Source organism: Solea senegalensis, linkage group LG20 (assembly GCF_019176455.1).
Source record: "Solea senegalensis isolate Sse05_10M linkage group LG20, IFAPA_SoseM_1, whole genome shotgun sequence".
In the NCBI taxonomy this organism is placed as follows: domain Eukaryota; kingdom Metazoa; phylum Chordata; class Actinopteri; order Pleuronectiformes; family Soleidae; genus Solea; species Solea senegalensis.
Genome location: NC_058039.1, coordinates 8,857,956 through 8,930,044, shown reverse-complemented (window position 1 = coordinate 8,930,044; position 72,089 = coordinate 8,857,956). Strand labels below are relative to the sequence as shown.

Sequence of the window (72,089 nt, the reverse complement as noted above, 5' to 3'; positions counted from 1 at the left end):
CTTCAAGAGTCAAAGTGGATATGACTGGTATGAGCCGTGTGGAGCCTTGAGGATTATTTGTAAATAGGTTGAAAGGCATAAAAAGGAAAAACAAAAAAGGTATTGAGAAGGCATGCTTGACTTTGACACGCGGAGCTATATGTTAATATTGCCTAACGTGATGAGTTGCTGAGCCGCAGCACGACTCCAAGTCTCATAAATCTCTGCACCCGTCGTGCTTTCACCTGTCCTTTTTGAAGATCCTCCTCTTCATTTCCACCTACACTGCTCTACTTCACCTCTATAGCCCTCCCTCCTTTCTTCTCTCATCCTCCGCCTCCTCGTGTCTATCTCTTTGTTGCCTCCATGTCTCCTCTCCCCTGACATGGCCATAAATCACGAGGACTGAGAGGGTCTTGTTTGTGTTGGGGGGTAATTATATGTACCTTATGTAAGCTCTCAGGCCATGATGAATTAGCTGCCCTAAATAGGCCACTCCTGACTGACACAGGTGACACAAGCAGCAGCCACCGCCGTGACTTATCGAAACCTTGGAGTCGGTGTGAGAAAAAAAAAAGAAGAATTAAATACAGAAATAAGAGGCAGATGTATAATCAGTGAGTCCCGATGTCTTTTCTCCTCCCCAACACTCGACCGCAAATGTTACTGGGGTGATTTTCTACCATGACAGTGGTGCCACAAAGCAACTCTCTGCAGCAGCAATATTAAACCGAGCACATGGGTATGATGAGATGAAAATTAATGTTTTATTGAGCAGCCCTCAGTAGTGTACGTGGAATTGGAAAAAGCCTCAACTTGACGTGTGTCTTGTAATAAAACTGAATTATTTTGCATTTCATCTATAGGTCTGGCTCTCGGCCAGAAGATCACTTAAACAACCTACTTATATGGGCACTGAGGTCAGTCGCAGTCCGAACTTTTTAACCGTGTTTTAGTTTTTCCTGCAAAGTTGAACGTACTTGGAATTTGTCGAACATGTCCACTGTGCAAAATTTCAAGTGTCGAGACATGTCAGAGAGCAAGTGGTACCTGCTACAGACACTGAGAGCATCGCACAAAACCTATCCTACCACCACTGCCTTTTGTATTTCCCAGATATCTGAAGGCTGTGTAAAACTGAAAAAAAATAATAATTTAAGATCACTTTAAGCTGTGTTGGTTTTTGAACTGTATTGATAATGTATTCCCTTGAAAAGAAAAATAACTTGCCTGTGACTGCCTTGTTTGTCTGCAGCATTAATCGATTGAAGTGGCTATTCCAAAGAGGCCGTTGGAGGTTTTTAGTGCCAGAGAAAAAGGTAGATGCATGTGATGCTTCTTAATAGCTGTGACTTGAGTGAATTAGCATCCATGGCCTCTCGCCGGGGGGGCAAAACATTTGAAACACAGAGTGAGACGCTCATCGAATCAGAGCCAAGAAAAGAAGACTCCAGTCTGCCTGTAATGGGATTTAAACAAAGACGGAGGTAGTCTCAAGTAGAATGTCTCTTTAGCCCATGTTCTGTCCACTCCATGCCAGCCATTGTCAACCCTCGGCTGACAAGTGATGTTCGGGGTGTTCCAAACACCATGACAGAATGCTCTATCGTTTTGTGTCAGCCGGCCAGACAGCGGCAAGCGGGTGAGGGAGAGCGAATAATGTGGCTGGACTGAGGAATATGAAATGAGAAGGACAAGGGCTGTTAGTGAGGGCAGGGAATAAGGGAAGTAGAGGAAATACATTTATCTTCTGGCATATGAATAATCTTTTTGCAACACCACCCTTCATTCTCCCTCCATACTTCCATGCATAATATTTGTTTTCATTGCTGGCAAAGGTGCCTGTGAGTAGCAGTGAGTGAGACACAAAGGAAGGGGGGGGGCAAGGGTGAGAGGAAATGCCTTTCAGGGCAGATAGCACCTGGACATGTTGAGGAGATACAGCCCACATGGTCACACACACCACCGTATATACACACACAGCCAGACATTCCCCAATGCAGCAAATGTGACGTGTATTTATGATTCTTCTGATGGTCACCATGACAATATGACACATGGCAGAGATGCTTCAGATGCTGGCCGTCCACACACACGCGCACACACACACACACACACACACACAGATTCATACACTCAATCTGACACGGAGGTCAGGATAATATATTTGTGAGCGCAATTATGTGCTTGGTATGTGTGTGTAAGGGACAGATGCTAGTGACTTTGTCACTGTCATTCGCCCAGTGTTAAATCTGTTTCATTTTACCTTGAGGATGGATCTCTCCTCTTCTCTGTCTCCTTGGCTGTGGCACCTCTGTTCCTCATTGTCTCTCCTCCCCCCACTCCCCTCATTCCCCCTCATTCCCACACACACACACACACACATCATTTCTTCTTGTCTCATTGGCACAGGCCTGGTCTCTCAGTGGAGGTGTGTGCACATCCAGCTGGTGAGTGTCATGCTCTGCTGCTCGGTACTGCTCAGTAATGGCCGCGGTGGCCAAAAGAGCAGCTGGACACACACACACACAGACAAACACACACAGGGAAGTGGAAACTATTCCCAGAGACTCACTATTCATTCCCCTCATTACCATATTGCCAGTCTCTGAGAGAGAACAGGGCCAGGTGGTGGGGAAGGAGGGTGGTGTGTGCGTGTGTGTGTGCGCGCGGGCGCACGTGTTGGGGGAGGTTTCACCCTGAAGCGCCATCCAAGCACCTTGGACTAGCTTTCACTGCTATGACTAATGGCACATTTCCATTTCCATCAAACCACAAAATGCCACAGGAGTAAAGGTTTAAGCCTGAACTTACAATTGCTGGATTAAAGCCTAAACTGCCAATACAGTAGCCACCGTAACAGCTCCGACAACAAATCCATCTTAGTTACAAGTGTCCCAGCTAATGTCCACTCTGTGCAGACTGTCTCACCAGCCAGTTTGGGAGATGCTGAAAGGAAAGCAGCGTGGCAAAACCCCCATACATGGCACTGTGCGGGTCAGTAAGCAAACACAGAAATTCCTGCTCTGCTCAGAGGTTTCTGCACTGTAAAAATTTGGGAATTTATTACATCTAAATTGCATCATAAATCTGACTGCAGTGATTCTCAAAACCTACAGCTTTTACGCAATGGCCCTCTGCTGGCTCCATGCCTGAATCCTTATAAGGATGGGTGTTTTGCCCCTTTTATGATCCTACACAGATTAACCTTTGTTGCTGGGTCTATGAAATGTCACCCAAATGCATCCCTCATGGGTTTTTTTTTTCTTGGGTAACAATGGATTTAACTGAGAGGGAAAAAAACAATCTCCACAAACAACTAACAGCTAAGAGGCTCTTAAAATAAACCTACATTCAGGTAAGTATTTTGTTGGTTTTAATGTTAAGATGTTGCTTGTGTTTTGAGACTCTTTGTGTTTGTATTGTTTGCCTCTGGCTTCAATAAGAAAATTACCCTGGCTCAGGACCAAAAAAAAAGTTTTTGCAACATGCGTGGACAACATGTTTTTTTTCTCCAAATGCTAAGATTAGCACAAACATAGTCTTTGTTCCACATAGAAGCAGAAACAGATTTATCTCAGGTTGTTTTGCTCCTGTATGGACAATGTGTATCTATCCCTGTCTGCGTCCATTTAGTTTTCTGTAGCTTCAGTATGTCTCATCCACATAATTGTGCTTGTTTGAGTGGTAATTGTAAACACAGTGAGAGATATTTTGTCTTGTCTTGCGTTGACAGAGAAGTAGGTTTAGAAGTAGAAGTAGGACAGACTTGACTTTGCTCGGGGGTTCACAGATTCACAGAAAGCATAAATAGTGGCTACCACACATCTCCCTCGAAGGGCCTTATTAACCACAGTATCATTCTGATTCCCTGATCTGATTTTCCTGATACAATGTGACAACATCACTTTCAATTAGACTACTAAAACTTGAGGCTGCTTATTGAAAACAGACAACATCCACACGAGCTGCCTGGCCATGATATGCTCACATCTGTGAAACCGGTGCTGCATTTCCCCTTAATGATGGATACATATGTTTTCTTAGGTTTGAGATTCTCCCATTTAGCATGATTAACTGCATCATAATCCTAACAGCTAACCACAAAACGTTTCTCTTGAAATGCAACAAGTAGAAGAAGCTGGAGCCTAAGGGGCAAGGCTTGTGGACTATTCTTGTTTGTCAAACACCCATAGAGTTTAGAGATACTTCAATAATTGCTTATTTCTGTTTGCCTTGCCATATTGTCATAATTATCATATCACATTAAGTTGTAACAGTAATTACCAAATCTGGCAACATAATGAATTCATTGTTTAAGGAAACAAAAACAAAACATGCTTTTAATTATGTTTAATTTTATCCTAACCAAAAAAAAACAAACATCAATCTCACAATGGAACTGAAAGAACATGGAATGAAAAAAGATGGTAATAAAAAACCTACTCAAATGATTAGATCTGCAGAGCAAAGGTGATCTTGAAATTTCATCTTTGTCCTGACAAAAAAAGATGTCTTGATGAACTCCAGCTTAAAGTAGTTCACACACACACACACACACACACACGCACATACGAACGCAAACACACAGATGCAAATGTGAGAATTTCAGCCATATTACAAAAGATTATGGAGGATTTCAATGGAGTAAAATAAGAATACTGAGATAAATGAACCAGTGAATGCACTGCGCCTCTTAAAAATTATCAGACAAAATCAAAACTGATTAATAAAAAAAGCATATATAGCACAGCACACTAAAAGCAAGGAGGAGGAGGAGGAGGAGGGGGGATGGAAAAAGAAACATGGGCAGACTTCGCTGCTAAGATGAAAGCTGAGAGGACTGAAGATGATAGAGGGGAAACTGTGGGAGGAAAGAGAAGCACAGGGGGAGGAAAGGAGATGAGGATGGATTTGTTGCACAAACTACACAAAAGGGACAGGTGGTTCAACATTGATAACTGTACACTAAGGCATTATTGGTGTAAATGTCAATGTGCAGACAATTTCGTTGTAAATTAAAACATTTGAAGACAACATTGAAAAACAAGTTGACTGTAGTCACCCTTCTCCCTGTACCAGTCATGAAGCAATTCCAGTGTATAGTACAACTGCAATCAAGTGATAACGAACAATCACACTCAAATTTGGTCACTGAGGCAAATTATTTAGTTTACAATGCATTGTATCACACCATGTCATTTAATATTCAAACTCTAATGCTTAATGGTGGAATCTGTATGGATTGTGTACACTTCATTTTCTACAGCTGTAGTTAGAATATATCACAGATCCCCCTCTTTTAGCTGCATTTGCCATTATATAACAAAATAAGTGATTTGTGTTTCATCTGCACTCTCTTATTTGAGGCAATTTAATGTGCCAGAGTGTTGCAAAATATGTAGCTCCAGTACATCAGAGGAGATAGTATAACCCCTCTGTTGCACTTATCACTTTTAGATGGTGTTAAATGTCTACATAAAACATAGGGGTTAAATTCAACACTACGTTTGATGAGGAGATTGGCTTGACATCTGTAAAGATCCACCCCAAATAGACAACACAACAACATAATGGCGGTTTTCAGCTAAATATATTGTAGATACCCATAAAGTCACAGAATTCTGGAGTCTGGGTTACCATAAATGCATTGAAGCAACCAAATTATTTACATTATGTACAAACTAGATAAGTGGATAACAAAATTATACACTCAATGTAATGTTCAGCAATTATTGTATGTGAAAATTACACCAGTGGACTCAAAAACCCTTCACACCTGGTCGACCAATGTTCCAATAAAAAACAGTGAGATCTCACGGAAAGCAAAAAGAGAAAAGTCCTACCACCCTCCAAGTCCAGATAAATGATTGTAGTGTTGATGTGGTGTCACTTGCTGCATGTGTGGCGGGCAACGTGGATAGAGATGTGGATGGATGACAGCAGACCACAGTGAGTGGATGAGGACCTAAGTTCCAACTGTGAACTTCACACAAAAAAACATAAAAAAAATATAAATAAACATCCAGGTAGATATGCTTCAATAAAATCACTTCTCTGCAGTGTCTCTTTTACTTTTACATGAACTCATCACAAGCCATAACAAAAAACACCTCACAGTATATCACAACATGACTACATCATAACTAAGAAAAAAACATTACATTTTCCCCCCTTGGCATATTAGCCCACTTAACATTATTACTAACATTTATCATATAGGTAAACAACGTAGCTGAAGCTGCTAACAGCTTAGCCATGCTACTCTGTACACATGTGCTAAACCTAGCTAGCCAGCCCAGCACTGATGGTTATTATCCTCATCAAACAGCTAGTTTACCAAATGAACAACTACCAAAAACACTTATTAATTAAGTACACAACAGACATCTTTATGAATTAATGCGACATGTTAATGTCACCTTGTTGGTTTTAACAAGATTCCTAAGTTTGTTACGTGCCTGACATTGCTGCCATATTTAGCATGCTAGGGCAGCATGTTGACAAGCACCCAGAACTCAAAGTCACACGCATTTTAATAACTTCACACCCTCACACATGACATTTATCACAGTGATCAAGTGATAAAAGTCACCGCACATAAATTAGTAATCGGTTAATCGATCATGCGACGGCAGACTGTTCTACAACTGTTCATTCATACAACTGTCTCGAATTAGCAACGTGTCAGCCAATCAGAAAATAGTATTTCTTGTCGCCAGGTAAACACAGCAGAATGGACGCGCTGCGCTCTGATACGCACAGCTCCACACTGCTTGAGTTTCACGTCCGTCCGCTTCCATACGGCTGGACAGTCACGAGAGTTTTGTCACTGTACTTGTCGGACGGACATACACTGTAAATGTTGTAAGCACAGCAACACGGAGCAGTATTTATACCGACCGAATGAACAGAACAGGAGCACACTAGGATTTCTGTGATGTAATTATGAGAAATACGATGTGGCGTCAACACGGGATCTTTTATTCTGAAAAGTAAACCGGATGTTTTATTTCCCTACTTCCTCTCCCGCTCGTGCCGAGTTCCGTTGAATTATACGACGCAAACTTTCGAAAACATGTGTATTTATTGTTCCACTGCAAAAAAAAAATGTTGTGAAAGGCAAAAATAAAACTATTTATTTTGTTTAGTGGAATTTGTCATTTATTAAATTAACCCTGTGAATCCATCTGTATACGTTTCAGTATTCGTACCCTCAGGTTTGTAAGAAGATGGATTTTCCTCGCAACATGCGTGGACAACATGTTGTTTTCATATCTTACATTGCGGTGGTCCATTTTCATGCACCTGAATTTAAGCAAAGTGGTAGAACCTTGGTCTTTTCTCTATGTAATGCCTTGCAATTGCATAAGTAATAGGTGAATTTTATTCGCAGCCTTTTACCTCAATTAAGCCCGTTTTTAGATGTAAATGACGTGTAGATTTAAACTATTTATGTATTCTCAAATGTTATGTAGGTAAGGTTTTTGCATAAGCACACCCAAGAAAACATTTAATACATGTACAATTTCTATATATTGTAATTAGTGATGGTTCGTGATGCAGTGAATTCAGAACTATGCCTCTGGCAACAACTATAGTTTTGGAGAATTTATAGCATCTCCTACTTCTAAAATCTTCAAACACTTTATTAGGCTTGACTTGATCATTCTTTTCTCACACATTCCTCTTCATAATGACCATATGGGATGTTATCAGGTCTCTTTGATTCTGAATAACAGAAATTAAACAATCCATATTTGGAATGTGATAATTACCCATATTTCCCATTCGTAGTTCTCATACCTGTGAGTGTATTTTTACTGTGTGAACCTAAAAAAAAAACTGCAGGAGATAAGGTCACAGTGGAGTCATTTCTGAGTGCTGTGGGTAATTTTGATCTTCTCTCAAGGTGTTCTTGCTACCAGCTCACACCTGTTTCAGGACTCGAGCACTACAAGGAGAGTTTGTCCAATGCTCCAAAACATGTATCTCAGTGTGGGGAGGCATCGTCAAAGGTGCTTGCAAGCCTTGACCTTCTAACCAATGAGAGTAAGCCAAAGTCAGGGGTGGAAGCTCACAGCTGCCAATCAACGCTGGAACACGGTCCTGGTCTCCAACTCCTCTGGCGCCCAGACTTCAAGATATTAATAGCTACTGAAAAACTTCTCTTGCGGCTGACTCACAGGCCATCAAACTCCCGACTCCTGCATTAGATGTGAAACTTGCATATTATAGCTTTCGCTCCTCAGTTCAGCTCCAACAAATCCAAGAAATCCTTCACTCTGTTCACAACATAACTGTGTTGGAAAGCCACTTAATAATGCATTACCTGCCAGAGACTACAGATGAGAAACTATATTTATGATGATGTGTGTGTGTTTCTTCTTTGTGACATTAAAATAAAGTTTAATGAAGCCACTTCAGCTAAAACAAATGGAGACAGTTTGTATATTAATATTAATATTAATATTAAAACATGAATCCTTAATATCAATCAACAGAAAGTTGGTAGCAGTGACACACACTGCAGGTTTGACATTGTGAGTTTCATTTTAAACTATGGATGGAAACCAGTAATTAATCATTCACGCAAACGTGTTTTTCTTTAGTCCTTGAGATCGTAATTCAACGAAAAGCTAATTTTATATGTTCTTTCTGCACGGCCTAGGATTGTTTATCGAAGGGCTTGACGGCTAAGAAGTAAACAACCCTGTCATTTTGAAGTCAGTCAGTGAGACACTTCCATACATAGATGTTGGAGGATGAATGGATTGACAGATCGGGGTTCTGAGGGTCTGTCGGTAGATAGTAGGTCATTAAGTCCGTATAGGACTGGGAGAAAATAAAAACATCTCATCTGAATAGACGGAACAGACAGCAAATCATTCTAACCACCCCAGTTATCTTTCTTTTCTCTTCCCATCTGTCCCGACTGACTTTGTGAGCTTAACAACTTTGTGTTTACCTGAACGTCACTTTCTGCCTCTCCTTCATCCAATTCCCAACCAAAAAGTTCTCTTTACTGCTTAGTCAATGCTGCGTTGGAAATAAATGGACTTTTCAGCGGACTGTTGACTGTAGCCACCTCTTCCATCCCTTGCTCCGTCTCTCTTCCTTCGCTCTTTTCACCAACACCTGTCCTCTCCTCTTAACAATAGCCTCTCTCCTTCACCCGCCTCTTATGTCTTTTTCTACCACCGTTCATTTTGGTGATCATTTTCTTTCTTGAATGTGTTCTTTGCTTCTCTATTACCCCCACCGACTTATTTCTCTCTCTACTTTCTCTTCCTTTCTCCCTGGCTGTGGGGTGATGTATGGTCCCTGTCAACGCTGGAATCAATGGGACGGCAGTTGTTTTAATTTAGCCTGGGAGCCCAGCGGATCCAGATCCTCAGCGTCATGGAAGAGCGATGGCAATGGCCTTTCTCTCCTCTGTTTTTACTCCCCTCCCTCTGTCCTCCTCGCACTCGCTGCATTGATCAACGCTTAGCTCCCGTTGGAGGCCCACAGCATCCGAGGGGCCTAAAAGGATGAGCAAGCTCACCTCATGTCTGTTAATATGCTCTGGATCTGCATCGCGCGCCGTTTGATGAGCTGATGCCTACAGCTTAAGCATGTTAGCGCCCGAGTGTGGCGAAACGTGAAAATCTGCCACCTGTCTACGGAAATGGCAGACATGTATCGTTGAAAAAAAAAAAAAGAAAAGCTTGCTGCTTAATATTTCAGATAAACGTGACAGTGCTAGCCTTCAGAATCCGACTCAAGCATGCAAAAAATATCCCCATTGATGGACGTATGAACAATGAATAATGGGTTGAAAGGTAAGAGGTTGGGCGAGGTTCATTTAAGCCATGATCTGAAGCTCATGAGCCACACGTCTCCTGACAGCGCCTCCTCTGCTTCTGTCTCGTATCGCTGTCCTCCCCTTTGTCATCTCCCCTCCGTTGCCACCCATCGTTAATACAAATCATCTCCACGCGTGTTCTCCAAAGCGAGGCCTGAGTGGAAGCCGCCATGAGAGGCTCTCATCACTTGCTAAAGTAATTAAAGTGGCCGCTTTGAAACAAAAGGCTGAATAGGTGAGAGCTTTGGAGAAAATGAGGGAAGTGTGTACAGCAGGAAGGGAAAGCAATCAGAGAGGTGGGTTTCCGACACAATGGCTAAGTTGATGAGAAATGGGCTGTACACGCGGGTCACGTATTATCGGGTTTTTAGCAGATGTACGTGAAGAAAAAAAACAAACAAAAAAAGGGTTTTGAAGGGCCTGGTTTTTAATTGAGCAATTTTGTATGATAGACACAGAAATAATAGACCTGTCTGTAACACAATGTTTATTTAGATCTTTGGAATTAACGTCGTTTCATCTGAAATTACCAAACTATTGCTATTATTTAAACTGAAGATAGAAACACTGGTGCTAGTTGACAAGCTGGCTAATTAATGACACATATTAGCAACACAAATAAGACCGGGGTTAACTGGAGCCAACTGACACCATTCATCATCAGTGCACTAACAAATACAGAAATGTAATGTGCAAAAAATTCTCCACTGCTACTGTGAGGAATTATGGTCTCATAAACCCAGTGGAAACAACTAAATTATAGATGTATAGGTTTTCTTGTTGAAATTCACTTTAACTGTTTGTTTTTTATTTAACAATAAGCACATATTTCTTGTATGGTAAATGATATACATGTATATAAGTGTTATACAATCTGTGAAGAAGGAAATGGAATCCATCCAATCCCCTCCCCCCCAGGGATTAATACAATATTCTGAATCCGACATTATGCAATTGTCTTGCATTTCGTTTCCATAAGTTACATCGAAATCTATAATTTCAATGAAAATCCTTCACCTTAACAACTTTCCTATATGCGCCTATAGCATGGATGTCTAAAATGAGCCGGTCAGCAGGGCCTGGACACATATTTTGCCATTTTCAAATTAGGATTGGGGCACGTTTGGTCACACTGGCTGGGCTGAGTATGTGTTCAGCACCATATATATTTTAAATCAGTCATATCTATGGTCATATAGAGGGTCATTTACGCCGCATCTTTCTGTAATCAGGGGAAAACAAGCAGTGACAGTCGCGTGTCACGGACTGGGTAACACAATTTCAGTGTCGCTTATATAAACGGCATCAGCCTCGGGTCCGGTTCGGACAGAAAAATGTGCTCCGATCCACGCTGTATGGTATCGTATCAGTGAAAGGGTTTATTATTCTTGTTGTTTCCGTGGGCGATTAGAAAGTAAAGCTGCGTGGGTTGCACTTCAAACTCGCACACTGCTTTATGCAAATACAGCTTAAATTGCAGAATGTTAATCCAAATCTACGGTTACATTGACGGCGAAACAACCTCAACTGAGACATGAGAAGAGAAGGAAAATAAGAAGAAAAAAAAGGGGAGATTTATGAAACAGAATCATAAAGAGGAACTGAAAATAAAAAAATGCAGTTGGATTACATCTTTTCAGGACCGTACATTAGGAAGCCACATTCCCCTCTCCGAGACATCTTCAAAGGCGAGCAGGTTTACAAGGAAACCGGAGGAAAAACATGACAAGTCATGGCAGAGAGACGACAGTAAAGACGTTGGCAGGTGTCATCAGGTGAAAATTAACATGGCGGAACATGACAGAGTGAGAAAAGAGGACAGCTGACGCAATGTGGGATTAATGGCTGTAGGATAGGGGTGTTGAGGTGAAGTCATGGCATTGTCAGAGTGCACCTGTGTGTCTCTCCCTGGTTCCCAGCACACTCCATTTAACATTATAGCACTGTAAACGTGTCCTAGGGAACCAGTAGGACTGTTATTTCAAGTTGTCAGGTCGGATCTGTGTGTCACACACTTCCTCCGAGGGCTCTCGCGTTTATGACACAAGAGGAGTATAGGTGCTATATCAGGTGAAAAGAAGCATCCACAAGTACAGATCCTCAGCCTTGCACCCGCCACATGCCGTATGTGAAATACGCAAATAAAATTAAAAAGGGAAATTATGCTTTTCATAAAAGGAAAACTTCACCAATTTGCATTTAGTAGTATTTTTTTTGAAGATTTGAGCTTCCCAACCTCAGTTTCCCCTGAGCCGGGAAACATTTCACGTGCCCACCAGTGAAACTTAGTCCAAGCCTTGAAAGTGCAACGCTAATTCCCCACCTTTCAGACCCACTCGTAGGGGGGACGGGACCTCATTTTTGAGTTGATTTTTCAGTTATGCTAACAGGGCCAAGTGTCCCACGTGTCACTGAAACTGAGGTTGACAAAGTATTCCTTTAACTACAATATCTGCACCGTAGATCTTCCTGTACAACAATAGCACGGACACCAGACAGACACACACACACACACACACACAGAATCCAGCTTTCATTCCAGGTTCAGAAACATGTGTGACTCGTGTCATTCTTATATATAGTCTTCTTATATCTTCTATATAGATATATCTCTCTATAATATATACATATATATATCTTATATATAAATATATCATTCTTCTCTAATTAGTTCATTCTAAACAACATTAATGATCTGGAGTGGGTGAGTGAGACGACAACTCTGATTCTTTCAAATGCCTGTGTCTGTGTTTGGGTTGCCTTCCATTTGAAGCATGATGACATCTCCATAGCCTACTGAGTACAGCTATAGGGGGATTTAAGTGAGAACTTTGAATTTGATATCAGCACCCGGCAATTTTCCTTGCTTTCACTTCCGTTTCTTCTAACTTGACAGTCTTTGACATATTCTTTCAGTCCAAGCAATGCAGTTATGTGTGACCACCACACAAAAGAACAGTGTTAGTCCGTGTTTTCCGTGCTAATGTGTGCACCACTGCAAGCAAGCGCTTTCTTTTCAAGTCGTTTGACATTCATGTTACATCATTTCCCACAGTTATACTCGTCACAGTGGTTAGGAATACTTGAGCTTGTTCTTGGCCTGAATACTGATAATATGTGTCTGTGTAAATAATTTATGTACTTTGTATTTTGGGGAAGAAAAATTGCTTAATTAATTTACTTACTTATACTGGCTAAAACTGAATGAATAAAGGACTCCAATGAGTCCAACAAAAGAATTTAGAGATGCTTAACAACATTGTACTGAAACTAACATTTGGTCATGGCAGTGATTTTTAAATCCTGGGCTAGAAGAACAAAGTTCACCAACTAGTGACGCAAACCAACACAAATATGCAAGTAAAAAACTAATAAGTCAAGGACATCTACTCAGAAACAGTCGGGCTGTACAGAGTGGCTCTGAAACAAGTGGAAGACTTTGCTATAAGTGTTTTTTTCCTGATCAAACCCGGGTTGATGGACATTGACATGACCCGAACCGATGGCCTGTGCTGTGTTGAAAAGAAAAATCGCAAACAGCCAATGACAACCTGTCACAAGAATGATACTAACAATAATAAAAGAACAAAGAGAAGAGGAAGAAAGAACAGAATATAAAGAAAATGCCGCATTTTCTCTGATGTGGTTACCTGACTTTCTACCCCGGCGTTACCTTGGAGACAGGACACTCCAGTGTACTGATCCACAGATGTGTACACACATACCTGCACGCCGTCACACGGTAGAAACCGAGGACACAGGAGGGGGTAGTGGGCATTCTGACATTTCAAGTTGATTTCCTGCTAGTGAGGAAATATCAGTGTTATTCAGTCAGACACATCTATCAAAGTCAGGACGAGTTTCCTTACAGTGGACAGAAAAGGAATTATCACTTCATTACCCACTGTGTGCGTCTGGCATTTGCTTTCATCTCTTGACCAATACAACTCGGTATCACAACGGTGGGAAATGTGGGAGGAGCACTTTGTTTTCTCCCACTTTGCCCGTGTGCTCGGCAGATGGAGTTCACTTGTAAAACATATAAAAGCCATTTGACAGCACCAAGATGAAAAAAAACAACAACTTGCTGTCTGGGGAGAAGGAGAAGAGGGAAAAGATGGAGGTGGGGTGGGGGACTGGATGCTAATGGTGGTCAGATGCACACAGACTGTGCACACACACACACACATGCACACACTTGCCCTGAGGACAGTCAGAAATGTCAGGAAACATACACCCTCATGTCAGTCAAAATGGAAGTACTGGATGAAGCGGGAGCTCTCTCCCAGCATCATGCGCCACCACAGGACATGGCATCCAGAGCACCGCAGAGGCCCTGTGGCGATCAAATAATCGTCACAAAATCTGCAGCTGCAGGACTGAAGCACTCCCCCAACAGCCATCACAAAGCCCCCACCGCTCTCGCCGCCTCACCCACTCACCCCAACAACCTTCATTATGCGTCAGTTTGTTGCTTAAAGGTCGTGCGCTCCGTTCGTAAGAAACGAAAGTGCTTGCTCGGACACGGTGTGGAAAACGCTGCGCCTGTTGCTTTGCCCACAGGCGTGGACGTGTGGGTCTGCGGTGGAGTGGACCACATCGAGCTGTGCCCAAGAGAGAGGGAGAAAGAGAGGATGGGGAAATCACGAGAGGTAGAGATACTGACTCACTGAAACCTGAAGAAAAAAAGAAGAAGCTAAAGACAAATTTAACTATAGATAAAGTTAAAACTCCACAGAGGGAATCAGCCTATAGCAAAAACAAGCACATTCTCTGCTCAGCAATAATTTAGTTACAAGAAATGAAATCCAGTTCTACTGAAGATGTTTAAAAGAATAAATGAAACATAAGTGGGCTAATATGTGAAGTATTTGAGGGATCTACAGTACATCAATACTGAAGAATCACATATCAGCAGTGCATCCATAAACATATCTAATAAAAATAAATCTGAGGTTTTTAAACCAACTGATGGGAGAGGAAGGAAAATCTTTGAATTTTAGCGATGTATTGTACAGTCGAACATTGATTAAAAGTGGATAAATACTTAAATACTGGAACTAGACTATATTATGAGAAGTTTGGAGAAAAAAAACATCATTTGGTGAAGCTGCAGTAATGTATTTACATACATAAACTATTATGTTTAAAAAGCTTGTTATGTTTTCCATTGTGTATGATCTTCACAAACCCCCCCCCCCAAACAAACTCAAGTACTATCTGTTACTATTTGCCACTGTGAGAATTGTCCTTTGAAGGTTGCAGACGAAGGGCAGAGGCAAACAGCTGGCTGGAGGTCTAAATCCCGGAGAAATTCATACTTAGATGGGAGACGGACGGCCTTTCCTGTGAAATCCGTGTTGCCAGGAGCTTGGAGCTGTTGACATGGTTGAGAAGACTCTCCTTTGCCATCCATAAATCTGTGACAGGAGGGAGCCTCACTCTGCCTTCTTATCACTGTCTCCCATTGTGAGACCCGTGAGTAAAAGGTGCTTGAATTAAAGTGGCTTCCCCTTTTCCAACTCTCCCTCTCTTCACTTTGCATTTTACTCATTCAAGTTATTTTTTTGTTTCTCGCGTTCACTCAGTACGTTTACATGCACAGTTTAACCGAGCTATGGCCATAGTCTGACTAAGACAGGCAATCGGGCAACTTGTCAAGTCTGACTGGTATACATGCGGAGGAGAAAATCCATTTATTGGACGTGTGCGTCTGACTCCGCCTCCGTAGGTGGCACTGTATCTCTGTATATAATATCGTGCTGTGGTTCTGTATGTTTCGTAAACTGCTGAACGTGATACAAATTGATCGGGCATGGACAGTTCTTGCGGTTGCTGTGTTGTCAGAAGAAAGACGCCACCGCCGCATGATTTCCTGCAACAGTACTGCAGTTTATACGTCATCTCCTTTTACCCCTAGTAAATCCTAATCCAGTCCGACTAAGCAGGTGTGATCAGACTATGAATCGCATTATCCAGGTATGTTAGTCCGACTAAGACTATCTCGATCTTAGTTGGACTAACGCGTTTATATGACATTAAGAAAACCAAATCATTGTCTTTGGTCGAACTTTCAACATTCATGTAAACACACTGCCATAATGATATACTATACTATATAACTGCTATAAATATTGTGTCCTGTGGAAAATCATCAGGAGAGCATATAGGGAAATGATCTTCATGTAAGATGAATGGACAATAATAGAAAATGAATATTAACTTGATTCTTTATCTTTCAATCAATTTTCTGCATTATCATAATGATTATTATTAGCCAAATAGAGGCAGAACTTGAGAATAATAATAAAAAGAAACCAAATACAAGGTCAGGTTTTGTCACGGAGTGAACACATGGGTAATAGATGGGAACTATTGATTCTGTCTCATGCTTGTTAATAACACCAGGACACTGTTTACTTTCAGGGGAAATGCTCGGGAATCACATTATTCACCCCCTTAATGCATTTCAGGCCCCCCAGACCCTGGGTCATGTTTACTAATTAGTTCAGAATTTCCACCATGACTGGCTGGGCTCAGGTGACACTCGCGGCAACACCTTCACTGTCAGGATGACACTGTGGCATCGAGAGATACAGTCAGGAGGAGGAGGAGGAGGAGGAGGAGGAAGACAGATGAACAGTGAGGGAGTCCTGATACTTCATTAAAGTGATTCACTTGGCTGATTTTGTTCTCCCCTCGCTGGACCTCGCTCTCTCCCTTTATTCACCTCAGCTGCCCTCAGCGTCATATCTCCATGTGCTTTCCCTCTCTCACTTTATACCGTCCACCCCCTTTTACTTTTTGTGCCTGTGTCTTTAATTTGATTGTTGCTTTACCTCTGTGTCACCTCTGTGATATTCTGCAGAGACCTTCAGTGCCTCCAATGGTGATGTGATTAAACAGCAGGGGACTGCAAATCATTTGGAGGTGAATTCTATCGCACACTCACATTATTGGGATAGTTCTGTTTTTTTGGAGGTGAGGTTGTGTGAGGTACTGACGAATGGTCAGCACTGCCAGAGCTGCACGGGCCCCCTGCTGGTGCCTTGCGCTCAGAAAAAGTATAAAGGAGACATTGTCTCTCTCATTAAAACATGGCTGCCAGCAGGGACACAAGGAAAAACTCGATTTTGGCCACTTAACAAAAGACACACCAGAAGCATCAATGCCTGCTTAAGTCTAAAGAATATTTTTGTCACTTAATCTTGGTTTGACAGAACAGAGCCTGGGAGGTGACATCTGTGGGAAAAAATAAAATAAAATGTAACCCTATGAGCAGCAGGCTCTGAGACGGCGCACAGGGACCGTCAACAAATTGCAACACTGACGGAGCCATTGTTCAATATCCTCACCATATTGTAGTGTAGTATAGTGTAGCATTGCTCACCTACACATTATACTGCATGTCATTTCTTTTTTTTCCATTTAAGAACTGACTGTGTGAAAGTAAGACATAGTCTGAGTCTAAATGTCTATTATTTTTTCTACATTTAACCCTTAGTGCTCACGCGGCACCCTTGGTAAATTGCCGTGGGAATAATACACAACTCCTTATATGGACATCCGTTTTCGTCTTCTCATGTGTTGTTGAGACAAAGTCATGATTAATTTTGATTTTAATTTTGTATCACATATATAACATCGCAATAATTGTACTATTACTAATAATAAGTGAACTTTTCACCTGTGACGTCTTTCCAAATTTCACATATTAAATAATCTTTTTTGACTACATTTTGATCAGGTGTGTTTATATAGTTGGTGAAAAGGAAAAAAAGATCACCTAGGTTGTAATGAAATTGTATATTCTTATTGCCTCTGTATATACTGTATACATTTAAACATAGTAAAGTAAGAAAGCAGCCAAAATGCTTTGTGTTCCAAGAGTTAAATTATTAATTTATATGGACTGGTTAAAGACATGTATTTACATCTAGTTTAATAACCTTCAAGGCGGGGCCAAGATAATTCACTCACACACTCACACCTCCAATTAACTTCTCCATGTTTCTTGGACATGTGCAAGGAAACTGGCACCACACACACCAGGATGTGAAGCAGCAACCTTCTTGCTGTGAGGCAACAGTGCTCGCCACATGCGCCACTGTGTACCCCATAAGCAACCGAATATGAAATGTAATTTTGCAGTCTGAAATTGACATTCTACAAATTCAACCCGGCGTCCTTGAAATCACTGTCCACAGCTTCCCCTGGTGCAGTGAAGAACATCTATCTATAAATTCCAGCAACGTCTGTCTGTCTGTGTGTGTGTTATTCGCATATCTCTCGAACCGATGGTCCGATTGATTTCAAACTTGACAGATGTCTTGCTACGGGCATGAGTAAGTACAGTGCCATGTTTGATGTTGTTTGGATAAGTAATGCAAAAGATATCGTTACATATATCGCTAAAAGAAGCACACATTGGCTTTCGCCGCTTTACTGTAGCCACTCCCCCTCTCACTCACACAGCACTGTGAGTGAGACAAGGCCCAGTGGAGCTGAGGCAGACAGTGAACACAGTGCCCCCAACCACAGACTGTTCACCCCACTACCCTCCAGGAGGCGCTACAGGTCTCTCCACACCAAAACCAAGCTTCTCTCCTGCAGCTGTCACCCTACTGAACTCTAGCTCTACATCCTGGTGACAACCAACCAACTATTATGCAACCCTGCAGTTCAATGTTCCATATTTATTGAACGCCATTATGTCAGTATCAGTATTTGCTTTCTAACATACACAAATAAAAATGGCACTGAACTTTTTCTGTGTAATGTAACAATGAGCACTCAAACACCCACAAAAACAGACTTTGCGCGGACGCTGCACTAGTTTATTTCAACAGCATCAACGTCACCCGACTCCAGCTTCTGTCCTCTCTCCAGCTCATACCCGCTCCGTCCATCTTTTCCGTGTTTAGACAGGGGAGAACCGTGGCTCGCCCTGAACCAAACATAGCTCCCCTTTCTCTTTGTCTGTCTGCATGGCTGCTCTATACTCGAGGCCCCGGGGCTCTCGCTAGTGAATCTAGCTGGGAAATGCTCCAAATGACATGTCCATTTGCAAGATGTGCCCTTCCTTTATTTGCGAAAAACACAACAGCATGGAGGGAAGATGGTGAGGAAAAAGCACCGTGTAAGGAAGATGTTGATTAGCAATTTGGTACAACAACTGCTAGATTGTGTAACATATCAACATATCAAACTACAGATATTCAACTATAACTATAAAACAGGAAATGACCCTCCACAGCTGGTTTAGTGTTTTGGTCTCCTTCAAAATCCCTCAAATCCATTGGCTTTTCTAGGGTTTATGGCGAAAGCATCTCATAACTTTCATCAGTGTTTACAGCTCTCTGACCTGACGGACAGCTTAGGCATTAATGTGCCACTGGGGAGACATGAGATGCATGTGCAATGAATGCACTCCCTTGTTTGCAATAAGACCATCCACTAAACAAGCCACTGCACAGGGTGTGCCAGGCTTTGATGAGGGAAAGCAAGGAAGGAATGTTTTCTAAAGGTAAGAAACCTGAAGCCACGTAGGCACAGACCAGGCAGAGAAAAATCACTTTTTTCCCCCTTTAACAGGGTTGTAGATTTGGCAGTTCAGAGACATGTCCACATCCCATCATAATCTTGTCAGGGGGTTCACCCCCTGTGTCCACTGGGACCCATCAGAGTGTCATTGACCTGTCACGCCACATGTTATAGCGAGGCATCATTTAATGGTGGCCTCTGTAGCTTTTGATTACTTCTCACGACCTACACGGGGACACCACGGGACAACGATATATCAAACAATTTATCATCCAAGTTTGGAGGACAACAGGAGGCGGCAGAAGATTCCGCGGTGCTTTTTCCAAGCTTTGCGAACGGCAGTTTAGAAGAGAAAAGAAGAAAAGATGAAAGTGAAACATCCTGACATGCGTCAATGTGTGTTTTTTACATACTTACTGTGCACTTGACTCTTCGTTTGAAGTGAACACACACGTGCATTCACAGGGCAAACCTTGAACGTAACAGTAGTCGCTATTAGCTGTTTATATAGTACTTTGCAAAAGCCTCAGGTCACCACCGCTTTTGCAGTTTTATGTGTGCGTCAGATTCCGTGATCATTTGCATTTGGATTGGAGCGATTAACTCGTACAATGCGCGTATGCGATGCGCAGGCATGTCTTGAATAAACTTGCCGTAATAGATATTCACTTCACAGACACTCGTAACATTAATGAGGGTTCCACTCCAGGTTGTAAGAGAGTTTCAGAGGTCGAGGGCAGGTTCACGCAAAAGACTCAACACTTCAACGCGTAACTTGCTGGTATTTTGTGGACGTGTTCTGACAAGGTGTTCGGAGATAATTATACCACATGGTCGTTACAGCACTGGAAATAAAACTCTCGATGATTGGCAGCAATGATGGCACAACTTCCGTGAATGCACTATGTTCAGCAGGTGCAATATTTACCATGGTAACGGTTATCCTGTGCTCATTATGCAGTGTGAAAACGACTGACACCTGCTGATATTAGGAAAAGAGAACTCAATGTCCAGCAGGTATAATTGTAGTTGGAAACTACTGTGAAATGTAAATATTTGATTTCAGAATTCACATGGGCATAATGGACGATAATAAAAAAGACCACATACGGTGCCACTGGTTTCACTCACTTTAGGGGCGGAACACTTATTCCTGTACCGCTCTTTTATGTGTGACACACTCATTCACTCATTCACTTCAAGGACCCGAAGACTTATTTCCACTCTTCTCCAAGCTAAAGTAATACAAAGTTTTGGCACCGCTACACTCTACACATGATTTATTCTTCGCTGGGAGGATTTATGTTCTACCACCACACACTGGTATCACTTGTTGACAGATTTGTTCTGCATTGATATCCATAATCGTCTGCCATTTCTTAAATACTGCGCTCATGCACAGGCGCGAGCAAACATTTTCATGATTAAACGCAGATCTAGGAGCACGCGGTGTCGTAGTGGCTATCGCTGTTTACCATTTTTCATCAAAAAGACCCAGGTTCTCCTCATGTGGGCGTGGGTTTCTCCCAGTTTCTCCGCTTTCCCTCCACACTCAAAGTGTGACAGACACAGGGGCTGAGGCGCGGATTAGCAGGGCCAGAATTTGGATGAGTGGAAACAAGGACATTTCATATGGACAGCCGTCTAATTCCAGGGTTGAAAGGGAGTCGGACACCCGACAAGAAACCAAAATGCTTTGAAGCAGTCAGGGATCTGATGAGACTTTTGCTGTTTAGTCAAATAGAGGAACATACATTGCTTTAACTTGGATTAGACATTTCTGAGGACTAAGTTTACATTGTGAAGTAAAAGTTAAGATTTGTCCACAAGCCTCTGCTGGTCTTGTCCACTCCATCCTGCTCTCTTGTCCATCAATCTGCTCTCTTTTCAGTGTCGTCTCCAGAGCCTGTGGGATTAAAACCATTTGTCATCCACCCAAAGAGGGACAGTGAGACACGCGCCACCAATTAGAGCAATGGATTTATACTGTTTCTTGTTTCAGGGCTGAGATGTCTTCCCTGCTTGTCCCGTACACTTTAACCTTACCACGGTGTCAAAGTAAGACATGCAATTCCACTCAGAGGGTTGCCGCATACTATATTCCCAGGTAACCACAAGCTGTCACTTTGTCAAATTGTGCACACGGTTCCAAGGAACTTCTTTGTTTTTCCTCCCGATAGCATTTGTTTTACTTGTCAGTCATAGTTTTCCCCACAGTCCCCTTCCTATCGCCTAAAATATCAGCAGATTTAAAATAGCCAGAGGCGTCCATCAGACACAGTTTGCTGTTTACATTATATATCAATTATGAAACATGTGCTGTAAGACGACTCATCGAAGCCTGAATATTGTAACGTCGGCGTTGTTTATTGTCGGACAATGAGGGAATTGCTCTTGTTTGTGTACTCGTGGTAAACTGTGCGTGCCCTGCAAATTCAACAAAATGTGACGAATAAATGGATGTGCAAGAGTTGACATTGTACTGGAATAAAAAAAGGTCCAGTGTGTAAAGATCTGCTGGAAATATGTACATTTTGCAGTAATTGAAGATACAATAAGTATACCAAGTGTACAATTTTTTTAATTATATCATAAATCGAGTAAGCTTTACAAAGTCCACCACAACTGAAGGCCACATAGATTCTCCAACACAGTCGGGAGTGAAGGGTGAGCTGCATGTTTTACACACTGTACCTTTTCACGGGAGGGGTCAAATAAATAAAGCTGTGGTGTGTGACCTTTACAAACAAAAGAATACCCATTACTAGCACTAATGGAGGCCATCAGCTCCACATACCTCACTCCGTGATTCTCCGGACAGCGGCCCGCTTGAATCCCGTGTCATCGGGTGACATTTCAGCGCCGTGAACAGAAGGAGGAAGCACAAACAACGTGACTGAAAATGCCAAGAAGTGCAAATATTGTATAAAACTGGACATTCATTAACCTGGTTAAGGGGACAAATACTTCTTGCAGCAGAGATGTGGCAGACAATTAATTAAACAGGAACTTTGCTGCAGTTGGTGATCCAGCACTAACTTTGGTAATAATATCCCGATGGTGTTGTTCTCAGCGGGACGTATAGCGTGCGTCTTTATCCTTAACCCATATTTGATTAAGTGGGTGATGTCAAAGTCCTCACGACACATTGGCGTCATGATTACAGCGAGGCAAAACTCCACAGACATAACTCCTTGACAGGCTGTGGGCACAACAGGCAGAGACAAAGTCAGTCGTGTTGATTATTAGTTTAACTATGCATGACATCCACCTAAATGCTCCTCGCTCCCGCTGTGTCATTTATTTAATCCAAATACAGGAACCCACAATAAACTGATCTCCCCCAGGGCTGTCTGCGACTTGCAGAGGCTTGTCCTGTCGCCGCTGTAGACATCGAGCAAAACGCAGCACTGACGAGATGATTCGAGGCGGCCGCGGCTTCAAGGAGAAATACTTTCAAAGTCACACTTCACTTTGTCCACCTGTGTTGTTTGTCAGCGGGGTCTCTCCTTGGGTCACAAGTGACACCCCAGTACAGCAACTTAATTACCTGCAGACCTCAAGGAAAAATAACCAAGAGGCACTTTAATCACTGTGACTCCACTGCGAGAGGTGAGATGAAAGCGTCTTCCTTGGTCTGACTGTCACGATGCATACCGTCCTCGAGGCTGGCTTCTCTATTTTCTCCCTCCCCTGACCTCTCTCATCTCTCTCCCTCTCTCTCTCTCACTGACTTCCTTGAGAAATTTCCACTTGGTGGCCTTTCCTCCAGGGTGAATGATGGCAGCTTCATGGGCAGACTAATCTACACTTACAGTAATTACCCACAAGCCCCTTGGAGGGCAAATGTAGAGTGATTGAGACATGAGCACTGTACCACTCTACCACTTCCTCTAGTTTCTTCTTTGCAGCATGACAGACTGGACTAAAACCAATTCGCTGTGACCTTTTTTCTTTTTTTAAATATAGCTTTGGAAAATAAATGTTATTTCACATGAATATTGACTTCAAAAAAACAAAAAAAACAAAACAGAACTGTTCCAGCACACCACCCCCCCCAAACCCAGAGTAATACCATTGTAAGCAAACTGCAAATCAAGAAAGATCCAAGTTCTCATCCAAGCACATTATGAGACACCGGGATCAATTTGAAAATTTATTTTCATATAAAAAAGACACTATGAAAACATTAGAGGACTACTTTGTACAATCTTATGTATAAAAAGAACATAAATGAGGGAGGGAGGGGAAGTAATGCTTTTTCAGTAATAAATCAAACGAAAGCGTGGATGGCCGTAGAGGTTGGTTTAAGCATCGAAGGCTCAAGGGTGGAGGTGAAGTTGGGTTAACTTGCAAATTGTCTGGTGTTTTTTTTAGTTTTTTTTTTAAATATATATATATTTCTGCAGTTGGCTGACACAAAAAAAAGAAAGATGACGCATGAACCACCGCCTCATCAGAGACAAAAGGATTCCGTCTCTATTAGTCAAGCCGCGTCTTGCTGTACCTGTTTCTGAGGATGAAAAACTAAATTCCAGTCCCCACTGGGCTTGAAAAACACAAGGACATTAACAAAAGTATGAAAACTCTCAAAATACCACACTGAAACGACACATTCACGGCTCCTTCCTTCCTTCCTTCCTGTGAGCAACTACGGGCGGAAAGGCTTTGTGGAGAATTGGTCAAACGTTTTCACAATGAGTTGGACTGAGACGGCGTAGCCAAGTGGTTCTCAGAAGGTCGTATGAATGTGACCTCGGCTCGATAGCCACGGGCCGAACCAACGTGACTCCTCTGAGAGACGGTGAGCGGTGGGCGCGGGCCTATCAGCTGATTAGCTTGAAAGGTTAGAGAGGGCTAGACACTTGTCTTGCCATATGCGCTGCACTGCACTACCACCGCATCAGGGATCTTAAAAACAGATGGTTTGAGGTCTGCATAGGAAAATGTCAGGACAAATCACCATCCCCGGATAATTACTGTTTTCAGCACTCCCTCTTCTTATCGGGCACCTCTGCCTGCCTCTAGCTTTCTCAAAATAGATTTTTGGATCTTTTTCTAACGATACAAATGTCTTGTGCATTTCAGATTAATAAGCGTGGCTTTGACTAGGCAAGGCACTAGTCTAGGCTAGAGACAGAAACCATGTTACAACTCCCATATTTGCCATTTTTCAAGTGAAGGAGAGTGAGTTCTTTTCTCTCTTTAAGGAGATTTCTCTTATTATGAATAGACGCAAATAAAACGTTCTAAACATGCAATAGTCCCAAATCCACATCGGACAGAAATCCTTCCTAGTCCCTATGAGAGGTCCCTTTGCTGTCACAAATCCCAATCAGGCCCCAGGATCACAAATGACCTGCTGCTGCGATTGTAAATGACCATTTTAACTCTCAGCGCTGCTTTGACACACAAATGTATCTTCCACTGAACGTGCAGGATTTCAACTTCAGCACATCCGTCCTTAATCTCCTTGAAGGTGTGTTCTGAATGGAGTGACACGTCAAGAGATTGACTCGGTCCCACCGACGCCACCGCAGTGTATCTAGTCTACTTATGATTCCAATGATATTAAACCGCACCGTGCCCACGCCAGGACTTTTTGTGTGAGGAAAATGACTAAAATGGCGTTCGGTCTTTCTATTATGAAAACGACGAATATATTGATCGCATCAGTGTTTAAAGGTGGATCGCTGAAAGCGTACGTGCGCATTGGTCGGCTGTCTTTGTCTCCACTGGTAGCAATATGGGAGTCGGCATCACGTTAAAATCCTCGCGCAAGCCATCTGTTGAATTCAATTTAGAAGTTATTTTCCTGCATAAAAACCACACATGGATCGGCTACCCTGTCTATTACTGAGCATCTCTGCCCTTACTTTGGGCCTTTAGAACCCTTTTTTTTTGTAAGCTTATTTCATTTTATTCCATTTCACATGTTTTGATACCGCCTTGTTACACCCCAGCTGATCATTAAAATAAATGTGCGCGGGTTTCCTTTTAAACGTTCCACCGACACATGATTGGATTTTGAGTGGATCATTTGAATTCACCCTGTGCTCTGTCTGAAACGGGTTGTCCTCTTGTTGCGACTGAAGTACAGACACAGAATGTCAAGCAAGAAGCGTCGGCAATGCAATTTTTTTCCCTCTTCCTCTTCAGTCTGTCAACCTTGTAGCCTCGTGACCCCCGTGACTCCTTTCTCTGTCTTTCTGTTTCACTCCCTCTTTCTGCTGGGCGCGATCACAGGCAGTGAGAGAGAGAGACAGAGACACAGAGAGACGTGTGAATGAGATATTATACAAGTGGCTTCACTGCTGACATCTCCAACACTGGGTGGGCAGACTGAGCAGAGAAAGGGAAAACAGAAAGAGGTGGAGGAGGGGGTGAGAAGCAAAATAAACTCATGTCATGTCTCATTTCATTACGCTGAAAAAACTTGAGATATTATCTTTTTTTACTACCGGAATCACTGTGATGGGTGATGATTGAAATGGATTCAGACGCTGCAATCTTTAAAGGCCTTTATCTCTGAGCAGTGGGGAAGAAATGAAGGAGATGTGAGAATATGCATAATAATCATGATCCTTCCTATCCCCCCCACCCACACTCTCATGGGTGAATAACACGAGACGCACATTACGCGGGAAAGCAAAGTCACACTTGGCGTGGATCGTCTTTTCGTCGTTTCCTTATGGGTTCATTCTCACGGTAACTGAAAACAAAACGAGTGTGAGAATAAATAAGTTCTTCTTGAAGAGTGAGACCATGGAGCACAACTCAGATGGTAATCTTTTTTCTTCTTCATTAAAAGTTTTAAACTTTTAGGGGAGGACATATTTTGGAAAATACACAAAATAAGCAACAATGCAGATGAGGAAAAGAATTGAAGGATGGGATTGTTGAACCGGAACCTGGAAAATAAAGCAAAGGATGATAAATCATTGAGCCATCCCTTATCTATCTAAAATGATGAAAAGAAAAAAGAGATAAAGGAAAAAGGGGGACATTGAATGCCATCTTTACTCATTAGAAGAGAACAGGAAATAAATGAAAGCAGAGGTTTGGGGGTGGGTGGCGGGTTGGGCTGAAGGCTGAGGAACCTCAGTGAGGTTTTCATCCCTTGCTATAAAAAGAACTGAACGGTGCAGAAATATTCTTTGTCTTTTTTTCTTTTTTTTTATCCCCCCACAAAATCATCAAACAATTGACATAGATTTTCTTTTTTTCTCCAGAATAAAATCAAGACATTTTTCTCAGAAATAATTTTGTCATAGTTCTCTCTTCTTTTTTTTTTTCAAGTTCCTTTTAAAAATCTTCCTTAACCGCACACGTGTCAAGCTCCTGTTCTTTCTTTTCAATAGTCTTTGCGAAAATATAGAGTAGAACAGTCTTCCTTCCGTGTCTGTCCAGTGCAGAAGTAAACAAATAAAAGTCTGATCCGACAGAGCACATCGCAGGAGACGGGGGGAGCGGTATGTGTGAGGTCTTTGCCAGAAAATCCTGTATATGTATAGCTTTCCAGAGGTTCAGTATCTCTGTGTGCATCTGTACTGTAACTCGGGAACGAGGACGCGTGTGTGTGTGTGTTCAAGTGAGGCGTGTGTGCACATCTGCGCGTGTTCACACTTCAGTCTGGAAATCTCCTTCGGACGACTCGGGTGTGTTAGCAGAGGAGGAGTCCCAGTTCTTATTGTGCAGCTCCATCCGGTCCCTCTGCTCCCCAGGCACAATGGACAACTCAGGGGTCATGGTCTTGAAGCTGTCCCAAGAGGTCTGGTCCTCCGGGGTTGACTTGTCCTGATGAAGGAAGGGGCGACAACAAAAGGGTCATTAAAGTGGGCTGCAACTGAAGGTGCATCAAGGAAGTATTATCATCATTTTATGCTCAATCATCCACAGTGACGGTTACGCCAAGTTAGCCAACCTCATTGGGATGATTTAAAGGAAGGTTAATTAGCAAATGTATTGTAATTCCACATACAGTAACTTACTTACCAGCTGACTGGAGGCTCGAGAACCTTCAAGAGCTTCAGATTACTCAAAACTATAGACCCTTTCGAGAGCTACGTCACAGAAATGTGACTCCAAGCATTCAAAAGAGAAGACTGGGGTGATGCTACTGCTACTGTAGTCAAATTAAAGTTATGTTGTGGTCTTAGACATAGCTAGCTTGTAGTTAGCTGCCATCCGGCTAGCACGCTGACAAGTAAACATGGTGTGCTAAAAACGTTATTGTGAGACTTGCGCATAGACTTTCTCGCGTGTACAGGCTAGGTTTATCTATAACGTAATAGTGAATAGCTGGCCACTGGATATCTGAAAACTTGCTAATATCATCTACCCAGTCGTTTATGGAAGCTGGGTCAGGCAGACTATTGGCCGTTGGCTAGGACTAATTTATTTAAGTATTGTTCGCGGTCCTTAATCGGCAACGAAACATATTTAGAATTAGTCGGTAGAGGACCGTGGACATACATGCCATTTGCTTACCTGTTGTGGCAATTTCTGACCCCAAACTGCGCACGCATTCTCGCTAGGCCTGTTTGTATACAATGAAAGGGTCTATACTTCTACGCTATTCCTTTTCATACCTGGTATTAACATCTATCCTGACAGATCCAATCAACCAAAAGTACAAAGCGTTAGGAACAACTGTTCACACTTGGTATCAAGTGCATGCATCCTGGATACATCTCCTGAGAACACTAGTGAGCCAGTCTCACATCAGCAGCACATCGTACGCAAATACACATACATGTGTGTCAGTGTTTGTGTGCATCGTTGTGTCTGTGCGTGAGTAGAACGAGAAAAGGAGTTGGGAAGAGCCGAGTGAATCAGAACACTACTCCCGCTGCTGTAACATGAAATAAGAGTTTAACCAATACAAAAGAAAGTAAACCATGTGTTGATCGGTATAAATACTGTGGTGGCTACAACAACGAACGATTATTTGAGTACTTCTTTAGTCTGTAAAATGACAGCGAATGTTGAGAAATGTCTTGCTTTGACAAAACTGTTTTAATGATTTCTTTGTTGTATAAAGCAAAGCAGCCAGACAATATTCACACTTAAGAAGTTTTTGTGAATAACATATTATCCAAATAGTTGATGGTTAATTTAGTAATTGATTAGTAATCATTTACTCAAACAGCCTTTGCAGCTTAACTACGTAAAAATCAATGTAAGGTCACTGAGAAGTGTATTAAAATAACAGGAGATGGCAGAATCCACAACGCGTCGTGAAACCGATTGTATTTAGAGCTGTATGTATGTGATTGTTTTTTGTTTTTTCTACCTCAGATATTTAATGCTGTTACATATATTTAGGGTGCACTCATGTTTTACCCTAAAATAACCTGGTTTAGCTAATTAGACTAAATTGTTGCCATTGCTACACGTCTGATTAATGTGACCGCCAAATTACCGTTGCCATGTTGGACTTGGTTAGCCATTCCCAAATCCCTGCCAATCAATTTGGACAACAGACTATAGTATGAGAATGGATAGAAATGAATGCCAGCACCGTGAAGTAAGACCAATATTGTCATAAATTGCAATGGCTTTGAGTAGTTCAGGCACGGATACAGGTTTGAAGATGGATACGTTTAAATAAGTACGCAACAAACGTGGAATTTGTTTTGTGTCTAACGTTTGACAAGAAAGAAAGTAATCTCTTGGAAGTCAACCTCACACAAACTAAAAAAAGCAGCACCATACCTATACCCACATTCCAAAACACTCCTCCAACTCTCTAATTTTTAAAGTTAGCAGACAAAAGCACGGCACCCTCTGGGCCATGGGTCTGTGACTGCATGTAGTCCACAGATGTGGCTAGCGGGCACGTAAAATACATGTTGGGAGGTTTGGTTGAAAACAGAATTAGAGGCAGGCTTATGCATCAGATAAGGGCCATTATTCAAATCGGAACTTGTTATCTCGCAGGGATGATTTTACAGATACAGGCTGGGGAAAGACACAAGGGATCGCTTGTCTCGACGATTCTTGGTGGAGCAAAACACACAAAGACGAAAAAAAGAGAAAGAGAGAGAGAGAGAGAGACATCACTGCGCCTTTTACTCGTGTGTTTTTGGACTCCGTGGAATGGAATACTTCACAATGGACATTCGGCGAAAAACAATTGCAAATAGAGAGAACTTGTGTGTCTGTTGATCAAACCTAATCACAGAACAATTCACCCGCTTTAGCTTCTAATTCATTTGTTTTTTTCCCCCACAATCCCCCCCTCGCTGACATTGCACCATCACTTCTGTAGTACATGCCATGAATTACTTTTGAGCAATTCACACCCTCAAACGCTGTCCTTTCATCTGGCACTCATCCATCGACATACACACACACACACACACAAACAACTCATTGATCTGCAGTTATGCAGCGCTCTCTTCCCCCCCTTGCAGTGAGATGATCGCTGTCCAAGCGCTAGGGGGCAATATCTGCCTGATTATCGTTCTGCTTGCGTCACAGTCTGACAGTTGGTAAAATGAATACAAAAGGCATAATCTGGGAGCCAATTTGCATGCTAAATGCTGGCGAAGGAACATTTTGTGATGCAGGAGTGTGGGTAATGCTGCAGTTAAGCCCAACTTTATCCCTGGGAGACTAAGCTAACGGTATTGTGCTGCTACTATGAGTCTATCCGTTCCCTTTTGCCATCTCTGCCTGCCTACATTCCCTCTTTGCCCCAAACTCCCACCGTATCCCTCTCTCCCTCTCTCTGTCTCTGCCAGAAACCCCTCTACTTACACTCAACGAGTTCTTTTCACCTCCGGCAGACGAAATGCTCCATCGCTTTTCCCTCTGTGGTGATGAAATGGGAAGAAGAAGACAAGTGGATGCAGGGGGTGATGAGAGATGGAGGGAGACACAGAGAGAGAGAGAGGGAGAGAGAAAAGAAGGAAAAGGGGATCACAGTCACTGACAACTGCCCTGAAACCGGATGTTTCCAACACCTTCTGTAGGTGAAGAGGCAGTTTGTGTTCACACGTCCCACCTGGTCTGTCCCCATGTCTCGTTAACCCTCTCTCCGGCTGAGCTGAGATAACATGTGAACACATTTGCAACATGCACACATGAGCGGTGTGTTCATACACGTTCAAACGTACACGAGCAGGGTCACACACACGTTACTGAGCTATAACATCCTGATCTGTGAAAGCTTACGAGAAGCCTGGAACAGAAGGAAGGGCAGAGTGATGGGAGTGATTCTACAACGCTATGCACCACTATAGAGGCTAGAACTCTGACAAAAAGGAAGGATAGCATGTGGGTGTGAAGTAAGCACAGTTTAAAATGCCATAATAGTGAATCTACCATGTAGTTCTAAAGCCTTCATGCTTTTGAAATAATGTTGAAAGAGGATAATCAAATCAGGTTATTAGCATGTGGAAGAGAACTAATGTGTTGTGTTATTATTGCACTTTTACACACCATACATATAAGTGGACATTTCTAAGTATTTACGTTCTGAACTGCAGGCCGGGCCCACGTTGAGTCCTTATAGTGAGTCCTAACAAGCGCAAATTTGGCTGTTATGGAAAATGGATTTTTTTTTTCCGCCTGCTTTTTCTTGGTTTGAACTTTTGTTCTGTTTCAAACATAAATAAAAAAGTAAGAACATGTTACAAGCAGCAGACAAAAGTGCACGGCATTTACTGCTCGTTTGGTAAAATCTTTAAGGAGAGAAAAGTTTGCGGCGGAACTTTGGCAGATTGCCTTGTGATGTCTTGTGCACAATGTTTTCTCCACCAACGAGCTGCATACAAACAAAACAAATGGAGAACGATCTATGCTTTCCCTTTGTTGCAAATGGCATATTTGCTCCACACAAAAAGGCCAACAGAGTTCGAAGGAGAGACGAGCATTAGCACCCACCTGCAATCATCTGACTCTGTTGCAACACATTCATTCACCATAATCATATTTCTGCTTCATCAGTCTTTAGAGTGATGAAAGTAACTCGCCTCACATTTGCCATTGCCAGCGGTCACAAACCCACTGTATGCCTTTTTTTTTTTTTCATTTCATTCAGAAATAATACCCGAACAATGGCGACCATTTTAACAGCTCACCTACAGTGCTCCTCTGTGGCTGTTTAAGAGGAATTATGGGAGTGTATAACACGTTCCATTATATTTTTTGCAGGAACAGCAGGAGTAAATATAGGTAATGGGGCAGCGAGCACCACAACACCCTTGAATACATGTGTCTGTCCATCACTGGTAAAACTGTGACAGTGGCCAACTTGTATGTTTCGGCCTAATCACTCGTCATTAGAAGTGAGACAAGCAACATCAGAGTCTGCGGGAAGTGGTACAAGCCGCACGACAGACAAAGTGGAAGGAGAAAAGGTGTAAATGGAATAGAGTAGGAAACTACATGAGCATGACACTGCACACAAATGAGTGGAGGAGGCCCACTACCTTCCACTCACAACCCCCATTCCCTCATTTGGACCATGAAAATCACATCTAGATGTGGAGGCGTAATGCGACAGGTGTGTGGGAAATGATCGGGCAGGACGGGTGGATTAACGTTACCTTTGTTTACTTGGATGCCCATGGTTCTGCTGACTGTCTGGCTACGTTCAAACTAAAACATGACAGCAAACATGCAACATGAGGCCCAGTCAGACAGCAATGGACATGGAAAACAGGGGGGGGAGTGGAAAAACAAATCAAAAATTGATTAAATACAGCAGTGAAGCAAAGAAAAGAAACACACTGAATGAGAGTCCCACATGAAACTAACTTAAAATCACATTGAAACATGAAGGACATGAAAGAAACACCAACATATGTATGACTAGACTGGATGAATATCAGAACATGTCCATTTACAGTTGTCAGTGGGCTTAAAGGCTAATTGAGGCACATTTTTAGCACGTTTGATAATCTCATTGATATAATCATAGCATCAGTATAATTTATTAGGGGGGCAGAAAAATAGACCAAGTGGGCATAACAGTGTTTAGCACCATTCACCCCTTAGCTGGGAAGGAATCTGTGTCACAAGTAATAAGGGCCTTCAAAAGAGCCAAATCTGGAGAATGTAGGGCAAATAAATTCCATTAGTGCAACACATTGCAAACAAATGAGCAATCAGACACACAGGCTTGGTTAGCTGCTGTCTGGGCCTGTGCACTGCAGCTCCGCGTAATCCTAGACTGCTGTTCCTATAGTGAAAACAGTTCCAGCTAGCAAGTTTGGCCCCTTTCACCTCCCTTTAATTGGCCCAAGGACACTAAATGAGCTAAATTAGTATTGTGTCTCTTGGTGCATGAAGCCAGTGTTAGGCTTGTTCCGCATGGGCTACCCGTCCCCTCATTAGAAACCACTGATAGAGCCAGTATGTAGAAGCAACACTCCGCCAGCCCTCAGTTTTCATGGGCAATTTATGTGGAAGGATGAAAACAGTTTGATGAGTTTATACTTGGCACAGAGAAGGGGGGCAAGGAAATAATTAAAAACAAGCTAATGAGAGGAATTAATTATTCAATTAATGCCTCAAACGTGCCACTGAGGGCTGAGTTTAGAGGGAGAAATGGGAAGATGAGGGAGACGGCATGAGAGAAAAATGTCAAGCCAGGAGGATGAATAGAGGGTAGAATGAGATACGAAGAGGAAGAAGAGGGGAGGACTTGCTTTATTGCTGGAATGTGTAATTGAAGCCCCTCAGCTTAATGCTAGTAAATTGTCTATCAAGACCTATGGGATTTGCCAGGACAGGGAAATGGCCCTCAGTGAATCAACAAAAATTGGGTCTATGTCGTTCAAAATTATACATCTTCATTTTACACGAGACACATTACCATAGCTAAATTTCCCCTTAGTGGCCTTAAAATACTGTTGGAATGTTAACCGTGGCTGCGTTAAGGGCACCCCAGGTCACGCCTCCCTTTTATGGGGCAAGATAATGGAAAAAAATCCTCCTAGACCACAATATATCTCCATGCTTGAATTGACTTAGATTCCATAGTAGAATTCACAAGCACGCCCCCGGCCATTTAGATAGAATTGCAAACACAGTTTTAATAATCGGAAATTTGCTCGCCGCCTCTGCTCTGATCTAGAGCGAAAATCACAACAAAGAATAGTTGTTTCTTTTGTCTCTCTCTCCGTCCCACTGTGCATCTCCCCACTATCTATCTGGAGAGGGAGGCCAAGCACACTTCATTTAATCAAGAACACAGAAGAGGAGAGCAGACCATACAATGGAAATATATCTCATTTGAGAGCTAAAAAATGCATCAGCCAGGCCATTATGCAGTGCAAACTATTTCCCTCTCTCTCTCACACACACATACAGTTCATCCCACACACAGAGAGGCACAGCACTGCATCAATGGGCACGGCATGCAAATATGTGTTATGACCTTCTGAACCCTGTGGAGAGGATGGAAACCGACAGGCTTGTTCCACAATGACAAAGACGAAGAAGCTAAATATTAGTGGGTACACTAATGCTAAAACATACTGCGTGGCGTATAGGGCATCCACTCTGTGTTGCAGCAACCCCACTGAGTCCATCTGTATCATGTCTCCATTAGGAGAGACACAATGAAAATGGACTCCTTTTCTCTCTGCTGGCCATATGGCCCCTGCCAGAGCAGCCGCTGCACTTAAAACAGAAAAGGGTGCGGATTTGATCTCGTCATTACTGTTAATGTGAAGTGCATATTAAAGCCTGGATATAAAAATGGACGTTTTCGGAGGGCTGTGGTGCCGGAAGTAGCCGCAGTGCGCAGGCCTTATAATAATATAGCGCCTACGAAATATAGCCCTTACGTGATATACTTAGAAGCCACCTCTTCTTCCACTTTTCTGAGACTCTATTGCAGAATGGATGTCTATGGGGAAATGAGACAAGTTCTCACTTGATTTATAATTTCAGTAAACACTTTCCCGATGAGCTAATGGTCCCGAGTGCTTCCTAGATAGGACGTGATGTCAATGTTCTCATTTATAGGAAAATGGACAATAAAGCACAGTAGAGTAAACACTGTGTAACTACTATTGTCCCATGAGAGCCTGGTTGCAAGTGAGTTTTGGCGCCATGTCGGTCAAATTGTGTGTTTTGCAAATGGAAGACTATGTCCATTTTTATTTATAGTCTCAGGTGTATGTACACGGTAAACATTTTATTCAAGGTCAACAACTGCGAAATAATAGCACATAGCACAAAAAATGATCCGACCTTGACCGCTTAAAACGTAACTGCAAACACGCTGCTTGTTGTTTGTGTTTGTGCGTTTGAAATATACACGGGTGTCTGAGAGATGTATGTTTTGCGTTAAAGCCTGCCAGTGACCTTTCTTAGCCACAGTTTACCAGGTAGAGATTTTGCAGAGTAGATTTTAAAGGTCATGCACGCCATTTGTTTTTGACAAATAACTGAGATCGGCAACATCTACATTAATTTGTTTTTTGTGTACGGGACGTGTTCTGCTCGCTTCAGCAGCCAAGCAGAAACAACAGACAAGGTGATTTTCAATATTTAGGTTAATGGGGAGTCTTGAGATTCATCGTCTGCATATCCCCATATTGTCTTTCCAGTCATGTGTCTCTCTCCTTCATTTTTTACTCTGCTTAACACTGAGTCATCACTTGAAAGCTTCTAGCTGTCATGGTAGAGCTATTGCTGTGGTAACTACTCTCTCCACACCAGCCAAGAAAAGGAAAGACAGGAAAAGCATGAAATCAAGTGAGAGTAAAGTATGTGGATTTTATCTGTAATGGCACATATTATGGCCAAGGCCTGTTTAAGCCCACTGCACTGACACAGACAATGATGTGAAATATGTGACAGGAACAAAAAAGTATGGGACACACACTCTGATATTCACTCGTCCCCTCAACACATAGATCCTACCTTTGCACAGAAGTCAAATAGATTGGGTCTCCTCTGACGCCAATAAGCCTTAGTGACATTTCTGAAAGTCTCTCATCAACAAAGTGCATCGTGTTTGGCCCTTTTCAGTGCCAATGAGCTGGTTTATGGGCAGAATATCATGGTTTATGAGGTGATTATAAATTGGTTTGGATGACTCATTGTCTTTATGAACTCATCCATCACTTGGTTAGAGACTTTACATCAGAGGGTTCATCTCAGACACTGAAATGGACACGGTGGATTGAGTGTGCTGCACTAATGAAAAAACAAACGACACAAAAATCCCTCTAGTTTATGTTTTATCATGGAAGATAAATCAGGTCCTACATCAGACCACCTTACAAATCCATCTGTGGTAATCTTGACTTTAGATTTCGGTGTGAATTTGTACAGGCGTTGATGGAGGGAGGGGAATCTGGCATTCACTATGTGAATGCATCTAAGTAAAAGGTTCAAGCTGTGACGCACCAAACTTTTACACCACCACACCATTAGGGGATCGTCTACCATTAACGCTCATCATCACTGGGAAACAAGGCTGACGGGAGGATGAGCAGCTACATGGGGTGCACATATAGTTTGACACGGTTTGCGTTAATGCAATTATACATCATTTTATTCATGAAATAGCATGCTTCAAGTATATTGCATGCTTGCTAGCAGTGACTGTCTGCTGGCTTAGCACCAAATTACTGTTGACACACCTGTCAAGCTTTAATTTCTCACACAGCACAATTTCCAACAGTGACGGACGCACAATAGGACGCTGATTTCAAAGAAACACAGACATAAACATCTTTCTCTTCGTTAGAGGGCAACCACTGATGTAACTATCAACTGTAGTAAGATATTGTTCATGGTAGATAATGGAACACTTTGTACACCTATGTAGATATACAGCATAGGTATATAACTACATAAGTACATAAGTACTGATACTTTCACCTCTCTGTGTGTTGCTGTGTGTCTGGTCCAGGACTTCTGAACAACCCCCGTCATGTTTTTGACCTGTTAATTCTAAGGGCACTTTCACACCAGAGGTGTTTGGTCCATTTTAAATGGACCACAATTAGTTTCCTCAGATACAAATTGTGCTTCGTCTGGGCAGGTGTGACAGCTCATCCGAACTCTGGGGCGGACCAATCGAGTGAACTCTGGACTGCCTGAAAACATGGTTCCCGGTTCGCTTGCAAGTGAACCGAAATGCAAACCCACTACCCAGTGAAGCAAAGACAGGAAGTGAGGATAGCTCGCTGCCTCGCTTGCTGCTCATACAGGGTAAAAACAGAAACCCAAGATGTATTGCTCCATTGTTTTTGTGGTGAACAAGGATGGATTTCCAAACGACAAGCCGGGTTTTCTTCTTCTTCCTCATGCTTTTTTCTTCCTGGTCTTGGGCCCCAAACAAGTAGCCATGACGATGTGCAGGCAGTTTGGTCTGCTAACAAAAGTGCAGCGCGAAAGTGAACCAAACCAAATGAAGGAGCGACATTTTTCAGGATTCCCCTGCCAAATCGAACAAAGTCCACGGACAATCCTGGAGTGAATGCGCCCTAAAATGCACCCTTAAAGTAACGAGCTGTGTGATAGTTGCAGAAAGTACTGCAGAGCACCAAACAGACAGTGTCTCGCTGGCTTTACTTCCAAAGAAAGCTCATTCTTTGGCCAAAAATGCTTCAGAAAAGGAGACAGATAAGACCAGGGCTTAATGGCAGTTCCACGAGGAAGAGCTCTAAAAGTCACAAAATGGTTTCAAAATGACTCTGGGGGCCAGAGGGTCGGAGACTGCAGCTGTCTACATGAACTACGCAAAGCAATACATTTCTTTAAATGTTTTTGTGGTAAAAAAAAAAAACACATAAAGACACCATCCTTTAAAAGTCACTACTGAAAATGCAGGGCATCACTCAGCCGCCTCCACACACACCACCACATCATGTGGAGAAAGCCAAAGCTTGACAGGTTTGTCGTCCGTAGTAACAGTTACTTATCTATGATTGTTCAATCGCTGCTTGTTAGAGGCATTTCACCACCAAATACATTATTGCAGCATGAACACACATGGCTGCTGGACAAACTAGTGGCAAACTATGTGATGCATACCGTGCCATGTAGCAACTTGCAACTTGCTTTAAAATTACTTAAGAGGGGGCTCTACTAACACAAATTTTACGAGGGGTTTTAGTGTGTCTTACGTTGACTTTCTTTGAAAACAAGGGATGTTCGGCGCACGAGCGACGGCTCAGTGTTGTGTCTCGGTGGAGGGGGAGGGGGGACCTGTGTTGGACGAACACCCATTAGAGGGGCCCACATGGTGGTTAGGTTTGAGTTGAAATACTGGTTTAGGCATTTTAAAGGAGAGATACCTGCAAAGGTCAGCAGGGTTGATGAAGTTTTAAGGTGTTATTACTTGAGGTTGATGACTACTCATTAGACAGGTAAGGGGAGATGAGGGTTTTCCTTCAACTAGTATTGTCTGGAGCAGGCCGAGCACCTTCATCATCCAAATGAAGTGAAATGCTCGGCAGTGACTGTCATTAAGTGACTAAGTCCACTGACCATATAAAGTTGAGGGTGTATATCAGCCTCCGCAGCACTTTAGGTGTCCATCCATGAGACGATATCCCAGTGAAATGCAATTATGTTTGCATTAAATTGCGGCACTCATGTGAATATATGTGGAAATCACTGTCAGTGTCTGTCATTTGGCAAAGCAAGGGGCTTATTAATGTTATTATGGAACAATTAAATCATTACTCATGCAGTATTTGAGTTTATGTGCTTCCTACACACAGGCTGCGCAACACGCTGCCTTTGAACACGCACAAAAAAAGAGTGGAACTATAGACATATATTGCCTACAAACACACACAGGCAGTACATTGTTACTCTAACATGCACGCCCACCCGCACAGACACACATGCATACCCCCGCCCTCATCTCCATAATCGCTGTACAGTCAGCATGCCCATGTCTCGGCATGACACTCAAAGTGAGTTGACAACAGCAAAGCTGCGCTCTCTTTCTGCGTCCTGTCAAAGGCCCGACACTGATAGCATTATCCATGTCATTATTCACAGCTAAGTGAACTGACGACTTACTCTAACATAAAGGATTTGGATGAGTTTGCCGCACTTTAATTTCATAACCTAATGCCGTCACTAATCCAGAGGAAATGTGCATTCCAATTTGGCTTTTTTTTCATTTGGGCATAATCTCAAAGCACACCTGAGCTGCCTCTGAGACACATTAGCATGCTGCGGCGCAACAGTTAAGAACCACAGATTTCTGATATATGTATGGCTCACACCTTTGCGAGCAGCCTGCCATTTTTCTCTTCTCCTCCATGCAACGCTTGCTTGGCATTAATGACTGAGGAGTTGGCCGGCACGTCTGAAAATCTTGATCAAGACACTGAGCTAATAAGCAGCAAAGCAAGACCAGTCTGGTTCATTAAAATGGCAGCATGTTGTGTGTGTGTATGTGTGTGTACATACAGTATGTGTGTGGCTCTATAGAAAAGGGAATATGAGAGATGCCAGACTGGCTTCTGCTCCTCTTCTGGTGGTGTAAATTAGTCGCGAACCAGCATGCCACTGATGCCAGTATACCTATCAAGGCTGACTAACTCATCATGGCTTCATGCACTGAAGCTTTGCAGAAGAGGGTGTGCGTGTTCAAATTTTAATGAAACTGGCCCTCTGAAGGTCAGCGTGGAGCAGACAGGGACTCTTTCGTCTGCTGCTAATGGTGTATTAATGATTCAAAGATGCCTGTGCGTCTCATGCCCACAGGTGCCCACCCAAGCGCCCCCACTGACAGGCACGCCTACTAAATACACCCACTCAGACACACACATGTGTACATGGAAACAGTCACATTCACTGACACACAGTATTAACCAGTTTGATAATCAAGGTTAAAACACTTGTGTGGGTGTCGACAAGGTGATCATTGTGAGTTATTAGTTTCGTAGGCCTTACGTTGCACAATTCGTGATTTCATCGACTGATTATGATCGATGGATACCTTAGCTTAAATTAAAAGTGATCGCCTATATTTATTATTAGTAGTATTTAAAGGAATATTTCACTGATTTGCATTTAGCTTTGTATTACTAGAATAGTAGTTGAGAAATATCTTCATCCTTTTCTTTGTTACGTGCCCACCAGTGACACCTGGTCCTGTTAGCATAACTGTTAGCAAAGATGGCGGACACTGTTTACATTCTGGGAATTAAGTCCCGTCCAGTCCCCCTACGAGTGGGTCTAAAAAGTGCGGAATTAGCGTTGCTCAGACCAAGTGTCACTGGTGGGCACGTAACAAAAAAAAGAATGAAGAATTTCTCGGGTTGGGAAGCACAATTTTTCCTTTAATAGTGCACATTTGTACTCAGGATTTGCAGCAAGTGGAAATAAAATATGCCCTGTGAATTTCTGAGGGAGCTATTTAGTTGAAAATGCACAATAATGAATACAACATGCTTCAAAAGTACCTCATGTTTGTAAATGACTCAGAGGAAAATTCAACGTTGCAATAGTGCTGATGACATTCAGACAGTGATGACAGTATTTTGTGTAGTGCGGAACTCATTTTCAGTGATCTCAGTGTCATAACTTTAGTGGTAACAGGGTGGGGGTTTTTTGTGAGTGTGAAGGGGGGTGGAGGTGCATGGGTACAGCAGGTACCCATACCGTTTTTGGGCAATGGTCTTACCTTGAATGAGGACATGGCTGCGTCCCTGCTATACCTGTCTATGGTGTGGAACTTGGACGAGTGGTTGAGCTCATGGTACAGCTCAGAATGTCTTTTGCGAGTGTGCATCACTTTCTGGAAGGGAAGAAAGGAAGGGACAACAGAAATGAACCAAACAGAAACAAAAAAAATGCAGAAGGGAAAGAAGGGGCCAATATATGGGCAGGCGGGGGGTGGGAGGGGGATGGGTAAAGGGCTGCGGGACTATAGTGATGCCAGCCATGAAAGGGAGTAAGGAGAGGGGCGCCGACAGATCGATTGATAGCTCATGCTTGTACATCACCAACTTTGTCAGTTTTAAGGCAAGTGGGAGTGCTGCGGAAGAGTCCTTTAAGTGAAATTTTGGTGAAAATGACAGACAGAAATTACAGTATTACAGACGGGCGTCTGCTAGCTGGTGGTCCTGTTAAGTCTGGATTTTATCTAACTCATTAAACGTGTAACAGATGGACTGGAATTTAGTTCTGGAACCAACTGAAATGACATTTGGCCAAAACTGCCCTCCCTGCGCTCGGATAATGTCCGTCTAGATGGCAGCTACATTCCAGATCTTTTCTTTTTTTTCTTTTGACAGCAAACTGCATTTGTCAGTGCCACTGCTGTTGTCTCTCCGTGCTAATAGGCAGTGCTGGAGCTGCTCGACAGTAAGCTAATCGTCAAAGCAGATTGCAAGGCTGAAAGTGACACAGGGGCAAGATTCCAGCACCCACACCTGCACACTTACTGAGCAGGAGTGCTCTAAGCACAAGCTCCAGTGTCTTCAGAGTGGACATTCTCATCTTGGCTCAGCTAAGAAGGTGCTACTTGTTCCTTACTATGCTTTTAGTCTTTCCTTTTTTTTTTGATCACCGGTATGACCTTGTCTTAAGTCTTCAAACCTACAAATGACAGACTGCATAAAGTTTAAGGGACACTCAGTGACACAAAGGCAAATGGTGGCATCAGGGTTATCTAAGCTTGGGTTAGAGAGTAGTATTTAAAGTAGAAAGAAAAACATTACTGACACTAGAAGACTATTTCAGATTAAAGTCTATTTTAGGTTAATTTCTAAGGGACGAGGCAAGCAAATTCAATTCAAAAAACATGGTGGCTAATGCTTTTACCTTCCATTTAATTATGGAAGTGTACTCTTTTTTTTTTCTCCACTTATTTCACTGATTCAATCTCTTTCTCAGATGTCAGCAGCTAATTGACGAGAAAAGAGTTGCTTTCCTTGCTCATGCAGTGGCCACTTGCGACTCCCAGTAAAGTTGCCACATCACCAAAATGAAAAGCGATGGTCACGGTTAGTCGTTCGTCACCACTCATACCCTCTGTATGCACGTGTATACAGTGTGTGCATGGTGGGAGGTGAATGTCCAGTCTTTACAATGCATTAAATGTCACTGAAATCGCAAAAAAAAAGAAGAAGGAAAATTTGCGGTACAATTATTTTACTCTTATTTGTACTTTGATGGAGACTGGAGATTCCCAGGACACCCAGCTCGTTCTGACAGAAAAAAAAACATACTCGCACACTGCCAACCCAAATAACTCCAACAGTTTCAACCAGCCAATTAACTCAGACCACATACACGTCTATCGAGAACTACATTACTTTGACTCATTCAGACACAGAAAGCTCTCTCCTTTGCTGTTTCTTCAACCAGGACCCTGACAATAATATAGAAACATAATTTGGTTTAATCGAGATGTTTTTGTCTCCATGACTATGAGATTGATTGACACAAGCGTTCACTCAGCGATGCAGACGATAGATCGATAGATAGATAGATAGATAGAGGGTCGTTTTAAGGCCAATGTTGGAGAAACAGCACACTGCGTGAAGAAGGTCTGACACAGTTCACTGTTCTAAGAGCGGGGGGAGACACAGATGCGAAGGGGGAGGGGGTTTAGCGATGATTTTTGCTCCTCTATGTGTTACTCAAGTCCTGGCAGAAGCACAAGAAAGCAGAGGCAGGCTGATGACAGGGTGTGAGGTAACAGATCTTACCTCAAAGTCCAGCTCAGAGTACCGTACTCTTTTCCTCTGGAAGAGGATGGGGGCAGGGGAGAGAAGGGAAAGCATCAATGACCACCCCTTGACCACTATTGAACTTAAGATTGTCTCTATTTCAGTCGCTCTGTGGAGCCATTGTTCAAGAACAAGAAAACTGCTAATATGCACTGGATGCCAAACATGATACGGATACACTTGCAGCTGTCAAAGCAAATTGCACATTATTCCCTACGTTTTTTTTTTGTAATAAGATTAGTGAAGTGGAATAACTTGATTGAAGATTGAAATAATAATTTCTCGGCTCACATAGTCTCAAAGATAATCATTACGACCTCAGCATAAATCACCCTCGGCTATCTTTTGAGAATTTGTCGGGAAATTTGTTGGGAAATTTGTTGGGACATTGTTCTTATTAAAAGAGCCGCGTCAAAGGCATGAGGAATGTTTTCCATCTTCTAATCTCATTTGGATCCCATCTCCCTTCTTATGTGCCTCCATAGTGAATGGCACACGAGCCGCCAATTTAAAAGCTGCAGACATTTCCACTTCATCTGGCCCTGACACTGCAGTGAATTACATCCCATTTCTGTCTTCCTTTCTGGCTTTCGCTGTCTGCCAGATTTGCATTTGGCAGAGAGAAGGGCTGCTCCCCACAGTTAGTTAAAAGCTGTATGCATTCTCTGAAAGGCCACAGTTTGCTGATCTGACACTACAGCGGCCAGGCTTTTTAAAAGGCAAAGGCATGCAAACAGACAGAGAGGTGCGTTTCTCTCCGAGGCGTCCTCTCCACCGAGGGAATTCACCTACGACTGCCTTAAAAACAACGCAACTAGCGCTCCCTCCCGGAGAGAAATCCTTACCTGAAACAGAGAGATTCCGTGATTCCCTTTGCGTTGTGTTATGGAAGACATGCAACATGCATATACATAATAAAGTATATTGCATGTTTGGTGGGGGACACACATAAAACAGTCATTAACCCACTCATACACAATTCATAGAGAATGCCTTGTTCTGCCAAGAATGATCCTTGTTAATACAGCGGCATGACGGTTCTAAAAAGAACACTCAGCAACGCACGCACAAGTTCTTCTTAGTTATTTCGCTTCTTAGTTAAAATTGTATAATAACCTTAAAGCCAGCTCCCTACTAATTGATGAGTGGTCAATATATCCCGAGAACCTGCCTTTTTCGAGCTTTGACTGAGTACGTTTGAATTCAAATTCCTAGGCGTGTGACTCAAAATCGACAGCATCAACTGTGGGTAAATTAGCGTCGGCGTGTTTGAACCCGGGGAGTAAAACACAGCTGTGATTTAATCTCGAGAGGCATGCGCCGATATCCATCTCCAAAAATCTGGCATATTCAAACGCGGGCGAAATTACAGCGGTAAATTACATTCCACAGGTTTCTCTGCAGAGGTTTCTTTAGTATTCATGAGTGCACTCGTGGCTCTTCTGACAGTGATTTTTTTATGAGTTCTAATGACTCGTCCTTAACGTCCTCAGCTCTAAATTAAGCATCTGCACTTTTCAGTGAAAGTATCCTCTCCATCTCTTTAATCAACCTTGTGAGTCAGCAAGATGCCACTGGGGGAAGATCTACTGTGTGTGTGTGTGTGTGTGTAAAATTAAGGTGGACTGACATTCAACAGGAGTATTTCCTCTGATCCCCCTCTCTCAGTCCATCTGCTCTGCCACCTTGTACGGTTAGGAGGGTCTCTCACTCTCTCTCTCACTGGATTGGCTTCCATTCATATGCACAGCCTAAACAAAGTGCTATCACTAACCTTAACTATAACCAGTTCACATCTAAACCTAACCTTAACCTAACCACAATTCAAATAGCTCTAAACTTAACCAGTTCCGGAGAAATGAGAAATAATCCTGCCTTATTGGCACCAGATTTCTCCATGGCGACTAAAGGTTCTATCAAGTCCAGTGTTCATGCGCACGTGCACACACGCACACACGCACACACTCTAACACACACACACACTCTAAACTGAGAAGCTGTCCATCAGTACGAGACTAACTCTTTATGACACCTTCAGTCTCAGTCAACAACAGCAAAAAAATACTCATCTTAAAACATTGTAAAGGACATCTACACTGTAGCATGCTCAGCATATGGTGAAAACTGTATACTGTGTGTGATTCGATGACTCGTGCTTATGCAGTGACATGGATGTCAGCCACTGACTACGCTGTTTTAGAGACACCGCTATGTGACGCAAGTTATTCCATTGTCTTTTTCTCAAGGTCAAAAGAGAGTTTTTTTTTTTTTTATAAATGTGCGTTTGCGACAAATGAACTTGGTTTTATTCAGAATATTTCTGTAGTGTTCTTCTATTCATCAGTCCGACCCTGCATCTACTACAACACCACTACACCCAGCACCTAAACCCATAAGGTTGTGTGAAAAGTGGACGAAGCGTCAGTGACGTTGGGAACTTTTTCTTCCCTCAGCCCTCAACCTCTCACCCACCTCCAGGGATCCTGCTGAGAGGCTGGTGTTGGTGTTGGTGCTGCCCAGGTTACGCGGCAGGGTCCTGGTTTTCTCCGCTGTACTTCCCCCCGTCAGAATCTGTCTGACTGATGGCCTCTGACTCGGCTTCACCTGCAGTGAATGCCCGTGGTTGTGCATGTGTCCGCTGTGGGAGTGTACAAAACCACCCTGAGGCATAATGTGGCCATGCCCATGGGGCATGGTTTTGACAGTACCGTATGAGCGGTTGAGGTTCATGGCAATGTTAATGTTGCCCACACCGGACGGCACAAAGTCCACTGGGTAGGCCTCGCTCTCAGCCGGGTGGAGGGTCATAGGGGAGGGAGGCGGTGGGAAGGGAGGATCTTCAACTGTGATGTTGAGAGGCTTGTCCTCACACCCTAGGCCCAGGCCTCCTTGGGAGGTGGGTGCTGGGGGCTTGAGACTGACTGTCCTGCGAGGTAAGACCATGTAGTCTCCCTCTCCTCCTCCACTGCCTCCACTCCCAGCACTTCCGTCCTGGGAATTGTTGGAGGAAGCAGGGGGGCGTGCCCAGCCCAGGCTGCTCTCCGTGCACAGATAGATTGGAGCACCACTGCGCTGCTGCCCCTGCTGTCTCTGCTGATCCACATTCACCTCCTTCTTTAGAGGCGTCTCACTCAGCTCATTGAGGCCTCCTAGTGGCGGCACCTTTGGGGAAAACAAAAAAAAACCAAAACAGTGGAAAAGTGACAATAAAATCATCACTGATCTTGCATTTCCCCCCCTCGGAGCTCTATAATGACTCTACCATTTCTCAGCCAGTATAAACGTCAGTTGTGTACCTGTACAATGAGATTAGGAGGGGGAATATTCCCGGGGAGGGAGCTGAAATTTACTCCAACTCCCCCCTCCTGATGAGCTGCCAGCTTGGGATCGTCCTCATCGTCCAGCGAGATGCGGGAAAGGGTCCCGGTGATGGTGGCCGGGTTACAAGTGTTGACTTCCTTGAAAATGACTGGAGGAAGATACACGTGGAGAGAAGGGAAGCCACAGAGGCAGGGAGAGGAAACAGGGAAGCGGCAGGTGTCGTGGTGGTTGGTGAGAAGGGAACGAGTAAACAGAGGCGAAAGATGGGGCAGAATGAATAAAGTGAAAGGAATGATTATCAAAAATGGTGATGAATTTATACAATAAATGCCGAACAGCAGGCAGGTGACAAAGCAGCATCAGCGAAACACACATGTGGCAGGAATTATTCCAATATTAAAGACTGTTAATGGAGCTGTGAGACCACATGGAAAGTTTTTTGGGCTTATATGGCTCAGTGTAACTAATATGAGTTTTGTCTCTGACACTGTGACCTTAAGTCGATGCCCCATCTTGAAGATTTGCTGGTGAGCCAGGATTTTTATTAGCCGGGAAAAAAAAGAAAGAGCCTCACACTGCAAACTGCTGTGCGACTCAAATGAAATGGAGCCAAATTCCCCTCGCTGCCGACCGAGTACTGTCCCATATCTCGCTCACCAGCTTATTACTCACATATCAGTGAGAGTCTGTGTTTATGTGCTACAATGTGTGTGTGCATTTCTGAGTTTATTTATTTATACAGAAAATACTTACATGTTCAGAATGATAATAATAATACTAATAACAACAATAATAAAAAAGATTGCTTGAAAAGCTACTGAAAATGACACAGTTTGACATGCTAATGAGACACAATGCTTGATCACAACTATTATCTATTATCTGTTATCACAATCACACACGCACACTGAACCATCTGGGTATTCATGCTCGATATCATGCTGTTTCTGTCACCAGACGGGGAATCATTATTTACACCACACTCCATAAATCCAATTCTAGACCAAGCCTGGGATACACAGACTGTTCTCCTGTAGACTGAGTGGATGCTGTCATACGTCATGCTACACATTCAGATCAGAGACTGAAGCTAGATGTCTGCGTCCCTTCTGTGTTGGGGACGTGAAAGGACAGGACAGAGCGGTGTAGTTCTCATCTGCATCCAACAGTTGAGGGCCATAAAATCCCCTATAGACCAATCCGACAGTTGTTTTATGCAGTGGGTTTGAGTTTGAAGTCAAGAACTGGTTCTTGAGTTCCAGCAACAACCCGGATTCATCTATAGGGACTACTAAAAAGGCTTAGGAAACGACCAGGCAGTGTGATGTAGGTCATTTAGGTGCTCAACTTACATGGGTGTCCTCTCTCTGCAAGGGTGGAGCGGGGGGGAAGTGATGGTGTGTTAATACCTTAAAGCACAACATAAACTATTTTCTGTTCACATTTTAACAACACCTTTCATCGACAGCCAGCGATTCAGGTTTGGACACACTGAGGAGTGTTATTATCATGCACAATTAAACACAGCCTCGTCGGAACATATGCTCGCTGAACGAACACTTACTGGGCAGCGTCGGTGTGATTGATAAGGCATAATAATTTGCGCACAACTGTACCGAGATGTCATTGCGTCGGCATGCACGGCAGTAAAATAAAGAGTGGAACAACCTTCCCGTTGCATAATCTGCAATGCTAACCCTGTGCTGGACAAATTAAGTTAAAACAAAGAAAGAAAGAAAGAAAAGGAAGACAAATGGGAGAGAGGGGGGAAAGAGAAATCAAGTGGAAGGGATTGCTCACCTGTTTGACATGCCAAGTCCACATCCTTCTCAAAATCCGTCTGGGGGAAGGGAGGCGGGACAGGAAGAGAGGAAATACAATGTGTTAAATACATTATATTAGCATGGCAGTAGCAGCAGTATTGGATCAGGCAGCCAGATGAATGACTGGATCTCAAATGGTTATGCTGTATTCAATGACTCTGATGCTCTAATGTGACTACAAAAGAGGACTGGGATCTGTTGCCATGGTGACAGTCAATTAGAAATGCCAACTATGCATGAGAACAAAACAATATGTCTCTTTTTTTCTTTTCTTTTTAGTCACACCAGTTAACACATCTTTCTAGCTGCAAGAACAGAGGATAAAGAGTAAACTGTATACATGAGGGCAAAGAAGCTCCGATGTGCATGACTTCATAGCAGCAGATCCACAGATACACACTTTGAGATCTACACAATATCCAAGCTACTATAAACTTTGCTATTCACAGATAATATAGCAATACTTTTCAACGTATTCACACCACAAACATTCACACAACACCGATTTTATGTAGATTATGAGCAAGTGCACAAACAAACACGTTTATTTTATAATTTGATCTAGGTTTTACTTCACAAATGCAGCGTGGCAGCATCTTAAACGGCCACCGCGCAAGACTTTTCCAAAGTTTAGTGAAAGTGAAGCTCATTGCTATTCAGTCGCGGTCCTCCCTCTTCTCACCACAGAGCTTCCTCCTGGTCCTCGGTGGGATTCACTTACAAAAGCCTTTGTTTGGATAATAAACTACAGATTTTAGACAGTTTGGGCACACCACAGTGGCAGTGGGAAGAGAAAGGGGGAAATGAAGAACTGAGAGAGAGAGAGAGAGAAGGACAGAATATGTAAAGGTCTCAGAGCAGTGGAGGAGCTCTTAGTATACGCAAATCACTGGGAGCACCGTAAACGGGTCTAAATGAATGAATGAGGATATGAAAGAAATCTCTCTCTCTCTCTCCATTCCAAATTGAACTAAACAAATCCATCACGCGCTCCATGAACGAGTTCACAAATTATGCGTAGTGAGACATCAACGACAAGAACAGTTTGATTAAAAAAAGGGGGAACGCGGTCCGGTGTAATATGCAGCACTTTTTTGTCTTACCTTGCAGCATTTCGAGCAGCGGCGTCTATCTACACACACTGTAATTACACTTACATTTAAAGGTGCAATGTGTAAACAAAGGCAACACAGAACTCGATACAATATTGTCTGTTTTGGTTCAGGTGGTTTTCAAAAATGAGTTTTTGTACAGGATACGCAGACAAGATATACTGTAGCGTGATCATTAGTTACAGATATGACAGTGGCATTGATCCTCTATTGTGTCTCTCAGAATTCAGGTGTCAGGATATTGTTTTACAGAGTGCACCTTTTTCCTAACACACGACTAACCATGAATGACTAATGTCGGGGTTTTTTGTGGGTGACATACTGGTTGGTTGCTGATGTGGTTGTGGTTGTGGTTATGAGCATGGCTGTGGGTATTGTTCAGGAGTGCGTGGGTGACAGCGTGGCTGTGGTCTAGCCCGGCGTTGTGGTTGCTGTGGGGCAGACTGAGGTAACAGCCTGGCTGGCATGCCAGCTGGCACGGCGGGGGGAGAGGCAGAGGGTGGCACGCCGAGCTGCACAGGGTTGTGCCGTAATGTGGAGAACCACACTGTCGCCCACAGTAGCTCACGCTTGGACATTTCTGATGGTTTAAAAGAAACGAATGGAAGACATGGAGTTGGAATGGGAGGGACGACACGAGAGCAGTGCTGTAGAGGGGGAGCGCGGAGATCATACGGGAGATTAATGGTGATGACGATGCGTCCTGAAGGCAACCTCTGAATTATCTATCACAATGAATGTTCTCCAGAGAATTGTGCATAATGTGCTCGTCTTCGTCGAAGCAACGCCACATTTCAACCAAAAACCTGGAGCAAACAAGGTTTTACGAACTGTTCTCCGAGTACAATAGTCGTCATGGCGACTAGCCAACACTGAGAGCCGTGCGATAATGATACATTTAAGTGAAAATTGAATCGAATCCGATCCAACGCAGCGCTCCTCTCGGTTATGAGAGCGGAGACAGGAATGTGTCATAATGAGGTCCCCGTGCAGAATGATGGCTCCAAAGTTTAATCTTGAAAACCTCGGAGGGGCTTTCAGAAAGCCATAATCGTTACAGCAAACAGGTCTGAGGGAGAAATAAAAGGAGGGCTGTGTGAGAGTCGCTCACGCTCTCGGAGTCGCGGTGTGACTGCGCCGACACTGCCAGGGCAGTTCAAGTCTGTGTGATTTATCAAACTCTTAACCACATTTGGAACATGTACAATAACCTTAGAGGACTGCTATGCTCTTCCAATAAAGACAAAGGACTTCAAAAGTAAATCTGAAAGTGGAAGTTGTTTGTTTCTGGTCATGCATAAAGTCCACGGGGTCAGTGTTGACCGTCAGCACGATGCTTTTTCAGAAATATCAGTTGACAACTTTTTATGACGTTGTGTCACTTAAGGAAGTCAGTCTCCAAGCTACATTTTCTATGGGAAATGCAGTCAAAACATGTTTTGGAAAGAAAAAGATACAACATTAGAAAAACAATAGTGAATATGTGTTATGGATGGCAATAGCAGAAGAGAAAAGAAAGCAACCATGCATGTTTCAAAGCAAGTTGTACCCATGGAACTCTCCCACCTGGGCAATGTTAGTCTGAGACGAACACAATGTGGGATGAAATGGAATACTATTCACCATGATCTGCACCTGTCCATTCTTGCAGGAGTCTGGCGAGTTTTCGCTGTCGTCTTTACACCCCCCCATCCGACAGCGCACTGCGTCCTGCACCTGAAGTAACGAGAGTGAGGAGGAATTCAAAGAAAAAGAACGTACAAGGACACAGGAGGTAAATGCCGGATTTTATATGTTCTTCTTATATTCCATTTCTATCTGTGCCGTTACGGATGCTCAGCGAACAGAGACAATGTGTGAAAATTGCAGTGGCTGGATCGCCGCAGTCTTCACAAATCAGCTCAGCTCAAATAGAGCTCAGCCCTTTCTTTGCTTACATAACCGTCAGTAAAAGCGATATAAAGTAGAGAACACACAGCGGCATTTCAAAGTGTCCCGTTTGAGCTTTGTGAGATCAGTGGCACATGGTCCCAATTAAAAGCAACAGCACAGCATATAGACGTTCTGACCTCGAAGCCTTTTCAGCTTCATATAGTCTTTCTTAATCTTCCTCCATGTCAAAAAGGACTGGCGACTGAGATTCTCCCCCCCCGTCCCCCGCCCCTATCACGCTCTGTATTACAGATACACTGGTTACTTGCAACATCATTTCTCAATGCTGCTTCTGTCAAATCCCATAACAATCACACACGGCGTGGAAGGAGCGCTCGTGTAAGGAGAGCGGCTGACAGCGTTTTCCCTTCCACTGTGATGGTTGTGTGTTACAAATGAGCGGAGTGGAGAATCATCCGTGTCTGATTAATACTGCATGGGCTGGCGTATCGCTTCCATTGTTTCCTTTTACACATTTTCCTTTCCTTTATGTCTACACTCATATTCATTGGCATTTGTTCCTCATTTACCATGAGTTTACGTGTGTGTGTATTGGCACTCAATACAGCTCGCTCTGACTTCAAAGTGAGGAGACTCTCCACCTTCCTCTCGATTTCCTCCTCCCCTACGATCATCCCCTACTTCTCTCTTGAATCACGTACCTTTTTCCCACAGATCTCTGCATGTTATTACTCTTCCCTTTCCACATGCCTCACTTAAGTCTCTCCCTCACACACACTCTTCCCCCCCTCTCTCTCACAATATGCCTCTGCTTTTCACATCTCCCCGTTGTTTTTCCCTCTCCCTCCTGCTGCCTCCTAATCACAACAACTCTGACGTCACACCTGTTCCTTCACTCAACTCGCCTCGACTGATCTCAGCGGGCTGGCTGTGCCACCGCAGTCCTTTCATACTCCGCTGCACCTTACATGCTGTTGGAGCCACAGAGGAGCTCGACATCCTTGCTTGCCGGGATGTTTAGTGTACTTCATGTAGTACCACACTTTCTTTCTCTTAGTTTTGCACTGTAATGCTTCCCCCTCCCTCCTTCCTTCCACCTCTCTCTCACCAACGTTGTTCTGCAGCGACATAGGATTTACGCTCAGTAAAGTCTCTCGCTGGGGATTTTCATACATTTGCAATAAATAATTCCTGGATTTACTGTACCCTGATCCCCGCTGCTTTTGTGTTATTGATTTAATGCAGCTAAGCATTCCCGGCCCTTTAAAAATTCACTTACACAGTGCAGTGCATTCAATATCATAATGATCTCTTGGATGTAGGCACAGCAGTGCCAAGTGTACATGTATCAGCAGCCGAAGACACATTTACAGTTACGGAAAACTGATGTCACTGTAAATCCATTGATGTAGCTGGTGTAAACCTAGTGTGTGTGTGTGTGTCGGCGTGTGTGTAAATGTGTGTCTCGGGGACATTAATATATGTGTGCAGTGCTGTATGTGCATAATGAGTTCAAATTTCAGCACTCCTAAGGGTGCGGCAAAGTCTGTGGCAAACAGACACTTGGGGGGTATTAGTTGGGGGACTTATCATCTTATTCCATCCAGCATCTTTGTAAGCTCCTTAAAGCAGCCTTGGATGAGACGGACAATGGCACACTATCATACTGTATTATGACGAAGAAGCGACCGCGACGCAGGACACGAATTCCAGGGCTAATCCGTCTAGAGTCTGATCCGCTTGTGATCTGCCGCGACTTCAGAAATGATCTGCGACCTAAACGTGACATTTTCTGAACACCTGTCAACACCTGAGTGAGTGAGTGAGTGAGTGCTCTTGAGGTCAGAATTACACATGTATGATTTCAGCTCTGTCTGCTTAACAGAGGGCCAGACGCTGGACTCACCTCTCGGCGCATCGCACAGTGGACGGTGATGATGACGCAGCCTTGAACGGAGTCAAAGACGGCAAACAGGACCTGAAGAGACAAAGGACATCTATTACTGCGCGTCTGTTTCAACGACGAGAACGCTTCACAAACAACGGCGCTCCCATACACACGTCATACATCATGTCAAGGTGAAAGTCAAAAAAGAGAAAAGCAGCTTTAATGATGCAATGCTAACTTTTCTGAATATTAAAATTGACCAAAAAAAAAAAGGATGCCAAATAAGTAAAATTCATTTCAAATGTTTATATGGGAAAGCTGACAACCAAATATTGAATTTATATTTAAGTACATCTGATTGTAGCTGTTCTCTCCAGAAGGTGCAACTGGCAACCTAAAATTACCATCACTATTTTTTAGTGGTGATTTTTTTTTTTAATTTTAATCCTGAATCATAAACAAAATAAACAAGTGAATGCACGTCAAATACACACAGCGATGCTTTATTATGCATCACTGGTACATTAATGAGCATCCATAAATGCCAACTCCCCAGAAACCTCGGAGTGCCACCACTATGCTTCTGTCTATATGACTATGTGACTTAATGCAGCTTTTTTTCATGACGGATCACAGAGGTGCGCGTGGGAGACGTCTCACCTGGAAGAGCGTGGAGCGCCGGTCGGTTATGGCCAGCACGGCTGACATCCAGGTTAATGCTAACAGAGGGAGAACCACACAAGAGCTCCAAAGAGAGGCCCTGTCAGAGAAAAAGAAGGAGACAGCGAGAAGGACGGGGAGAGGAGAGGAAAGAAGGGACAAGGGGTTCAGTCTTAAACCAGGCTAGCTATGGTAAGAGTCTCTCTCTCTCTCTCTCTCTCTCTCTTACACGCACACACACACTAGTCACTGGTTGGCAGTTGGCTGATTGTCACACTCAGGTTTCAGACTTAATATTCTAACTGAGAAGTGGAGGGTGATGTGTAATCATGTAGATCATTACGAGACTGACAATTGCTCACAATTACATGGTTGATGCACAGTAAGTGTCATGCTGGCGAACTGAGAGATGACAGGACATTGACAAGTACTGACATGGGGGGGGGGGCTTCTGAGGAGTTTTTGTGTGTGTGTGCATCTGTGTCAGTGACACTAAAGAGTCAGACACCAATTTAAAATGTTCATGCTGTTTGAGCACATATTCATAGGTCTTATAACTGGCAGCGTGGTAGAGGGACAGATCTGTGTGGCTACGCAGCTCAGGTGCACGGCCAAGTGATAATAAAGAAAACCATAGCGCCGAAGCTGTGCTGGTCCTACTGCCTATACATTATGGGAGCACAGTAACACGAGGAATCCAATATGACATGTGAATAGTACACATGATGAGCTTTTAATTTGGAGGAAAATCAATCACATAATTGTTGTGTTTTTCCACATTCTTTTTTTTAACGGAGGTGAGCGCGTTCGGGAAACAGACAGACAAACAGTTCCTTAGCTTTTTAAATGAGTGTACTGTAAGGATAATTACATAATACCTATTTAGTAATTGCCAGGCAGATCCGAGATTACCGGTGATTATATGAAGCACGAATAACGGCCCCGTGTTTTCAGAAGAGACGACATCACAGATAACAAAATATGAGCTTGTTCTACTCTGTTTGTCTGCTTTTCCAAAATAAACAATAGACCATAATGAAAGATCGGCACGAGGGCAGAGTTACGCGGGCGCACAAGAACGCCTGCAGGGCTGAAATTGTGGGATTGTCTTTAATTTTCCTACTTAATACCCCGCAAACATTCCACATAAGGCACTACATGTTGAAGTGGAGGATTTTTTTATTTTTTCCAGAAATTATATGGCCACTAAATATTTTTAGAAAAATGTGGCATCTAACCACAGCCATGCATAATACAGCAAAAATCCTAAGAAAAAGAAAGCTCATAGCAGAAAGACTTATGTTATATATGTATGTTTCCACAGAATACACACTTTTAACTAGCATTGGAAGGTGTTTTATATGTTTATATTACTCCACTGTATTTACATGAACTGGAAATGTAGATACTTAACTGTGTATGTTTGTGTGCATCACACAAAGCAAAGCTTTCCTGGGAATTATGCTGCCCGGCTATGTTAAGCCTCTTCACTACCACACTATACAAACATGGTAAAACAAACTGTAAAGAAGATTTGCAAATACAGTTCGACTTGGGTCAGGTTTGCTCTGTACGACCCGAGCAGAATCCACTTTGGATCTAACTTGCTCTCATTAAATGGTGGCAGCTTCAAGTGCAGGCATTTTTTTTTTTTTTGTTTTCTTTTTATCCAAGCAAGTCTGAATGTCATGCCGCATTGTTACAGACAGCCAGAGATTACACAGATGAAGTGGGAGAGAGAAGATGGAAGCAGATGGAGAGAGGATAATGGAGAGTATTACACAGAGATACGGGAACGGAGATGGCGGGAGATGGGGAGAGAGTGATGGAGAGTCAGCGATGGACAGAGAGGAGAAGGGAGATAGAAAAATGAAGATGGACTAACATGGCGCTGCTGGCAGTCGAGCTGGACATAGCTGTGCTCGAGATCACGCCACACTTGGAGCATTTCAGGAGCAGTCGACTACGCGCATCCGCTGGGATACTTTTGGATATGTGCGCACACACACGCACGCACGCACACACACACACACAAATACATATACAAAACCATGTGGGGAGGAGAGGGAGGAAGTGGAAACACAAGTTCCCGTCGTGACAACAGGTGGATGGGAAAGGTGTCAGGAGTTACAGAAGAACCAAGATTAAAAAACAAACAAAAGAAGAGTGGAAAAATAAACAAGAGAAAATGTGGACAACAAAGAGAGGGAGTGGGAAAAGAAAAAAGGGGGGGGAGAGCGGGGAGGGAGAAAAAGAAAGACAGGCAAATTAAAAACCAGATCATAAAAAGGTAGCAGCAATGAAAAACAGTCGGAATACAAAGGCTGATTCAGAGCAAGTTGAGAGCACATGGAGACGGGACATTTCAATGTTATACGGCAGAGTCATGTGGATTAAAAGATTACAGTGACACAGACAGGAAATACAGCCGGAATCTTATTGCACCACCTCAGTATGCACATGTGTGTGTGTGAGTGAGTGAGAGTGAGAGAGAGAGTTGCTTATCTACACATGTGAGTGCACAATGAAGCTTTGGTTATGTACTCACTATTGACTACTCAGGACATAAAAAGTGTGTGTGTGTGTATGTACTGTAGGCCTATATTGTAGGGGAGAATTATGGGGCCATACAACGGCTACATTAGTGTGTTATCACAGCTCATTGCCTTAGTACCAACCATATCCCCATGGCTCCATAAGGAAATACATTACACACTAATGACAGCCAGTGCTGTGAGCAACAGCGCTGCCCTGTAAGCGCACACTTCCAAGAAACACTCGGATGACACGGAGGTCTTTTCCTGTTACGGAGAGGAAGGCACACTTGTGCGTGTGTGCGAAAAGTGTGTTCGCACACATTAGCAGGTTTAATCTCCGTTGCATCACATGGTCACAAGAGCCAGTCAAGGCCACGGCGAGCCAGTCTGTGGTTTAACTCCTGCAGCTACACACAAAATGTCGATTTGTGCCCAAAACAAAAAAAGAAAAAAAGACAGACATGGAGTGTGGGATTTAATGTGAGACAGAGAAGGCGTGAAGGAGAGCGAGGGGGGAAACAATGGGATCAATAGGTATGGAAATGAACACATGGATTTGTCTGAGAGTGTCGGGGAGATCTTTCTTTGAATTAGCAAACATAGCCGCCAACTGTTTTGAAGCAATACTGTAGGTGGAAGCTTTAAGAGCGCTGTGTGCATAGCATGTGCATGTTTAAGCGAGGTTTAATTTACATAATGTCAGCGTTTGCTGTATGTAATAAGGTTTCCATCTGTCACTGAGCTACATATCCACATTTATGCATGTCACATAAAACTGGGGGGAAATGGATGAGAACTGTAGAAAACGACAGTGACAGACTGCGGAGAGAAAAGTACAGGTGTCTTGTCTGATTGCTGCTAAATTGGTCCGTGTACTTTTGCCATTTGTTTTTCTTTACTGGAGACACAGGTGTACATGGAGGGCTGTGCACAGAGGCCACTGAAAGCAGTCTGAGTTAGTAGTCATGAGATTGTTGCCTCCCCGTGTTTGTGCCGATCTGATGCAACTCAATTGCAGGTGGGTTCCACAAAAACCTGAGGATGAATAACATGTGTGTATTTTTGTGTGTGTGTGTGTGAGGTGCAGAGGGTTCTGAAAGTGAACTTACCCAGCTCGCTGCTTTTTAGATTTGTCTGAGATGCCGTCTCGAGACATGAGCTTATTAAACACGACGATTCCGATGAGCATATTCACCTGAGAGAGACCAGAGGAGAGTTTGATCACAGTTGCAGTAATGGATGTGGCGCCATCAGGGAGTCAATGAGCGGTATCACCAGTATTTTTAACTAATTCTTTCTCAATGTTTCCTTGGCATGAAGACGACTTGTTAATTGTCTCAGTGAAGTTTTAAGCACTTAAACTTCACTGAGGAAAAAACTTTTTTTTTTTTTCAAATATATGATGTTGTAATGAGAAACAATGGGCTAAAAGGTCTTGAAATGCTCATGACATCAGCTCTTCAAGTGGAACATATTTATATGTACTGACAAAAGCCAGAACTAACTGTGTCATGGTTAATCATGTATGTAATATATCAAAGAAAACTAGAACATTCAGAGTAGTTTTAAGATTAAACAACTCATGGGAGGAAAAACTCATCAGTCTGTTTTACTGTCCTAAAAACATTAGCCTCACTGCCATCAGTTCATATTGTCATATGACCCTTAACCCATAGCTCTACAACAGATTTGAAATTAGTTTGTATTAGTTTATATTGTTGCTAAAGTTTAAAGGAATACTTCACCGATTTGCATTAACAAAGGCACGTAACAAAGAAAAGAAGGAAGATATTTCTCAACTCAGAGGAAACTGAGGGTGGGAAGCACAATTTTAAAAAAATTCTACCCATATTCTAGTAATACAAAGCTAAATGCAAATCGGTGTAGTATTCCTTTAAATAAGTGTTGCACTGAGACAGAACAGACAATTTTTCAGTATTATCACTTCGACTTGTTTCACTCATAGTAAACACCTTTGGACTGTACTTAAAAAAGAAAAAAACAAAAAACAGTGCTATTAATCCTGTCTTTGCTTACTAATGAGAAGCCCGTACTATAGCTAAGCTTCCCAAACATCTGGCTATAGTGACCCAGTGATACAGATGTATTAGACACAGATACATGCAGACAGATACGAGCCAACGCTTGCAACATGTAGACCTCTTCCACTCTTAAATCCAACCCATCTGGGATGTGTTCTATGCCAGCAACATGTTATTTATAATCCAACGGTCAGTCCCACGTGTGTGATCGCACATCTCCCTCTGATTTCCCAGTACATAAAATCAAGGTCTGTATCAGAGTGTCTGCTTACACACATTTGCTAGAAAGGAGTATTTGAGCAGCTTTAACTCTGACTTTCAAATGTTCAGGTTTTGAAGCCTTTCGCACAAAAGCACATTTAAACTTGAGGCCTATTTCTTTGCCACATCTGACGGTATGGTGCATCTGGCAGCTTGTACAATTTGCTGGAAACCGTATCTCTGATCTCGTTCCCTCTCATGTGCTGTTGCTGACAGCTACCTACGATGTGCCAGATAGCGCCATTGTTATGCCAGTCATGTCTGTCCACAGCTATGTGAGTAAGCGTCATCTTGCTCTGGTATTTGCCCAAGGCCAGGTTCATTAATTAGAGAAGAGTCCTGTGGGAAGGTCTGTGTTTCTCTGCCCGACGCCCTACTCTCATTACAGCTGTTTGTTAGAGTGGGGCCTCAGCAACAACACCAGGGGGCTAGGGACCAACACATAACAGCTGGGGTGTGGAGTACACATTGACATTGTGGAGGCAGAAATGATGGGAGCTGGAAACCTCCCAATAAACACCAGACAGCGATAAAAAAACAAAAAACAAAAAAAAACTTACCAAACTGTCCTTTGGTTTGATAGCTACAACTTTTCATCTCCCTCACATGAAGATTACACACCCCCAACCTTAATTTCATTAGAATTTTAAGATCGCATTAAGCATAAAGCAACAACTATGGATACTTTCACGCAGTATTGCGAATAGGCAAAACAATCTTTTGACTGTGTGTATTATTTTAAATAATAATAGTATTGTAATATTTCAGCGTTATCTATGCATCCTTCCTAACATGTACCATACATGCTGTTGGTCAAACCAAGGCAAGCAACATTTCACTTGTGATGGGCAACAAACAAACAATGATTTCAACAATATTCAAGTCAAACTTATATGTCCTGTTGACCAAACTCTGGGGCTTGTAATGGAGTGTCCTAACCCTAATCCTAACTCATTACTAATGAGCTAACTTAAACTGATGAGCAAGAGAAAGATAGAAATCACAACCAAGTTGGAAGACACTGTCTCACTAATTTCACATGGCCTGGTTTGCAACAATAATCTTATGTACAATAGGTAGGACTGCTTTTAACCCAGAAGACATTTTGCACTGGTCTGTTTCACTTCTATGAGGTACCACTGGTCAATCTCTCATTTATAAGATGAGATGCTATGTCTTAGGATTGGACTTTATTAACCGTACTGATGATTTACAATACCTTAAGCATTTTAAATTGGTTCTATTTGTAGTTATTACATTCATTATATGAATCCTTACTCCTCTCCCAAGAGCGGTTCTGCAGCTTTGCTTGCCAATGTGTAGCCGTCGCTGCACCCCACCGGTGGCAGCTATTAGCTAAAAATCCAGACTTCTTAGGCCCACTGGTGAAAATGTCCACCTCTGGATTTATGCAGGGCAAATAGTGAACTAACAGTAGAAACAGCCACAGTGTCAGCTGAATAAAACACGACTGAGACGCAATCAATTTTACAGCAATTAACAAAAACAAAGACAATCATAATTGAGACACACACTGTTAAATGCACATTTGTTTCTAAAAGCAGTTTTTTCGTAAAAAAACCCAAAACATTTGGTTTTATGAAATAAAGTGAGTGACAGCTTTTGCTGCTGGGCTAGAACATGTGTTGCTTTGCTGGGTGAGCCTGTGTGTCTGCGGGATTTTAGTTGCCTTTTTTTGGAGTGACATTTTTTGACTCAAGGGTCAAAAGAGTCAGCTTATCGTTCTGTCGTGGATACCCGGGGCGTGTGTACGCTCACGCGTGCGTGTGGAAGTGAAGGGGCTGGGGAAAATTGTCCGAGGTCAACAAGCTTGGGGGGGTCACTTGGCAGAATATTCACGGGGTTATATGATGTGACATGCAAAGGCAGAGAGACTGGTGCCACTGTAGAGTGAAGAGAAGTTATGTTGGGCAGACTCACCAACACAATGACTGCAGCAGGCCCAACGAAGGCATAAAGCAGACCGCCCTCTAAGGATAACCAGCAGCTAAGGGAATAGAACAGAGCAAATGTTGTTATGCACAGAAACTGTAAAAATCATTGGTATGAACAACATCACTCCACTGACTCTGGTCTAACTCAATGTATGTTTATTAAATGTAGTCAAAAAATGACTTTGGCACATGCATGTGTGTCATAACTCAGTCCTTCAGCTTTGTTCCTCCTGCATAATCAGATTTACCCATAAAAACAACTATCGGAGGGAATACACATTCAAATAAAGGAAGCTTACGTTTTTTTTTTATAACTTAAGGTTCTACGTTCTTAACCACAAGTATGAAACAAACAAACAAAACACATTTACTCAAATAGCCTTTGTGAGCAATAAAGCAGTCACTTCTATTGGCAGGTAAGTGCCTATTTCCGTAAATATTGCCAGAAGTGCTGAGCAAAGTCATTATGCACACTACCTGAAACATTTTCTCAACCTGTACATGGTACGAAAGCCATTGAGACTTAACAAGTCTAAATGTGTCCTCCAGTAATGTCACGAGAGCAAAGTGAGGGCTTTGCCTGTAATTGCGGCCGAATAAAGAGGAGGCAAAGGGAGGAAAACACACACACGCACACACACACACAGTCTTATTAATGAAATGTTGAGTAAAGACAGAGAGCGTTAAGCGAGAGAGAGAGAGCACATTTGAGAGCTTATTTTAATGTGTTTTCATGCAGTCAACAGCACCATTAACCAGCATGTTTTGAGAACATGAAAGGTAAATAATGCTTTCACCTGAATGATATTGATTTTTTTTTTCTACAGGGAATAAAAACCCCCAATCTTAATGAGATGTGTGCGCGAGTCAGCTGTTCACATGTGCTTTTCTCCTAAGCTGGAATTTGCTTTGTTCATGACGTGAATTTGATTTTGTGTGCGTGTGTAACAGGAACTAACACAGAGGTTTTGACTATTCAAATTCAATACCATTCCCAAGACTACTGTCTACTCAACAGGACGACCAACGGCGGTTCAAAATTCTCGTGAAGCAGATTCAGACCTTGGCCTTAGTGCCTTGGACGATTGAAATCTCATAAATGATACTCAGCGATGTTATTTAAATGATACTTGTGCTTCTTTTCCAGTGTTAAATTACAAGATGGTTATTTGACATGACGGAGAAAAGCTTAAACATATTTCAATCCTGGTTTTCAGGGTCTTTAATGAATAGAAAAAAAAAAGCTGAGCACAAACTAATCTAAAATCACGTTTTGCATTTCACCAACTGCATGCTGGGAGAGTCTCTAGTTGCCCTTTGACACCTTTTAAACATGAAAAGAAACCGAATAGACCGATGAAGGAACGAAAACCGAATGTCAAATTGACATTGAGCTTTATTGATTCACTGGTTCAGCGACACTCGCTCCTTAATAATTTGTAAAACAAAACCATACCTTAGCCTGAAACCTTCATTCAATATTAGCTCAAGCAGTAAAAGGGAACATTACTCACTAGCTGGCTGTGCCGTAACCTCTTGCTCTGGTGAAACCCACCGACACGGCAACGACGAGAGCTGGAAGACCTGCAGAGGAACAGAGAGTGAGATCAAAAGTGGTGAAACAGGGAATGAAAGGAACCATAGATAGGGACGCATGGAGATAATAAATTTCCGGTGTGTACAACTCCATGGGACTATTCAAACGCCAAGTAACCATGCAATAATGTGTAATATGTGCACATGTGACACTGCACTGCAGCAGGTAAGCCTGCATGTGCTCTGCATGTGCTCTAAAAGGTCTTACCACAGACAAGAAACATGGGCAAGGATTAAAATTCATGACGGCGACTGCCATCATGCGCACGCCGCCGCCCGCCGCCTGAAGTGTGCGAAACACAGAGGGGTGAGAGCACGTGAGGCAGAGCGAGTTTATGAAAGTGTGAGGAAAGAGCTTGGTGTGGTCAATAAGTCACGCATTAATTAGCTAACTCAAGCAATCTGTATGTGAGCGCGGGGGAGTGGGTGTGAGTGTAAATGTGAGTGAGACTGAGTGTCAGCGAGGGCGCAGCCAGGAAAAGAAGGAACACTCGGCCTGTAACGAGCTCGGCTCCGCAAACATTTATGCAATTAACAAAGCTGTGATTATGGTTGCAAATGAAAAGCAATTAGAGAAAGTCACATTAACATTAACAAATAAGATGGTGGGGAGCCAAGGCGGTCCACTAACTAGCAAGTGCAAAGTTTCCGTGGCACAACAACGCAAATCTTGCGTGTCTAAAAACGGGAAACGCGTGTCAATACATCAGGCATGCACACTTTCCTTCTAAACCAACAAGGATGCAGTCAAACACACACGCACACCCCCATCTCCTGTTTCCATGGCAACAGATTTCAATCACATAATTTGAGGGGAAAATTGCAAAAAGGGATGAGAGGAGGATAGGCTGTTTGATCCCCTCCACCTTGCTCATGCATTTCATGAGCATTTGTACGTCTGCAGGGTGGTTCTATAGCTGACACTGCACACACACGCACGCACACACAGTCAGTATCTCTCTATCTGTGACTGTTCAACATCTATACATTCACCCTGATCTGTATCAGGGCATCAGTGACTTGGCAGATTAGACTAGGTGGGATCAATATCAAGTGAAATGAACAGACAGCATGTGCGTGCATGCGTGCTTGCGTGTGTTAGCAGTTGTCATTTCTCGAGCTATCTCAAAGCATCTTGCCAGGCCTGTGTAGATTTTTATCACACAATTTGATTGTCCCCTAAGATGGTGCTTGTTGTGGAACAATGAAATGGCAGCTCAATGAAGTGACACAGAGGCTGACTGGTGTCTGTACTCTGAATGAACAGCGCAGTGAAACGTTTGCTTTAACACGCAAAAACAAAACATACAGCAAAGAGGGGGAAAAAAAGGACAATACTGATGAATTTTAAGCATAATTCGAGTAAAGCGTCCCTGCCTGTTTTGCTCAGTGAATATCATTGTGGGATATCTTGGGGGATAAAACAGAACAAAGCAGACGGAATCATTTGTCTTCATGGTATTATACGATTTTCATCTCGTCTCAAGGTAAATCTGAACATTAGTCTCAAGAACGGTAAGTGGATGTAGCTTCTGCTGTCGAGACCATGTAAGTGCAGCGGTGTTAAGTGCAGAGCTGGAATGGAAAGTGCATCAGTGGGGTAACAAAAAAAAAAAAAAAAAGAGTTTGAATTACTGCGGGGCAGGGTGACATGAGAGCTATATGTGATATGTTATACTCAGGCATCAAGGGTAACACAGCGTTCTCTCTGCGAACCTTGCAACAGACGAGGACTGCACCTGTATGAGGTGCAGCTATACTGCATGACAAATGTTATGCTGAAATTTCACCAACACTGGATTAAAATGTCTGAAATCTTTAAATAACCTTTGTACCAAGTTCAGTTTTATTGAATTCTGAAGAATTCATTCTATTGGAAAGATCAGTCTGAGTCAGAAATGGAGGAAGCTTTCATAACCCATTAGTTTTTTTGTATAAAGATAAAAACACGCCTGTTTCAAAGAGCGGTCGCCAAAATTGACACCGCAGACATTTCGGTGGGAAGTGTGATGCAAGGGCTCGTGGACGCTCACCCCAGCCGAGGCACAGAAAACGCTTGCGGATGAGCCGCGATCTCAATTTGCCGATGACGGCCAAATAGGACTGCCACGCTTCTGTCAGCACCCAACAGAACGACGCCAAGAAGAAGAAATGCAGGAAGGCAGCAGTCACAGTACAAAGGCCCTGAAGAGAGAAGATAAACAATGCAAAAGTAAGATTAAAAAAAAAAAAACATTCGGAGACCTTACACAAAAAAAAGAAAAGAAAAGAAGAAAGGATCATGATCGATTGTCACCGTCACACAGTCCCTTTCCAAAGAAAATGTGGGCTTCTACTTAGTCTCAAGCAGTGTTACTGGAATCATGCGAGTAGGTTCGCTGCGTTAATGCACTTTTGAGATCTTTTGACAGTGCAATTTTTGGCACATTTCAGTGCCTCACCTTGCTGAGTGTTTGAGATTGTCCCACCAAAATCAACAAATTGGAGGCCAGGATGGAGAGGCAGAAATTCACCAAGATGATGGACCTCTCCGAACGGATATACCTACACAGCAGAGGAAGAGAGAGGGAGAGAGAGGGAGAGAGAGAAACAGAGCCAGAGGGGACAGGCGTGTGATTTAAGTATTAATGACACAGTGATGGACTGAACAACAACTCTTTTCGACATGGCAGAGTTATTAGCTTATTTTGCCATCTGCCACATGTGTTACAAAAAAAATCTAATTACTAACCCCTGCTGTAATTCAACCATTTGCTCCTCAGGCCCCGGTACAGTCCTGATACAGCTGAGGACACATGTATGACAACGTGGCTTGTGTGTCTGTCTGTGTGTGTGTGTTCATACCTCCAAAAGGCAGCGTAGATTAGCAGCAGGATGAGCAGAGCGGTGCAGGAAACTCCACAGCCCACCATGAGGGGTACAGAGGGTATACTTGAAGGACCCATGTCCTGAAGAGAGTGAAAAGGAGAGACAGAGAAAGGAAAACTGATAGTTAATATTTGACTGCAAGACCTTGTAGACCTTGAGTGTTATCCACTCTCTATGGTGTGGCCTTTTTCCGGGTAAAAAGGAATTCTTTTGTGACTGTGCCTCGCTTAACTACTCAAAGTCAACATGCGTGTTTACTCTTTGAATGTATTTGCACTCTACTCGGCTTAAATCGTGAATAACAAATACTCAAAAATACATAAATATCATAATCAGACCACCAATATTCCTCTGACGAGTGAAATTCCTGAACAAAAACATTCTCATTAGCAAAATCACAGTGAAAGGCAAACAACGCCGCGCGTTAGTCATCCGTGTTTGTCCATGACTAACAGTCTGAATTGCTGCCTGCAAATGTAGGGTTTTACCATAAGATGCAGTGCTGTGCACAGGCTTATCTGTTAGTTATAGACAGATTTGATGAGCGAGGGAAAGTGATAGCTACATTTGGAATAAATCTGGCTACTTTGATGTTGCCAGCGCAGATTAAATGAATCGTTGGCACTTTTCCAGCTTTGCACTTACGTTATCTATTAACGGTTAAAGTCCCTCAGTTGCAAGCCCCCTTTGCTAGCTCCGTTTAATGATAGCCTGTTAATTATGTGCAATTACCTTTTTAATTAGAATTGCACAAGTCTGTTTGATGGAGCCGAATAAAATATAATGACACTATTGTGAAAGGTGTTATTTGTCAAAAGTAGTACACCGATCATATCGTTTTGGCTTCTCTTTGCAGCGTGTTGGACGTATCCAAGTATCACATGACCATGCACATTTATTGTGCCCGATATTTTAGTTGCAGTGATAAGGCCTGTTTGTACTGAACCTGTAACTCTAATAAGTGAGCCTAGTCGTATTTATCGGCACCAGGGGGCGACTTTTGCCCCCTGAAATGTAGATGTTTAATGAAATTAAAAATTTACTCAAAGAGTTAATCGTTTTTTTTATCAAATATCACAAATTCCAATGGAAGTATGTTTTATACTGGTCAAATTGCAAAATGAAAAGTCATAATCTAATATTCACGTACAACTACAGTGGGTTTTTTTTTAAATAAAAGGCTAAAATCCAATGTTCCTTGACTTTTAACTGTACCTTCTTAACATGCAGTAAATTGTAAATAACTTCCAGGTGTTGAAAATGAACAAAAGCACTTACTCACAGGACATTTTCTGGCCCTTTTATGGTTAAAATAAGCAGCAAAAAAGAAAAAAAGATTATAATAAATCTAAATCTAGTGGTTTTCAATGATTTCAAAATAAAAGCAGAGAAAGCAACAGTTATCTATACCATCTATGAGACAAATGTGTCCCTTGCTAAAGACGAATGTTCTATTTCGATAACATATTAACAGTTGATAAATCCTGACCCCAAAGCAAAAGCTTCCAGGGCATTATGTTAAAAATTCCCACTCCACTCTGTCAAGTGCATTCTCTGCATCAACAGTGAGCCTCGCCACTGGGCTGTTTCTTGACGGCTCATGTGTAGAAGAGTAAAACCGTATGAGGTTTTTCGTAGAATGACCTCCTCGCAAAAACCGTATATATCCATTCTTCACGAATGCAGACTAAAATACGAAATATTCTCAAGCTATTAGTAAGCACCTTAAAATCCAAGGGAAAGTAACATGTACGTGGAAGGTGCCCTTTTGAGCGGACTCAAAAATAACCTTTAATTAAAGTAGGTGTAGGCATGTGTATGTGCTAAGTCATCGTTTGTAAGTTTGTAAACCAGAATTTCATTTACAATATCACGTTAAGGACTTCATTCCACTGCCGAGCGAGAATATGCCCAAGCCAGTGTAACACAAGCCAAACAAAATCCTCATTTGCACCCCACTGTTCACCTATTTGCTACCGCTGCATGATTTCACATGTACAAGGGTAAAAGCCCAAGACCGCAGCACATAATTAACTGTTTTAGGTCATGGTGTACAATGGACGTACACTTTGCCTCTCTTGAGGTGCCTTTGAAAGGATGAGGCGTGGAACAGATGAAGCTGCACGGCGAGCATACGCCCCGCCATGCTTGAGAGTTGGCCTGCTTTTAAGTTCTCAATCACGCGGTTTTCCTCCCAGGGTGGCTAAACGTCCCTCTCATTAGAGATTTACACACACGTAGCCAAGGTGTTGCTTACTGGAAATAAAGTACACGGTCACACAAAGGCACGACCAGGGAGGTGTGCCAAGCAATTGAACCTGCACGTGTGTGTGTCTATTCAAGAGGAGAGAAGTAAGTAAGAGAGAAAAGGATAAATAAATGCAAATGGAAAAGAAAGAGATGGAGCGGGAAGAGTTAAGCATAAGGAAGAGAGAGAGTAGAGTGCAGGAGGGTAAAAAAAGAACATGAAGGTAAAAAAAAAAAGAGAGAGCAAAAGATTCCCTTTTAGTGGTTTTCTGTGGCCCGACCAAAGGAAGTCAATTTCTCTAGAGGAAATAGGCTGGAATACCAATACTGTGCACAAACTGACACATTAGAGAAGAACGGAGGTGAAATATGATCAAAACTGAGAAAGAAGAGGCACAGAAAAGAGGGGGAAAAAAGACAAGATAAGACAAGCATCTGTATCTAGAGAAAGGTCAAAGAATAAGGCTCCGTGTTTGATATTATGTGGAGTGAAGGGTCAAAGTATATAACATGAGGATGCACGGGGAATTAGAACAATACACACATTCTCTCTCTCACACACTGGCACACAAAGCCAATTCCGTTTCATTCTTTCTTTCTCGTTCTTTGTCATAAGTGAGCGTTTAGCCAACAAGTGACAGAATCCCCCCCTAGTTTGTGCTCTTCCTCAGGTATCCCTGATTCCACAGCTTCCACATGCGGGCTTGACACCGCAGCTCACTTACTACGAGTATTACGATTTCAATATATCATATCATGTGTTTTTTTATGAGTATCCTCATCCATCCTTCATCTGCGGCTTTCCCTTTTCTGAGGATCACATGAGAAGCTGAAACCTATCCCAGAGGCATGTCACATCCTGGATCCATCCATAATTGCTAGTCATGTTATTGTTTGCTGAAATACACCTGTTGCATGCAACTCTTCCTCTCTATCTCCGCTCTATCATCTTTCTCTCCACTCTCCTACCCAAAACCGGTCGAGGCAGATAGTTGTAGCCTTCATTTTCTCCCGACTGTTGCTCGCTTGCTCGCTCACTGTGTAATTGCAAGGTCTCGATCTTACAATGTAAAGTGCCTCGAGACAAAGCATATTACAAATCGGAGCTATACAAACAAAACGGAAATGAATTCATTACATTCTTACTTGACATTTACGATTAATACATGTGTAGCTTTTGTGAGAATTTGCCAAACGGTGTTTTCTTTATTGGTTCACTTAGAGTACGCGACTAGATTTAGAGTCTGTTTCGTCGTGTGAAATGACGCCACAAAGAAGGAGAATGCCTTGTCATAAACACATGAGACCATGTTGCAGTCGGAGGAGGTACAGCATGAGGCTGTGTTTTGTGTGTGAACATGGTGAGAAAAGGGAAAAACAGAAAGAGGGAGAGAGAGAATAGACCAGAGTGTGCTGAGGCTCTGCTGTGGAAGACCAGGTTCCCCTGGGCAGCCTGGCTACCATGTGATGGAGAAGATAGCTATTTTGAGCTCAGGAAGTTTAACCTACTTATCTCCTCTCGCTGACAATCCTCCTCCCTCCACTCCGACCTATCTTTCTACCACTCCCTTTCTCTCTCCCTCACTGCATCCCTCATTCCTCCCATACCTCCCCACCTACCTTGTCTTGCTCTTACTCCCCCCATCGTCCTTCATATCAGGACGACAACTGAGGCAAATGGAAGTGTGTATCCTTGAGTGCATTCAACGACACTCGACTTTTTTTTTTTTTTTTTTGTTTTGTTATACAGTAATAATACACTAAAAGCTGTTTGTTTTTTGTTTTTATTTTATAATGGTAGCATTTTTGGAAACAATGATTTATTCAATAAATGAATTACCAAAAAAAAGAGAATATTCAGTGATGATGATGATGGCACAGTGCTGATATTAAAGTGCACTGTATTTATTGCTTGTTTATTAGTAGGGTCAAGATAAATTAGGCTCTGTTGATGACTTGAACTGGTATTTCAATTATGAACATTGGACATAAAAAAAGGGTTGATAATTGATAAAGCTTTGTATTACTAGAATAGGGGTAGTATTTTTGAAGTTTCCCCTGAGTTGAGAAATATCTTCATTCTTTTTCTTTGTTACGTGCTCACCAGTGACACTTGGTACGAGCCTTGAAACTGCAACGCTAATTCCGCACTTTTCAGACCCACTCGTAGGGGGACGGGACCTCATTACCAGAATGTAAACAGTGTCCGCCATCTTTGCTAACAGTTATGCTAACAGGACCAAGTGTCACTGGTGGGCACGTAACAAAGAAAAAGAATGAAGATATTTCTCAACTCAGGGGAAACTGAGGTTGGAAAGCACCATTTTTCAAATATACTAGCCCTATTCTCGTCATACAAAGCTAAATGCAAATTGGTGAACTATTCCTTTAAGTGTTTAAAGAGCTAAAGAGTGCTTTTGACTCAACTGCTTTCCCTAAAATGACCTGCAGAAGTGTTGTACAGTCTGTGAAATACAGCAGCAGGATACATAATGTATTATATTATTAATCCTTGTAGTATTATCCATATAATCCTTGAAAAGATGGCACTTCCAAACTTCTAGGCATCCACATGCTCCTTTCGTCCTCACACAGGTGCAGGCACAGAAACACACACCGGCAGACTTTGCCACTGGAGCGCTTTAACTCTTTACATATCACTAATCTTATGTTCCTGCCATTCAATTGCCCCCGCTAAGCTGTGATAGTGGGAGGTAAATATAACCTGTGATGTGCTTCAATGGAATCAATTCAGCCGACTCGGGATGATTCAGCTTGACACACTGACTTCAGTGGCCTCGAGACAAGCCGCGAGTCTTCTGTCAACGTGTGACAACATAGAAAGCTGACACGGTGACTAAAATGTGAATACATCACATCTAGTGCTGGCTTTATGCTCGGGCTCTTTCTCCTGTTTTACACGCTATTCAGCGACGGTAAAGCTAAAAGGTAGAAAAATCACCTAGAAGACCTGAATCCAGCAAAATACACATTTTCTTCAGGTGCCCTCTGAGGCACCATCTGTATAACACACAGTGTCATGTCAAACCTGTTCTTGCCCCCCTCGCTTTTATTTTATTTTTATATATACTTTAATATCACCATATTTTATCCATCGACATATCGAAAAAAGACTACATTTATAAATATCTAACTAAGCTCTAAACCTGTCCTTGTAGCCATGCTCCATCATTATACATCTTCAGCCGGAGAGAGACACTGCGCATCACCTATTTCTTGTCTCTACCGAACCCTCAATTAATATGATGAGGGTTTTAAAAAATTTAAGGCAAGTCCTTGTAGAGTCCCTTGTAGATTTTGAGCAAGCCCCATTAGTTAATTAAAGTTGACAAGTACAATGTATTTGGCCACTGTATCCTTGTTGTCCTGCGTCATGTTTTCTCCTGAAACCATATCTCCTGTTGTAGCTGTAATCATTCAAAAAGGGGCAGCATGCCACCGCGCGGTGCGTCCTTTACCCCCCGTCAAATTCAACCGCTTCCAGTCAAAATACACATTCCAGATAACGAGAGAGCAAATAATAGACAGACCCGTGAAGGTTTTTTCCCATTTTGATGAGGTGCTAAAGATATCAGTCTTAATCTAATGACTGAGCCAAAGGCAGTCGTCGTGGCAGGTAAAAGAGGACGTGAGAAGCTCCCGACAGGAAAGGCAGAAACCACTTCACATGTTGTTGCTTTGCTTTAAGAATGTAAATAGTTTATGGAAACAGCGTAATGACCTTTCCCTGTCTGCCTTGTTTTATTCCTGTTCACCTTCTAAGGATTCACACTGCAGCTTAAAAGTTTAAAACCCCTTAACACCGAGCGTATCGCAGGCAACACGTTTGCACAAGTGCACTTTGCATTACCGTAATTACGCGACAGTTTGTGCTGTCGGGTAAAATTCCAACGGTTTTCTGAAAGCTGAGAAGTTGCATGGGGGTAGAGTGGCTCAGTGGTTAAGACCGGTACCCTGTGTGACGCCATGGTCGCAATGGTCACAAGTTCAACTCCACCCCTGGCTGATTGTACTCAATTCCATTGTAAGTCGCTTTGGATAAAAGCGTCTGCTAAATGACATGTAATGTAATGTAATGTCAAAGCCAACGTGTGGTTATTACGGTAATTTGACTGGCGCTGTCTCAGGAAGCCGGCAAGTCAGAGCTTGTAACATTGTTTTGGCCTGTTTTTGTGCATTGAGGCAAAGACTCAAATAAATGTTGTATTAAAGATGAGTTAAACTGTTCCAATTTCAAATTGAACACTCAAAATCATGGTGTTCATGTGCAACCACTTGTTTTTCTTCATTTTAAATTGTCAAAAAAGTATTTTAACATGCGGTCAATTGTAAATAACTGCCAGATATTGACGGTTATTCTGGAAAAATGGGCAAAAGCACTTCCTCGAAGGACATTTTCTGGTCCTTTTATGGTTAAAATAGGCAAAAAAGGGACTTAGGTTAAAATAGTGGCACATAAAAACTGTGACTCATTTAAAAAAAAAATGTGCAAACGGGTATAAACTCATCTTTATAGTCGATACTATAAAGATGCAAGATGTTAAACTGACTTTAATAAAGCCAGTCTCCAAGATCGTCTTCCAGCCGAGTCCATCTGTAGGATTGGTATTCCCAATGTAGTCATTCTGGGGATTAAGTGGCTTGGCTTATTGTATGGCTCCATGACCTCACTTAATCAACTGTTTCACTGTTTTCTGTAAAGTGGCAACCTCTGTATTGTGTCTGATAGTCACAGGAAAATGCATGTGTATACACACACACACACACACACACAAATCTCAGAGGATATAGAAAGTAAACAGGATTAACTGGCTATCCTTCACTCCACTGTAAAAATGGCCTATAATGGCAGTACTGCTTCTAAATCCCTCCACCCCTCCTCCCATTTCTATTAAACATAGAGGTTAATCCACACCCGCCCAAACCACCACCACCACCACAACCAACCCCCCCAACCCCGTCCCCAGCGCCGTGGCCTGGGATAAGCTGTCAGAGCCGGGCTGCTGATACTCCCCTCTACTCCAACAGCCACACAGCCTGGACACAGTATATTAGTGTGTGTTTTTATGTGTAAGCATATACTTATAGTAGTCTGTATTTTAATTGCTGGCAGTGTCAAACTCTCCTCTTGTATAGAATCCAATTTCTGCTGGAAAAAAAGCAAAATCTAGAGCACCCTAAAGCAACCAAGTAGCGCTAGCCACAACTTGTGACTGACTGAGTGCCAGTGACACACAAACAGTGACCCATCCCTTCCGGTTCCTGGCGTTGTGTTTAACGGCGGTACCACCGGTTTAACGATACATCACTAATGACTAACACGTCTCTCTGCAGAGATGTGTCAAAAATGTCACAAAAGTCGATGTGCTTTCCCTCCTAGTGCTCTTTCATTCAACACGGATGACCTGCTAACTGGGTGGCGAGGAAAAAAAAATTCAATATAGCTCAGTTGGAAAAAGAATGAACCGGAAATGGAGGCTGGGGTGACACATCTGGCTGTTTACTGTAGGTCACAGTTATCCTGTTGTTGTTTTTTTTTGTTTTTTTGCCAGTATAACAGGAAGTGATATTTGCACAAATTACCTATCAGGCTTTGCAGCCTCCTAAAAATAAGTCAAGCTTTGAGGGACACAATAATGAACAATCACAGTAACACATCCAAAGGCCATCACCATATTACTGTATAACCCTCTTTAAAAAATAATGAGGCGAAGGTATTCAGGGAATACTGAAGAAGAAATAAAATCATATCCAGTATGATATAGGAACCTCAATGCACAATATTATTAGATGTTATTAATTCATGAGTTAAAAACT

The 72,089-nt window shown here is 42.7% G+C and overlaps 1 protein-coding gene across 8 annotated transcripts; it reads right to left on the bottom strand.

The window, feature by feature from the left end:
- Positions 1–25,873: 25,873 nt before the first annotated feature.
- On the bottom strand, positions 25,874–64,081 carry LOC122786316 (adhesion G protein-coupled receptor B2-like). Of its 8 annotated transcripts, none has more exons than XM_044052532.1 (18): positions 63,981–64,081; positions 63,578–63,680; positions 63,170–63,320; positions 61,055–61,124; positions 59,527–59,593; positions 56,392–56,477; positions 54,631–54,729; positions 52,746–52,845; positions 52,104–52,175; positions 49,928–50,020; positions 47,170–47,209; positions 45,345–45,517; positions 44,521–45,210; positions 42,028–42,063; positions 39,996–40,109; positions 31,927–31,978; positions 30,134–30,187; positions 27,102–27,166 (listed from the first exon to the last, which is right to left on the bottom strand). In XM_044052532.1, the coding sequence occupies exons 1-17, from the start codon at positions 64,079–64,081 to the stop codon at positions 30,150–30,152; spliced, it is 2,085 nt and encodes a 694-aa protein (XP_043908467.1). In that variant the 3' UTR covers positions 27,102–27,166; positions 30,134–30,149. The 8 variants fall into 8 exon arrangements, with proteins under 8 accessions (XP_043908462.1, XP_043908464.1, XP_043908465.1 ...); XM_044052533.1 differs by lacking the exon at positions 30,134–30,187 and adding an exon at positions 37,474–37,555 and having other exon boundaries at positions 27,151–27,166; XM_044052527.1 differs by lacking the exon at positions 31,927–31,978 and having other exon boundaries at positions 25,874–27,166.
- Between the last annotated feature and the right edge of the window lie 8,008 nt (positions 64,082–72,089).

Bases quoted from the DNA above. Each gene is read 5' to 3' on its own strand.
- LOC122786316 (XM_044052527.1), bottom strand. From the start codon at position 64,081: ATGGGTCCTTCAAGTATACCCTCTGTACCCCTCATGGTGGGCTGTGGA. The intron at 63,681-63,980 runs GTATGAACACAC...TCTGCTGTGTAG, and splicing joins ATCTACGCTGCCTTTTGGAG to GTATATCCGTTCGGAGAGGT. The intron at 59,594-61,054 runs GTGAGTAATGTT...CTATTCCCTTAG, and splicing joins GGTTACGGCACAGCCAGCTA to CTGCTGGTTATCCTTAGAGG.